Raw genomic sequence first — 72089 nt, forward strand, 5'->3', positions numbered from 1 at the left:
TGGGCATGGTGGCTCACACCTGTAATCCCAGCACTTTGGGAAGCCAAGGCATGAGGATCACTTGAAACCAGGAGTTCAAGACCAGCCTGGGCATCATAGTGAGATCCTGTCTCACAAACATTTTTTTTTAATTACTCAGGCATAGTGGTGCACACCCGTATTCTTAGCTACTTAGGAGATTGAGGTGAGAGGATCGCTTGAGCCCAAGAGTTCAAGGCTGCAGTGAGCCATGATCGCACCACTGCACTTCAGCCTGGGCGAGATAGCAAGGTCCTGTCTCTAAAAAAAACCAAAAAACAAAAATCGGCTGAGTCGCCAAAGTGGTAGATATTAAAAACCAAAGTAGTGAGTTGTGCAACAGACCATTATGCAGAAATTTCTTTTTTTCTTTTTCTTTTTTTTTTTTGATACACAGTCCACTTTGTCACCCAGGCTGGAATGCAGTGGCGTGATCTCATCTCACTGAAACCTCCGCTCCCAGATTCAAGTCATTCTCCTGCCTCAGCCTCCCCAGTAGCTAGGATTACAGGTACGTGCCACCACACCCTGGCTAATTTTCGTATTTTTAGTAGAAACAGTGTTTCACCATGTTGGCCAGGCAGGTCTCCAACTCCTGACCTCAAGTGATTGACCCGCCTTGGCCTCCCAAAGTGCTGTGATTACAGGCATGAGCCATAGTGCGTAGCCTACCCTTTCTTCTTATACCAAGAATATAAAAGAGCTGGAGAAATTGGAGACAGAGGCAGAAAGAAAATTTTGGGAGGCAGCTGTGTTGTGAATCCCACTGCCCTTCAGGGGAAGGGGTGAAGAAGCTTCACTGCAAGGCAAAGGAGAAGGCTACGAGGGGCCCACTCTGAAAGCTTAAGATGTATCGCCTGCAGTTTAGAATCTAAAGGTCAGAAGTTAGGCTGGGCAACTGCTGAGGGATGAGGCCAAGCAAAGGAGGCTGATTGAGTAAGAACAAGCCCACATGCCAGAACTGGCCATGGCAAAGCATGTGTGAGTGCTTCCCATGGATAAGAGGGAGGTCATGCCTGAGAGGGAGCTGGAATGGGGCTGTAGCGACTTAGACCTGGAGGACTAATGTGTCCTTAGCAGAATGACACTGTAGGTGACCACCAGGTGCCTAGGAGCTGTAGAAGGAACAGGTAGCCAGAGTGGAGATGCATAGACCTAGATCAAAGTTATTGCAAGTTGGGGGGCTCTCCCAAGAACCATTAAGTGCCCACAAGACTGACAGCTGTGAAGAGTTGCCAGATACAGAGAGTGTGAAGCCATCTAACCACACGACCAGTCAAGTAAGACATTTTCTGCCCTCTTCCTCTCTTGTTTCCTCCGCTCCTGGAAGGGTCAGAAACCAGTGAAACAGTGGGAGAAAGAAAAAAGGGTTCACTTTGCGTGGGTCCAGGGTTTCTGCCTAAAGCATGTCCTGTCTGGGATTACAAACAGACGACTTACTTTTGAATGGAGATTGAAGTTTTGGTTGCTACCACCATACACTGAACATTCGCATTTAACATTGAGATTGTCTTTTTTTGTGATTTAAAGTAATCATCTAGGCCCAGTCAAGATGGCTCATGCCTATACTCTCAGCACTCTGGGAGGCCGAGGCAGGCGGATCACCTGAGGCCAGGAATTTGAGACCAACCTGGCCAGCATGGCGAAACCCCATCTCTACCAAAAAATACAAAAATTAGCCAGGCGTGGTGGTGGGTGCCTGTAATCCCAGCTAATTGGGAGGTTGAGGCACAAGAATCACTTGAACCCGGGAGGTGGAGGTTGCAGTGAGCCAAGATCACACCACTGCGCTCCAGCCTGGGTAATAGAGTGAGGCTCGGTCTCAAAAAAATAAAATATGCCGGGTGCGGTGGCTCACGCCAGTAATCCCAGCACTCTGGGAGGCCAAGGCGGGTGGATCACCTGAGGTCAGGAGTTTGAAACCAGCCTGGCCAACATGGTGAAACCTATCTCTACTAAAAATACAAAAATTAGCCAGGCATAGTGGTGGATGCCCGTAGTCCCAGCTACTTGGGAGACTGAGGCAAGAGAATCGCTTGAACCCAGGAGGAGGAGATTGCAGTGAGCTTAGATCACACCATTGCACTCCAGCCTGGGTGACAGAGCAAGACCGTCTCAAATAAAAATAATAATAATAATAATAATAATAATAATAAAAGTAACCATCTAACTTTTTATTACCAATAAGTATCCAGAAAAGCCATGAGTCCATCCAAATATACATCCAAGGCAAAGAAGATAAACGAGCTCCACCAGAAAAATAAATAAATAAAGGGGCTGAGGAGATGAGAATAAAGTTGCTTTTCTGGCTACTCTGTTGTTCACACAAGTCAAGAGGAAGAGGGATGCCTATAAGCAACATGATTAAAAAAATACAGATTTTTGAAACAAAGAGAATTGAGTTTGTAATGTGGCTCTGCCACTTCCTAGCTATGTGGCCTCAGGTTGATAACATAAGTTCTCGAGTCTGTTTTCTGCATTGGAAAATGGAGCCAGTTAGGCACATCTCCCAGGGTTATTTGGGAGGACTAAACTAGATAACATTTGGAAAAAGACTTAAAAACATACTGGTTTTCTTCCTTTCTCCTCTTTGTTATAGGATGCTGTGGTTGGCTGGTCAGCCTGGGTAAGCCAGGGAAGATTTCCTGCAGGTGGTGACTCTTTACACTGTCTTCTCTAAAGGACAAAAGAGAAGCAGATTGGCAGAGGGGGATCATGGGGTGCTCCAGACAAAAGCAAGATAAGACTAGGGTTGATGGATAAAAAGCAGGATACCCAATTAAAGTTGAGTTTCGGATAAACAACAAATAATTTTTAGTAGAAAAAATGTTTGCGATCTACTGATACTAAAAAAAAGCCGTTATTTACCTGAAATTCACATTTAACTTAGTATCCTATGTTTTTACTTGCTCAATCTAGCAACCCTGAATGAGACAGAGTTGGACTGCTTAGCTACAGTGGAGAGAGTGGGCTGAGTGTCACACAATAGGACAAGTCCCATCCTTGTATCTACTTCTCTAGCTGTTTCTAGGGGTTCTAGTTGAGAGGAAGTAACTAAAGCTGCAGTATTGAGAAGTTAGCTTAGACTGAGTTGAATTGAGATGCTCTGAGTCATTTACACACAGAGCAAGCAGGCTGTGGAGGCTGGGCCCTTAGGACAACAGCTCTCCTAGCAGGTTGGCATCCTTTTATGCCTGGAAGCAGAGGAATGGATGACCTCAGAAAGGGTTCAGAAAGAAATGGAGGCAAGTTCTCCCCCAGGCCCAGCCAGGCCCTGGCTCCCCTGCCTGTTTAAAGAGGTAGAAAGGCACAGCTCAAAAAAACAAGATCCTGTAGCAGCAGCCCCTCATCGGGGAGGTGGGTGCATGCTGAACGCTGACTGGGCCCTTTGCTTTGTACCCATCCTGCTTATTCCCACACAACAAAAGTGCTGCTGAGCCGCCTGGCCAACTCCATTGTGCACTTACCACAAAGTGCTGAGTCCAAGGGCTTCCCTGGCCCCATGACCTCACTCCCTCTCCCCTGGCCTAGAAGCAAGGCCAGGGAGTCCAAGCCATTCACAAAATTCCATTGAGCATCTACAATGCTTGGCATGTAGCCCTGGTGTCGAGAAGCCCAAGGTTCAAACTGGCCAGGTTGCATTTGGGGAGCTGTCACAGTCCTCTTAATGTCAGGTATCACCCCTAAATCTAACAGTGCACCCTTCTGGACAGCCAGTTTTCTCACTCAGTTGTGCAATGAGTGTGTAGGCTAAGAACACAGTTTGCAATCTGTGTCCCCAGTAGATCTATGCCCTTTAGAAAACTAGACTGACAAAATACGCTGCTAAAATTTAATAAAGAAAAATATCGGAAAACAAGAAAAATGGAGTGAATTTTCCAAATTCAAAGGAAACATTTTTTATGTTTTTTTTTTTTTTTCTAAAATCTGTGCTGCTTGCTCCCACTTGTCTCTATGAGAATCTGGCAAAAGATGGTATCTGACTTGGCACAATCAGTAATGCAATCACCATGTGGTGATGAGTTCTGAGTACCTAGCATTGCCCTAAACCCCTTTATTTCCCTTCCTCTGATAGCAGTGGTTAAGGTAGATATTACCATCCTACTTCGTGCCAGGAAGAAAGAAGATGGGCTTTGCAGTCAGATAGACATGTACTGAAGTCCCTGCTAGGTTCCCTGGCCCAGAACTTCCCTGGCCTCTCAGAACCTCAGTTAGCTCATCTATAAAACGGGTATTATTATTATTATTATCTACTTCACGGCATTGTGGTAAGGATTACAAAGGCACTGTCTGGTTTTGCAGTCAATGCTCAGTAAGCTGTAGTTAGTATTAATAAGGATAAGCAGGAGAGACCCAAACCCAGCCTGGGAGAAGGGATTCCAAGCTGGTTGCTCCCTTCATTCCCACTCCTTGAGTGGCTCTGCTTTAACTTTCCTGGAACGAGTTGGGGCTGGGGGCTGCAGCAAGGGAAGCAGCAGTGCCAGACAATGTCAGAGGGGGAATCCTCTAGAACTCCGTTAAAAACTGTATTGAGTTGATATTTGGAAGGCTTGGTGGTCAGTACTGGACAGCTGAGAATCCTCAATCTTTTGGGACTTAAGGTGATTGAGACAAGTGGGTTGAAGCCAGACGAGGACTTAGGACTCCAGGAATGTTTGATGGATATTTGTAAATTGTTTGCACAATAACCCTGATTCCCACCTGACCCCCACTATAGTTCTGTGCATGTGCATTTGGGCTTTTCAATCAAACATAAAAGCCCCGCTTCTCCACAAAAATTAAAAATTAGCTAAGTTGGTCTCCATGTACTAGCAATTCAGTAGGATGGAAAGCCCCCATATTACAATGCTGAGAGTGTGTGAAGCACAAGCAGGCCAGTTGTGGCTGGGGTGAGAAGGCCAAACTCAGCTGGGTGCTCCTAACAATAAGGACTATGCCACCAAAATCACAAAACCCATTCATTCATTCATTCATTCATTCATTCAATATATACTTATTGAGCTAGAAGTTATGCTTAGAGCCAAAACCGTAACAATGAATCAGGCAGGGTGCAGTGTCTCACACTTGTAATCCCAGTACTTTGGGAGGCTGAGGCCAGTGAATCCCTTGAGTCCAGGAGTTCAAGACCTGCCTGGGCAACACGGCAAAACCCTGTCTCTACAAACAAATACAAAAATTAGCTGGGCATGATGGCACACACCTATCATCTCAGCTACCTGGGAGGCTGAGGTGGGAGGATTGCTTGAGCCTGGGAGGTGGAGGTTGCAGTGAGCCATGATTGTGCCACTGCACTCTAGCCTGGGCAACAGAGTGAGACCCTGTCTCAATAACAAAAAAAGAGAAACAAACAAACAAAAAAACCCAGTGAACTAGACAGATGAAGCCCCTGCCCTTTTAGAGCATGGAGCCTAGTGGAAGAATTAGATAGGTAAACAATGTTTTATTTTTTTTAATCACTTTGTTTTAATAGAAGATATGTTCTCAATGTTCAAAATTTAAAGATTACAGAAAAATATACTATGAAAAGTCTTGTCCTTTATCTGAGCCCCAAGTGCCTCAGTTCCCCCGAACCCTTGGAAACCAATACTTCTAGTTCCTAAAGCAATTTCTGCAGCATGATCAATGTGACTTTGTGTAATTGGAAAAGCACAGGATGCAATGAGGACACACCGTGAGGGCCTAAGCCAGCCTAAGAGTGGATGATTGAAAAAATGACTAAATGAGTGTTTCCCGAAGACCCTAATTCTGGAGAGGAAAGGAAGAAGAGAAGGGAGAGGAAAGGAAGAAGAGAAGGGAAAGGAAAGAAGAATCACCAACCATAGACAGCTAGTGCTTTAAGCCCTTGCACAGCCACCAGGTGGCCAGAGCATGCTATGATACCAAAAGCAACTCTGTCCCCTGCCAGACATTCGTCCAGACATCATGAGTTAATCAAGGCATCAGAAACATCCTTGGGGCAATGTGCCATGCTTAGCATCAGACTTACATGTCTAAGAGCAAGTGTGTCCAACTGGCAGCCTGTAGGTGGTATGTGGCCCAGGACAGTTTTGAAAGCATCCTAACACAAATTAATAAACTTTCTTAAAACATTATGAGATTTTTTTTTTTGCATTTTTTTTTTTTTTTTTTTTTTTTAGCTCATCAGTTATCGTTAGTATTAGTATATTTTATGTGTGGGCCAAGATAATTCTTCTTCTAATGTGCCCCAGGGAAGCCAAAACATTGGACACACCTGGTCTGGAATGTTCTGCCCAAATCTGCAAATGCTTGAATACATACCAGACCTCACCCCCTTATTTTTGGTTCTGAAAAAAAAGGGGGCACTGATGAAACTTGAGTCGGGGGCTGCAGAGGAAATGGGAGAACTTTCTTCTTCTCTCCAAGCTGCTATGAAATTTTCAATAGTATCTGTCATTAGAAAGAGAGTAGGGTAAGGAATCATAAGCCTACAATGTATCAGGCAGATATTCTATTTTTGAAGTTGAGAGAGTCTGAGTGACTTGTTCAAATCTCCCAGCCAAGAAACTGGGATTTGAACCCACATCTGCCTGGCTCAAAGACCTCCACATCCATTGCAGCCTCTTGCTTCTCACAATATCTGTGATGCTTGAAGAACACATCTGCCTCTTCAGGGCCCCTGGGGAGGCCCACGATTCCCCTACCTAACCTTCATCAAATGTCCTGAAGTTTCTGGGGAGAAGTCATTTTACCCTTTAAGGTACTATATACATAGTAACTTGGGCCTGTGAGATTTCCAAAGACCTAAAACAATACAGTAAAACTTCAAAATTGGCTGGGCATGGTGGCTCACACCTGTAATCTCAGCACTTTGGGAGGCCGAGGTGGGCAGATCACTTGAGGTCAGGAGTTCATGACCAGCCTGGCCAACATGGTGAAACCCTGTCTCTACTAAAAATACAAAAAAATTAGCTGGGCATGGTGGCAGGTGCCTGTAATCCCAGTTACTCAGGAGACTGAGGCAGGAGAATCACCTGAACCTGGGGGGCAGAGGTTGCTGTGAGCCAAGATCGCACCACTGCACTACAGCCTGGGCAACAGAGCGACACTCTGTCTCAAAAATACAAAAAAAAAAAAAAAAAAAATTGGTTTTGAAGGCGTGGATGGCAGAAATTCTCGCCCCTGGCCTGGGTGAGCTAGAGGGGAGAAGCAAGGACATCTAGGTCCCTATCACCACTTGCCTAGACAACGTCACAGGAAGGCCCCTGGGAATCTGAGATGGAGCAGGTGAACCCTTCACATCTAGATGGTGAGTCCAGGGGAGGTATTCAGAGGGTTGCCTTCTTCCCCTTCCTACTGCTGCCCAACGATGGCCCGCAGGCTGAAAAAGCCCTTTCCTCCTGGAACTGACAAGGGACCTGGCCTGTTTGGGAGCAGAATGGTGAAAGGAATTAACATTAAAGACAAAGGGACAGGCAGTCAAGGTAATTTGAGGAGGAAAAATTGCTTCATTTCTAGGCTCCTTCCCCTTTTGAAACAGATAAAGTTGCAACCCTTATATGCTCAGTGTTTATATTCAGAATTGCAGTTCTAGCCAGGGAGGTCTCTTTCCTCTCCCGGAATTTTTTGGGCCATTTATGCATTACTCCTGAGGGAGGGCCAGTGCAGGGCAGTGACTTTAGAACTGGGTTTGAGTCTGGGCTCTGCCATTATAAATATTGTGACCTTAGGCAAGTCACTTGTTGATCGTTCTCTGTCTTAGTTTCTTCATCTGGAAAAGAGGTGAAAATAGCACTGTTGTGGTGGCTGTGGGAAAGTATTTCTTTCTTTTCTTATGGAAAAGTATTTAATTCAAACCTTTCAAGTAAAGCATTTAACACATGTCTAATATATAGGAGTTATTCAATAAATGGTTTAATTCTTTTTTAAAAACCCCAAAAGTTATAGCTCCAAAATTTTAAAAGAAAATTACAAAAGTAAAAGGAATATTTAATAAAATAGCTACAGAGAGACTCATGTCTGCTAGTCAACTACAATTGAAGTCAACTCTTACATAGTTATATATAAATACAGCATAAAAAAGATTCCCAAGAATACAATGAACCATTTTTTCTCAATAGAGTTCAGAATTATAATAATTCTTTCACATTTTTAAACAACAAGAAATGCATATCCTGTATGGAAGTGAGGTGCATTTTGATGTGTTTGATATGACATGGGGTCTCCCAGGGTCTTAGGAAGATCCTAAGGTGGTGTGAGGAACCTGGAGAAGGACAAGAGACAAATACTCATGGCAGAGACCTCTGTCCTCACCCTCTAGCTGCTCTAAGATTAAGAAAGACTAGAGCAGCCAAGGCCTGCAGCAGCCAGCCATGCCCACAACAGAGGGGCCTCTCTGGATTTCTGTATCCCTGGTTTAAACAAAGGCCCAAGGGATGCCTGCCCAGCAAGCTGAGCCACCAAAGCTCTGGGGATCAGGGGGAACAAAGGCAGAGGGACAGCAGAGTGCTGACAGGGCCAGAGGCCAGAGGCCACAGGGCTATAAAGAGGGGGGCCACAGAGCAAGTGGCACCAGATGGAGACCCAGACTGTGCAGCAGGAGCTGGGTGAGTAAGGCCCTCAGGGTGCCCTTGCCCTTCCTCTCCTTGCCCTGCAGAGACATGACCAGGAGAGGGCCCAGTTCTCCTGCCTAGTGTGTAGAGCCTTCTAGGGTGGCTGGAGAAGACTGGGGAACTCTGGCGGAAGGCAGCCTTCTCTTGTCATCCCAAGAGGAGTCACTTATATAGCAATAACCACTGCCCTAGCAACCAAGCCTGGGGGGTGGGCATGAGCCCCCAAGAAATGAGCAGGGAGAAGGTATGGGGGCAGGACCTGGGAAATGTTGCTTATTCAGAGATTGAGAATGGAAAGATATATTACAGAGTTTACACGCATCATTCCTGGGCCCGATACCAGCCAGATGGAGGGCCATGAATATCTGTCCTAAGTCAAGAAACCTAATACACACCTGCCTGTCTTCCTTCTTCCCTTCCCCCCCGCTCTTTTCCTTCCTCTTTCTTGCTCTGTGATTCCTTTTTTCAAACTCATCCTACCATCTTTACTGTCTACCTAACCTCTATGAGCCTCAGTATCCTCATTTGTAAAATGGGGATAATGATGATTCTTAATTCATAGGCTTTGTGTGAAGATTAAATGCGTGAATGCAGGTAAAGCATTTAAAACAGGGCCAGACATGTAGATAGCCATTGTTGAGTGTTAACTACTGTAACTCTTTTCTTCTTCACTTTCCTTCAATAAGTCTTTTTCAATGTCTCCCAATCCCTCATCCCCACATGTGCTCAGCACGATGCTACACCAATCCCCTAGAAGACCCAGGCCTTGCCATTGAGGTGCTCACCAGGACACCCAACAACCAGAATACAGATTGGTACTGTGATGAGTGCCAGAAATCAAGAAAGAAGGCAAGTGGCTGTGGGCTGGAGAAGGCAGGAAAGCATCTGAGGAGGCAAGGTCAAGGTTGGGTAGGACCTAGGAGATAGAAAAGCAGAAAGGAATGGCCGGGCACGGTGGCTCAGGAGTTCCAGACCAGCTTGACCAATATAGTGAAACCCCTGTCTCTACTAAAAATACAAAAATACTCCGAAGAAAGAAAGAAAGAAAGAGAGAGAGAGAGAGAGAGAGAGAGAGAGAGAAAGGAGCCAGATAAGGATGAGACCGTGAAGGGTTACAAGGGAGTTTGGAGCTTGGGATCCTGGCATGGCTGGCTGTTTGGCCAGTCACATGAGGGGTCTGGCCTAGGCGGTTGCCAAAGAGTTTATATTTGCGGACAGAGGCAATGCTGTCACCTGAAAGCAAATGAGAGGACGGGGTTACAATGCTTGTCAGTGCTTTACCTGCATTATTGTTTCTGATCCTTTTGTTTTTTTTGAGATGGAGTCTCACTCTGTTGCCCAAGTTGGAGTGCAGTGGCGAGATCTCAGCTCACTGCAACCTCCGCCTCCTAGGTTCAAGTGATTCTCCTGCCTCAGCCTCCCGAGTAGCTGAGACTACAGGTGTGTGCCATCACACCCGGCTAATTTTTGTATTTTTAGTAGAGACAGGGTTTCACCACATCGGCCAGGCTGGTCTCAAACTCCTGACCTCAGGTAATCCACCCGCCTCAGCCTCCCAAAGTGCTGGGATTACAGGCGTGAACCACTGTGCCCAGCCTATTGTTTCTGATCCTTACAATAACTCTGCACGTTGAAGCTTTACCAATGGAAAAACTGAGGCTCAGTCTGGGTGCGGTGGCTCACGCCTGTAATCCCACCACTTTGGGAGGCCGAGGTGGGTGGATCACTTGAGGTCAGGAGTTCAAGACCAGCCTGGTGAACATGGTGAAACCCCCATCTCTACTAAAAATACAAAAACTAGCCGGGCATGGTGGTGCATGCCTGTAGTCCCAGCTACATGGGAGGCTGAGGCAGGAGGATCGCCTGAGCCTAGGAGGCAGAGGTTGCAGTGAAGTGAGATTGTGCCACTGCACTCTAGCCTGGATGACAGAGCAAGATCCTGTCTCAAAACAGCAACAACAACAACAACAACAACAAAATCCCGAGGCACAGCTAGTGAGCGGCAGAGCCAGAATTCCAACCAAAGTCTGTCTTGCAGACTTCAAGTCTCCTTTACCTTTCAAGGCATTCCGTCACCTCACCCTCCTCCCCAGAGGCCACCTCATTCATGTGTGCTCTGTCTTCCAGAAACCCTTCCAACCACGAAGATGGCTCAGACCAACCCTACGCAGGGGTCCCTGGGGCCATGGAAGGTAAGCCCACCCCCATCACATCCAACAGGGCAGGGGTGAGATGCTGCACAGAGCAGGCCCCAAGCCTGTGCTCATCCATGAAGCAGTGACTGACCAGAAAAACCCCAGTTTGTAGGGGAAAGGTCCACACAAGCTCCAGTGCTGTCGAAGGAAGGATCTCTCAGGATGTCCTGTTGGACAAAGGAAGGATGACTCTGGACGCCAATGATGGGTGGGAGATGATACCTAGTTTCCTAACTCCTCTCTCCTTCCCACTAAAGTCATCTTAAAATACAGCAGCCCAGCAATGATTATATCCATGGAGAAAATGAGGGCCCATAAAGAGATTTACTACTAGATCCCAAATCAATTACAGGACTCAGCCTCCCAGCCTGAGGTTGGCTTTAACCATTGGCTGAAGTGGCTGATCCTCAGGCCTCTCACTGGCCTCTCTCCAACACTCCCCATTCTCCTCATTGGGTCAACTCTGAGGCCAACTCACAGCTTTGGGAGTGGTCCTCTGGCCAGGTCCACAAGCCAGGTTTTAGTTCAAAGTGCAAAAAGGTTGACCATAACTCTCCTTTACACCCTAGGTTTCTATGGGGGTGTGGCTGGAGAAGCTAAGAATCTGTAAGGAACTCCTGGGACTCCCAGAATCCTGGCCTCTGGGCCATGCTTATGAAGGAACTGTGGTAGAATGGGAGCCCATAAGTCCTTGGCCTGTCCATTGGTCTAGCTGTTATCCCTTCAGACCATTTCTACAATAAACCAATCCTCCCTCCACGTCATCCCTACTCTGGGCAAATGAACACCAACCAGTGGCATTAATTCAGACCCCTTCCTGCCCTGTCTACACTGGAAGATACCTCATCAGACATCCCAGGCTACAGCTGGTAACAGAGAGCACCGAGTCAGACACAAATTAAGCTGTTGACCTGGGCCTCTGTTTTTCCTGATGTACCAGGTTCTAGCTCTCTTGTGCCATTCAATCTCATTTCAGATAACCATCTATGATCAGGAGAACTTTCAGGGCAAGAGGATGGAGTTCACCAGCTCCTGTCCAAATGTCTCTGAGCGCAGTTTTGATAATGTCCGGTCCCTCAAGGTGGAATGTGGCGCGTGAGTATGGATCTCTGTAGAACCACAGTCCCTTATTTCAAGTCCCTTCAGACATGGGACCATAGAGTGGGGGTAGGGGAAGAAGGATGTCCCCCTAGGCTCTAGTCATTTCTCAGAGAGAGGCCTCAAAAGAAATCACTACATGCATAATTTAGTAAGCCAAAGCTAAAAGGAACATGAGGTTCTTAGGCCTGGTACTAGATTTCAGCGGCTGGATAAAGAAATACATACAATGGGGTGGGGCAGTGGCAGTAATCAAATTTTTGCTTCTGGGGCTCACAGGCTGCTACCTAGGGTGCCCTCAGAACAGCCACAAGACCCTTGAGTTTTTCTTGCCTGCAGAAAATTGGTAAAGAAGAAAGTGTCAAGTGGCTGCCTCTATGGCTAACTCTCCTCCTGCATGTCCCAGAGCAGACACTGTTAGCTAATTTCTTTATGAAAAAAAAAAACAAAAAACCTTAACCCCATGACTCCAGAGACATATTAGCTCCTGATTCATCTTTCAGGCAGTTTCTTATTGATGGTTAATCTTGGTGAGGGAGACCTTCTCATTTTTGTCCTCTGACTCTTGGCAGAGTAGTTGAGGCCTTTATCATTAGCCTGAAAACACCTAAGGAAAAGACTCGCCCTTGACTAGGCAGAACTGGCCTTGCATGTGGATAGGCTTCCACAAGTTGCTTGCCACCAATATTAAGCTCTTCAGTCCTTTGAAAGAAGTAACACTTTAAGGTGTCATCACTGAGACCCAATTGTGAAAAACTGAACTGAGTGTTTCAAGTTTTAAGTATAAGTATGGGGCACTAGGAGAAAGAACTTGCAAGTCACAGGAAAAAAGAGACTAGTAATCCATCAGTTGCTTGTTCATCCCTGTGCTTTCTTAAGAATAAGTCAACTGGTTTGGCTTGAGCCAAAGCAATAGTCCAGGGGTGTCTAATCTTTTCCCTAGGCCACACTGAAAGAATTGTCTTGGGCCACATATAAAATACAATAACGAGAGCTGATGAGCTAACAACAACAAAAACTCAAAATGTTTTGAGAAAGTTTACAAACTTGTGTTGGGCTGTGTTCAAAGCTGTCCTGAGTTGCATGCAGCCCTTGGGCCACAGGTTGGACAAGCTTGCAATAGTCAGTCACCAGATCCTGAACCAGGTATGGAGAAAAAAAAAAATTTTTTTTTTTTTTTTTTTTTTTTTTTTTGAGACAAAGTGTTACTCTGTTGCCCAGGCTGGAGTGCAGTGGCACAATCATGGCTTACTGCAGCCTCCACCTCCAAGGCTCAACCCTCAGCCCCCTGAATAACTGGGACTGCAGTAGTGTGTCACCACGCCTGGCTAATTTTTGAGTTTTGTAGACGGGGTTTTGCCATGTTTCCCAGGCTGGTCTCCAACTCATGGGCTCAAGCGATCTGCTTGCCTTGGCCTCCTGAAGTGTTGAGACTACAGGCGTGAGCCACCACACCCAGCCCGGAAATACCATTTTAGATTGGCTTTGCTAATACACTTCAGTCAGACCAGTGAAGTAGATAGACCTTTTCAGTGATAATCCCAAAACAAATATTACATTCATAAACCTGCTTAGTATACCTGTCAACTCATTCCTCACCTCTTGTGATAAATTACTTTGTACAGCTCTACTAGGATTGGCTTGATATTTTACCCCACTATTAACTTATCTAAAACGAAAGATGCCTTCTCCCCAAGGCCATATAGGCTTTGAACACCATGAACAAACACTACATGTCTTTGGCAGCTGGATTGGTTATGAGCATACCAGCTTCTGTGGGCAACAGTTTATCCTGGAGAGAGGAGAATACCCTCGCTGGGATGCCTGGAGTGGGAGTAATGCCTACCACATTGAGCGTCTCATGTCCTTCCGCCCCATCTGTTCAGCTGTGAGTCTCTGAAATTTCCACTTCTGTGCATATGAGGGATGGGACAAGAGGGTGTGGACAGACTGACGTTCATGCTGTTTCTCATCAGTTATGCTGAATGTGGCAGGAAAAAAGACAAAAGCAAAAAAAAGAGAAAACATCACTTTCTCCTCTAAGCCTGCTATTTGATTTTTCTCCACCAGGTGGTATTTCCCTTAAGCTAAAACTAAGGGTCTTACAGGTGGCAATAAGTGGATACTCAAGAGCCCAATAAACTTGTGAAACACTAGTAAATGAGTGAAAGTCTTTACCCGGTAGTAAAAAGCAAATCCTTGGCCAGTTAAATTTCAATCTGTGCAACATTTTACCGCAGAAACAGGGAAATGCTGAAGTAACCTTTCGGTAAGTGGGAATGACTAAAAAATAGGCAAGTCTTCCATTATCTATCTACATTCATTGATAATCATCTTCTTGTTCTGAACACTTAAGTATTACTCAATAATGCATCAGGCTGGGATGTTTCTGGTCTTTTTTGGAAAGAGTTCAAGCAGAAAGCAGGATGATCTTCAGGGGTGTGCTGAAAAATGATCCCTGTATTAGGAGTTAGGTTGGGCTAGAACCTTTCCAAATATTCAGTCTATATGTGAGTTTCTCGTGATTTTGGTTAATAATCTCATCTTGGTTCAAAGTCTTGCCAAAATTCAACTGATGGAGAAGTTAACCGAAATAGCTCTAATCCAAACAAATAGTTCCCTATCTGGAAATTATTTCAATCTCACTTTTTAAAAAACATTTCATTTTTCCACCCTAAGGTATAACTGACATACAGTAAAATGCACAGATCCTAAGTGCATATTCTCATGAGTTTTGAAAATATATAGATCCATGTAACCAACACTCTAACCATATAAAGAACATTCCATCATAGTTCCCTGGTGTCCCTTTCCACTCAGTTGCTCCCCTACCACTTTCTATCATCAAACAGTTTTGTCCATTTTTGAAGTTCATACAGGTTGGTCTCTGCCTTTTTAAAGCTTGTGTAGTATTCATGTCCCCTACTGGACATACAGGTTATTTCCAACAACATACATACACACGCAAGCGCACACATACATATTTGGGCTTACTTTTTGTATTAATTTGTGAGATCTTTTTTCACATTAGTGAGTATTCATCCCTTGGTTGGCTGTATTTTGTTAGTACTTTTTCCCACTGTCAAATCCTCTTCATTGTTCCAAAATAGTATATCAGTTATTTGTACATTCCAAATGTTATGGTATTTAAATTGGAATAAACAAAATTATGGGTAACTTTTTTCTCACGTATCTGTTGCCTTAATCTTTTTAAAATAAATTATCACGTGCTTCCTTGTGTAATCCAAAAAAGTGTTTCAATATTGAAAAACGTGAATGATAGCCATAGCACTAGTACTGAACATTTTAAAACAATTTCTGAATTACAGAATCATAAGGAGTCTAAGATGACCATCTTTGAGAAGGAAAACTTTATTGGACGCCAGTGGGAGATCTCTGATGACTACCCCTCCTTGCAAGCCATGGGTTGGCCCAACAACGAAGTCGGCTCCATGAAGATACAAAGTGGGGCGTAAGTACAAAAACAGGGTTGGAATACACTTCAAAGTAATTCCTGAAGTTGCATCAATGGTTGTTTTAATCAGATTTCATATGTATTGGTATAGATGTCACATTCTAGTTATACATAATTTTGAATCACAAGTTCTTTATACCAACTACCACTTAAGGTTGCAGATTTATCTCCCCCAGACATGCCTCTATGGAAGAATTTATGTTCACTTATACCTCTTTTGATGATTAAGGCTAATCAACTAGCTGTAGCTGTATTATGCTTGCAAATAGTGCCTGACACATTTAGGATGGCTATATTTTTCTAAGACTAAAAGCATCCCATACCATTAAGTTGAGGAAAGAGGCTCAGATTTTGGGGTGTTAACCAGATTCCTAATTAGTTTTAATAATGAAATGTACTTTGAATTTCCCAGCTGGGTTTGCTACCAATATCCTGGATATCGTGGGTATCAGTATATCTTGGAATGTGACCATCACGGAGGAGACTATAAACATTGGAGAGAGTGGGGATCTCATGCCCAGACTTCCCAGATCCAATCGATTCGCCGAATCCAACAGTAGCTGATTAAAAGCTCCAAGTACGATAATTCCTCAAGCATGAGACCTTGCTAAGCACTCTAGAATAAGTTTTATGTTCTGCTCACAGACATTGCTTTCAAATGTTAGCTGCTGAAATCCACAATAAACGTCATTAAAAACAAAACAAAACAAAACTTTGTAGACTGAATTAACTACCATACTTCACATAAATCACACCTATGTGGATGAGAATTTTTTTTTTCTGAGGTGGAGTTTCACTCTTGTTGCCCAGGCTGGAGTGCAATGGCGCTATCTCGGCTCACCACAACCTCCGCCTCCCGGATTCAAGAGATTCTGTCTCAGCCTCCCGAGTAGCTGGGATTACAGGCATGCACCACCACACCCAGCTAATTACTGTATTTTTAGTGGAGATGGGGTTTCTCTATGTTGGTCAGGCTGGTCTCGAACTCCCGACCTCAGGTGATTCTCCCGCCTCGGCCTCCCAAAGTGCTGAGATTACAGGCATGAGCCACCAACGCCCGGCCTGTGGATGAGAATTTCTGTTGTTGAGACAGGGTCTGTCACCCAGGCTGGAGTGCAGTGGTGCAATCTGGCTTAACTACAGTGTTGATCTCCTGGGCTCAAGTGATCCTCCTGCCTCAACCTCCTGAGTAGTTGGGACTACAGGCGCCTGCCACTGTGCCTGGCTAATTTTTGTACTTTTTGTAGAGATGAGGTCTCACTATGTTGCCCAGGCTGGTCTTTAACTCTTGGGCTCAAGTGATCCACCTACTGTGGCCTCCCAAAGTGCTGGGATTACAGGTGTTGAGCCACTGCGCCTGCCTGGATGAGAATTTTTAGTTAAGCTTCCATAAAACTCCACATTCTCCTTGTGTCCTTGCAAGTCACTTACCAGGCCAAGGACAATTATTCCTTATCTCAAAGAACAATAAAGCATATGACCTAAATGTTATCAATCTCTATAGTGACTGACACTTTTGGTAAATGTTTTTATGTCCTTTCCTCCCGTCTCCTGCTCTTTCTAATAATGCTGAAGTTGGCATTGATTTTCCTTTCACCTTGTGACAAATCAGTACTATAGAAACAGGAAGTTTCTCCAGTGTGTACTGCCACATATTTCAACATAAAGTTATGAATAAATTCAGAATCTTGGCAGCTTAACATTCTAGTTGCTTAACTGCTTAGCTCAATTTTGATTTATTTCAACTGGAAAAGCATAAGACTTAATGTCCTGCAAAAAGGCAGGATAGCTCTGGATTTTTCAATAAGCAAGCTAATTCTAAGCACTGTAAAAACCTCTATGATTAAAAAAAAAAAAATTCACAGGACCATAGTACACTTAAGACTTAAATTCTTCACATATTTGACCCTTTGGAAAAAAATCATTATCAATATCACAAACTTAGTTTTCAGGTTTTTTTTTTTTTTTTTTTCCTTTTTATCAGCTGAATTTAAGATTCGTCAGTAAAGACTTCTTAAAAAATTAAAGCACACAAAAGATAACAAACACCTCAGAAACTTTAAAATTTTTTATTCAACAATGTACACTTATTGTCTCTCAATTTGATCTACAAATTTCTCAAGTTTTTTTTTCTGATAAAATAAGTAAATCTGGGTATGGTTGTAGAGTGTTTGTAATTTATATTTTTAAAACACTGAACATGATGAAGTAAGACAACAATAAAGGAAGATCATCACGTAACTGACACTTCCTCAGAATCCATGACATCAGAAACAGCTATAGCAAATACCTAAGCATTTAGCAAAAGGGAAAATTTCTGGTCACTGTTCTTATATCTAGAAAAGACCTATATTTTTGACTGGGCAAAACAAACATTGAAACTTTTTTTGAGAGGGGGAAGGGAAAACATCCATTAACATAACTGTACTCCATTTATCATCCATTCCCCTAGATTAAGATGTAACTCAGCTCCTAAGTGCCTCTGCACAAGACAGAGAAATTACTTTGCTTTTCCAATAGGTTCTAAGACTGAACATAAGTGAACTACTGACAGATGTGGAAGAGGAACCATAGCCATCTAAGATGATGCTTGCTACACTCCTGCATTTCTGCCTTTTAAGGCCATGCAATTAATTATGGGTCACCTTTCGAGTCTTAACTGGATGACTTCGTTTTTAACTGCCACTATCAATGAAGATACATATAGAAGGGTTTTGCTGTGTCCTCAAAGGCAACATACTTGATGAAGAAGTAACCCTCTTCTGTACATTGAAAAAGCTATAAAATGGAAATATTTATTTTATATGTAGGAACACAGGGAAAATACCATCAGTAATATCTTCTACTTAAACATATTAGCTTCTCCTACAAAAGTCCTGAAGCAATTAAAAAAAAAGCTTTAAAAAAGATGATTTGACAAAACCTGGGCAGTACATCTATACATTATAAGTACACATACACACAAAGTAAAGCTATTTAGTACATGCACATTGCAGCACTTGAACCAAATGTACCCAATTTCTAAACTTGTTCTAATTAACTTGGGCAATTTTTTAAAAGATACATGTTATCTTTAAAACCACCTGTGCTTTGATCTTACAAACAACTGAATAATTCTAATCTCAAGCCAGTCAATTCAGTAAACCAAATTTATGCAACAGCAATAAAAGTAAAAGGCTATCCTACCTTTAAACCAGCTTTAAGACATAAAATTGTCACCAAGTTCCATGTGACAAAAAAGGGTCTTTCAGTTTGAATTACTTTCCATTTCTATTTGATCAAATAAACCAAAATATTACTAAGGAAGAGCATCCAATGATTTGTAAAGCTGATAAAACTGCCCTGTTTCAAGAAAAGCCCTTTAATAGATACAAGTCAAGCTCTCATTTAAATTGAACTTTATTAAAATAGGTGCCAGTTTTCCTCTCTCCTAGTTCCACTGATGAGCTAGCCCAGACCTATATAACTTTGAGCCAAGTTTCCAAAGATGGTAAAGCTAAGAACAGCAAAGTAATAAGGACAAATCGGTCACTTTTGGTAATGACACACAAATTAAACTTTCAAAACATGTGCATAGCTTTATTCATCTACTTAGATCTAACCTTTTCACGGAGCTTCGGCAAAATTCGAGTGTGCAAAATGCATTTCTAAAACGTAATGCAAGCAAAGCTTTCACATTTACACTGGCAGAAAATACAGAGAGAAACTAACAAGTCACATTAGGGAGAATTCAGATCTTTTTTTTTTTTTAATGACAAGAATTGCACAGTTTATTATTTTGAGACAATTGTTGCAGACATAAATATTTTAAATTTTCTAAGCAAGGTGCTTTTAACAAAATTTTTAAAGTTGGAAAGAGCTGGTAACTTGGATCATAGCTCACGTAGAATTCCAAATTAAAGTGGACTCCATTATCTCCCTACATTTTGCAAACAATGCTTTGTATAACACTTCTTTAAAACACTAAAAGAGACAGCAAGCTGAAACTTTTTTCAAAGCACACAAGAAATGTTTACTTGAAGAAGGTGCTGAGGGGAGAAGAAAAGAGAGTGAAGAATCCTTTAATTATTTCCCACTACAGGACAGCCACTAATAGATTAAGAACAAAAAAGATACAACAAAAAAAGTAAATCACTTCCCCAGCTTATAAAATAGTTCCAGTTTGACAAGATCTATAACTTTAAACAGAGAGCACCAGTTGGGCAATAAAATGAGCATTTCATACTGCATAAAAATTAGTGAGGTGGTAAGAACCATCAACTATCTCAGGCATTACTACATGGCCTTTCCAATTCTTTTTTTTTAATATACACGCAAGGCACGTTGATATAAAAATAGATCTCTGGCCAACAAATATATTAAATAAGCAAATTAAAATTTTGGCTTTGCGATATTGGCAACATCAAAATATAACCAGATAGCTTTGGCCCACACATCTTTCTCATATTCCTCCACCTCATTTGGTGTTTCCCACCCATTATTTTGGGTTCTATCACCACCTTCAAGTTTGGGTATGTGCTTGAGAAATGACTTTTCTTCTTGTCAAGTAGCATTCTTACTAAAGTTTTCCTTTGCTAAGTAAAAAGACAAGAGAAACAGAATAGTTGGAGTTTTGATTGATTTGATTTAAACTAAATCTGATTGGTTCAGGGCAGCATTATTTCTTCTCTATATACAAACAAAATTAAGTCCCCAGCTTACATAGACAAATGTTTTCTAAAAGATCAGCAACAAATCAATGACACCACATCCTTTAAGCCATTCTTCCCAATTCCTCTTTCTGAGGCAGAGAGAGGGAGTAATAGAAACAAAGCTAAGATTTAAACTATTTTCAGTAGTAGAAGACATTTAAGGCCAAAAAGTGTACTACTATTAACAGAATTCTTATATTCCTAAGTTATTGTCCTTCATAGGCCAATATCAGCTGAGAATTAGTTACTTGTACTGATTCCCTCCCAAAGAGAATTTTATAATTCACTCACTCTTGTTAGTGGCTGTGCTACAGTAAAGGTATCAAAGCAACCTATGGTATATGTATGGTATATAGTAATGTAAAAAGTGCATCACATTCTTGATTTTCAGTTTCTCATAGCAGCAGCAGGATTAATCTAAGACAGAAAACAGTTGTATTTTCATTCTTAAAATGCAACAGTATCTAATGAAATGTATTCAAGATCATGAAAGGATCCTCCTCTATGAAGGATAAATGAAAACAGACTAGTAAACTAAAGGCATTCATTCATATTTACATATTAAAACCACTTTTGTTAACACCAAATCTTTACATCTAGCAAAAGAAATAAGCATTTTAAGAATAATGGAGACATTACTAAAGCAGTATCCATTTTCAGAGCCTTTGATTAGCACCTGAGGAAAAAAGGGTATATGGAAAGCTATATAATTTGCCCTCAAGTTAGTTTGTTGGTCTGAAGAGTATAACTTTGATATGCACTGAAAGTAAAACTAAATTGGAAAATAAATGTTTGTAGCTAGTTTAGTAAGGCTGTAGAAAAGGGATACTTGGCCGGGCACGGTGGCTCACACCTGTAATCCCAGCACGTTGGGAGGCCGAGGTGGGCAGATTGCCTGAGGTCAGGAGTTCAAGACCAGTCTAGCCAACATGGTGAAACCCCATCTCTACTAATAATACAAATTAGCCTGGTATGGTGGTGTGCGCCTGTAATCCCAGCTACTCGGGAGGCTGAGGCAGGGGAATTGCTTGAACCAAGGGCGTGGAGGTTGCAGTGAGCCAAGATTGCACCACTGTGCTCCAGTCTGGCCAACAGAGTCCGTCTCAAAAAAAAAAAGGAGGGGGGGGATACTGCAGTATTATAAAATGGCTTTAGAACTCTGGACATAACAAAATTGTATGGATAAATAGGGAAGTCTGAATCAGCATCCCAGGATGGCTGTTCCATAGTTTCTAGCCCATAACTGATGTACCATTCCCAGTAATGCAAAAGCAATATTCCAATCATGCTGCACTGGGTGTTTTCATCATGCAGACAACTGAAAATTCTATTCGGACTATTGCTGGCATCCTTTAACTACTTTAAGACCTTTCTTGAGCAGCAAAATGGTGTGAAATTTAAAACTCAGTAAAGCAATGCTTTTGAGTAGAGCCAATGATTCATCACTCTCCCAGGTGGTCCCGGTTCTCACACAGGTGATATATATTTTAAAAGAAACATTTTAAAATACCAAAACAGAAGCCCACCTTTTTCACCATGAAAGAATCTTGGTGCTCTGTTGATTAATTACATTAGTAAAAATAACATCGATATTAAGAACTAATGTTAAGCTATGTGCCTCTGGCAAACTTAGAGCAGCTATTTATGCTTCTAATCTTTTCCTCTGCCTCTCCCTTTTAAACAAATTATCAAAATTTTCTGGGGGTGAAGGGGAGGAGAGCAAATCCTACGTTTTCCTTTCAAATCCAACAGTTAAGTCATGGGTAGGGTTATTAAGATACTGCCCTATCAGACTCTACCTTGACTGGTGTGGCATCAACCAATCTGACCCTAAGGACCATCGTATTTGTCCTATAGCATAACTGTTCTGCACAGTTAACATATTTATACAAGAAGGATCAGCTGTTGTTATTTGAGGATATGGCCCAGTGGCATAACTATACTCATAATACCTGGAAATTGGACTTTTAACCTATTTCTCTGAAGAGACCCTCGCAGGAATGACTCCCTCCTTATTTACAGTGGAATTAAAATTGAGTAAAGTCCCTTTCCAATAGCCATTTGATACCTGACAATTTCATACTAAATGGCTTTATTTTAAAAAGTTTACAGCAATTACAAAAGATAAATCATTAGATGCCTCTGATGTGGGGAAGCAACAAGTCTAACAACCAAGTATGAAATTACCCTTATGTAATGTTTTTTGAAAATTTGTATTGTGGACAACTCCCATAGTTGAGGTTTTCCCTAAAACTGTTATTTGTAAAACAATGCAGCACTTTTCCTTTATGAAGTTTCTGCAGATTGAGTAATGACTAGGTAAGCAGATGACTAAGGAGGACAGCAAAATTCTAAAATGGAGAAACTCTCTGGCCATTTATTTCAAAGAAAAAAAAATCTGTTATTAAATTCCTAGTTATTGGAATTTAATCCCCTCCTAGAAAGTAGAGGAGAAAGGGCTGGCTACCATAGATGCTGTAAATACACTTTATGTGAAGGTTCATTACTAAGGAGGTTAGAAGAAAGGCTATGTAATTAACTTCAGTTCAGCAAAGTGAGGGTGAATAAAGAGAAAGATAATACACCCTGTGTGTTTTGCGGGAAAAAGGGATTATTGAGGACACCTACAAGAGTGGTATGTGACACAGAAGCCTACAATAATCAAAACAGATTTAAAAAGAAATCTTCACCCATAATTAGTATCTTCATAGCTATTAAAAAAATAGGTCATAATTTCATTCTTAGTGCCATTTTTCAATACTACCCTTTTAAGGATTTAAACCACCTGACTTTTTTCTGTGTAATGAAAACAAATGGCACAAAATAAATACAAGTTCATTCTCTGAATACTAATGTCTTATACACATTCATTTACTAATTTTTAATATCTCCATCTTTTCCTCACACACACTCAACACACACATACACATACATACACACACACCCCTTTTTCAGTCTTTATAATGGAGGGATGTTAAAAATCCCCTCTAGACTGTATTTGGTTTATGCTACAGTACTAATACTCTGAGTTGGAGGAAAATTCTTTACACCAAACAATAACACGTTATTTAAATGTGCTAAATTAATCACAGCTGAAGTCTGTTTAGAAGCTTACACAAAATAATCAGAAAACAGATCAACTCTTAAGATTTTTTTTTTTAATAAGTGCTCTGTAAGGAATTGTGTGAGGACCTAAGGAGAAAGATTGCAACAAATAGAGTTAAGTGTTACCAAACAGCACAAAGAGATTTGTCCCAAAGTCCTGCTTGTACCTAGGCAATTAAGTCTATTAACCTAATGCCCCCAAAATACTGACAGTTAATATGATGGGGCACTAGGGTTCTCAGAAAGTTAACAGACATTCCTAACTACATACCTCTAACCATATAATCAAGGAAATTTCAGTGGAGAAATCAAAGTGAAATGTTGCATTGTTTCATTTAAAAGTGAGACTCTCAAAAACCTTTGGACAGACAGAGAAGTGATACATTCTTTTTGGCTTCTCTAAACACTGAGGCCTGAGGGATATGGAAAGAAATTAGAAAAGCAACAGCTTTCTAAAGATGTTCAATCAAGTGTTGCTTCTAAGTTAAAAAGCCCAATTCATGTGGGGGCTGGGTTTGTCTTTTTTTTTCGTTTTCAAATATATATTCATTCAATCTCTGTATGTCACAAACCCAGAAAGTTTCTTGTGAGTTGTGAGACAGAAGAACTTTAAAATTCCAGGCAAGCAAAATGGACATTTAAAAAGGGGGAGTGGTGAGGGGAATCTGGCCCTAAGGCGACAAGTGGTTACACAAGGCAATTGAACACACAGCAGAACTTTAAAACCTGTAAAACAAACTGGAGCCTTTTTTCCCTTTAATCAACCTTATATGTTTTTTTTAAACTTTTTGAAAATTTTTATTAAAAAAACACAAAAACACAGACTTTTTTCACTTCAGTTATGTGGTATGTTGCATTTTCCAGTTTGTTCAATGCTTTAAAGCTCAAGGATGCCTCTGCTTTCAATTGTACATGGGCCTGAAGCATCCTAGCTTTTGGCAAGCAGGCAGGAGACTCAACAAAAATCAAAATAGGAACAAGGCAGACTAAATGCAGGGCACATCTGTAAACATATTATACATTTGAAAATTACAATATCAGTAAAAGTGATACAGTTTACAGGTGAAATGAAACTATCTGGAACTGGCCTACCACAAGTTTCTGAACCTGGACTGATACAATAAGTTATTTTATATATATATATATATTATGTATAAAAAAAAGTTTTGTTTACATCAAGTGGAATTGGCAATCCATGCTTATACTTTTAAAATCTAAGCAGGGCAGAAATCCAGACTAAAAAGATAGTTACTCTACTCTATGTTGAGTCCAACAGCTTCTTTCATGAACTACTTGTTTTAAAAGCCTCAAATAATCAACAAAACAAGAAAACCCATCCATACTACAGTCACTCAAAACTGGACATTTCTAGGGGTAGAGCAAAAGTAGTTACTTTCTCCCCAAATACCCCAGGGGATCCAGTCTACTTTTATCAGAAGACTACAACTCTTTATACAAATGCCCTGATATTTTAACCTGTATTTGACATACATGGATATACTAATTTCTGTGTGTGTGATGTGATGCTGTGTCAGGCCAGACAACTTGTTATTATGCTACTAACATCACCCAATCTCAATTGGACCCTTAATTTCTGCACACACACACAAAAATTTATTTTAGCATGCTATACACAAGCTGCAGTGCAACAGGATGGCAATGTAATAAGACAGGGCTAATGCTCTTCTCTGCCCCAAAGAAAATTTCCAGAATTTCACATTATTTTCCTTAAAAACCCATCTTGCTCTAGTAATAAAATATATTTATTAAGATATAATTAGAAGCTAATAAGCTCAGAAGTATAGTTTGCATGAAAACACACCTTCTACAGTCAGGGTTTATTACCTTCTCACTGGCTAAAAACATGAAAAGTTTTAGTTTTCATGGACTTTTTACTTCCCCTTTTAGATTTTTTTGAGAAATTAAAAGAGAATTTACAGAAAGGTCTAAGTTTGTCTTAAATGTTTGATGAAAAACAAGGAAAACAGCACATTTAGTGTTAGTGACAGAGAGCAAGTCTGGAGCACCTACAGTTGAAAAGCAGAATATATTTTTGCTCCCAGTTATACAATTACATTAAAATATGGGCACAGGAATATTTTTCCAGATTGTATATCTAAGCCAAATGCTTGTTCTGCAACTTTTCTTTAAATGACACGCATAGATTCTTCAGTTGTTAAAGTCCAATATGTAACCGAAGCCAAGTTAACTATGTACCATCAACTATTCCAGAATTGTAGAACTTCAATGCCCTCCCCTATCCCCCCACCCCACAAAAAATAAATGGAAAGAAATAAAGTATTCCCCCAACACCCCACAGAGGCCGCTTAACTCCTGGCAAGACATGCAAATCATATTCGCTAAAAAAATACACCCTGCTAACTTCAAGGCATTTATCCAGCATTCTCGCAGGGCTTAATTAAAGTAAAACCAAAAAGATCAAGGGAGGAGTGGGGGAAAATGTTGAATCATTCTGGGTTCCCCGTGATTAGTGTATCACTTCAGTCACAGAACAAGATACAGAGATCTTTTAAGTGGATTTGCCTTTCCAGTGGGTCATTTGTTGCCCAAGTTGATGACAGCAGGAACTTTAGAACCACACTTGTTAAGTCTGTATTCATTAATCACTTGCATTCACACTTAAAAACAAAAACTAACAGAAGAAAAAAAACCTATTCAGTACCGGAGATTAAATAACCATGTGTAGTCTCTTGAAATAAATTTGATTCCTTAAGAAGTCTAATTACTTTCAGTTGCCTTTTTTAAATAACTATATATATATATATGTATATATATATATTTGTATATATTATCCTGTGATTCTACTTATGGTTCCTCTGCTGCGTTGAAGATCTAGGAGCATAAAAGCCTTGTGTCCCCCATGAACGATGGCTCTAATGCTGCAGAAAGGTTACGAATAGGCAGTCTGGTCCTTCATTGATCTGGACTATCCATGGCTTCATTGTAAGTGATTATCCTTTTGGGATCTAGAAAGGTTAAAAAATAAAAATAAAAATAAGTTCTAGAACATCAAAATACCCATGTTCCAATAACAAATCCCAAATAACCATCATTTAAATCGCCCCATTTTTTTATGAAAACAAAACTTCAAGCCCATTTCCTCTTTGTACTAACACACATATGATCCAGTTTCTCAACCTGGAAGTAGCTGTTTGGAATTCCAATGAATTCCAAGTACAGGGTCCTCTAGACAGTGAGGGCCTCAACTCCTACAGATCAGAGATGGTTGAGTTCACTTAATAAGAGTTTTATGTACTTCTACTGATTACAAAAGCAGTGTATTTGAAAACAGCAGCCAAAGAAAAAAGCTTGTCACCAATAATCCAGTATTAAAAGAAACACTTGGATTTTTCTTTTGTTGTTCTCAGCAAATGAAGTCAAAATTTATTTATTTATTTATTTTTTTTTTTTTGAGATGGAGTCTGGCTCTGTCGCCCAGGCTGGAGTGCAGTGGCGCGATCTCGGCTCAATGCAAGCTCCGCCCCCCAGGTTCACGCCATTCTCCTGCCTCAGCCTCCAGAGTAGCTGGGACTACAAGCGCCCGCCACTTCGCCCGGCTAGTTTTTTTTTTTTTGTACTTTTTAGTAGAGACGGGGTTTCACCGTGTTCGCCAGGATGGTCTCGATCTCCTGACCTCGTGATCCGCCCGTCTCGGCCTCCCAAAGTGCTGGGATTACAGGCTTGAGCCACCGCGCCCGGCCCGTCAAAATTTATTTTAACCAGTGTGGGAACTATCTAAGTAAAACCTGGCACCAAAAACTTGACATTAAATTAATTAGCAAAACTACTAATTCAGTCCTAATCAAGGCTTACTCAATTTCCCACAGTAACACTAGCCTTTATTCTCAGCAGTAACAGAAGCCTATGGATCTTTCAGATTCAAAATATAAAACTATTAGAATGTGTCTGGACAAAGACTCCAGGGTTATTCTAAATTCTTACTATTTAGCTGCATGCTCCCCTCTTCTGGAGGGGCACTGTTTTTATTATATATATACTATTTTATATATATATACACACACACACACATGTAATTTCTACCTATCCTAAGAACTTTTTCAAGTATACATGCTTTAAAAAAAAAAAAAAAAAAAAAGGCAAGTCAATACAACTGGTTACCCAATAGAAAATTTTAAAGGCCTGAAAATAATATTGGAAAAACTCAAGTCCACTTCAGCCTAACAATCAATCTAGTTTAGTCCAGAGATAATATAATAATATCCTTTCTGGGACTCCTAGGGCCACCCACTGGAAACCCTCCATGAAGAACATGCTCATTCCAAAGAGTTAATGGCCATTTTACAGTAAAGACAGGTAGGTCTACTTTTTCGGGTATATTTTCTTTTCCTTTTTTTTTGGCGAAGTTTCGTTCTTGTTGCCCAGGCTGGAGAGCAATGGTGTGATCTCAGCTCACTGCAACCTCCATCTCTCATGTTCAAGCGATTCTCCTGGTTCCGCCTCTCTAGTAGCTGGGATTTACAGGCATGTGCCACCACGCCTGGCTAATTTTGTTTTAGTAGAAATGGGGTTTCACCATGCTGGCCAGACTGGTCTTGAACTCCTGAACCTCAGGTGATCCACCTGCCTCCGCCTCCCAAAGTGCTGGGATTACAAGTGTGAGCCACCGTGCCCAGCCTGCAGGGTGTATTTTCCAGTCTATGTTTTTTTCATTTGTTTGGTAAGATACACAGAGAGTAACTCCAGAAGAAAGAGCAAAGTTGGGAAATCAGGGGAACCTACATTCTAGTCCTGCCACTTTCTAGTTTATAGGAACCTCACTGGAACTCATTTTCCTAATACGTAAAATAAGAGAATTTCTTACACATTTCAAGTTCTGAAATTCTAGGAATTTCACATCCATCTGAAATTCACTTGTATTAATGAGCAAAGTAAATGAGGAATAGGATACAATTCAGTTCCATGGTTCAAAAACCCAAATCTATTGTCAGTGACTACTACAAAACTCTCACTTTATTTCATGTATTCCACAATAATCATATTTTAATATATTCAGGAAGAAGGTACACAATAATCAGGATAATCTATTTTAATTTTTAACCATCTTTTCAGAGAATATCCAGCCCAGATAAGGCTCCTATAACAGCTAATATTTTTCTGAACTATGAATTTCAGTTCTTAGGCTATTTGTTGTCTACCACACAAATACAGAGAAAGACCAGCCAAAGTGGAAATACTTATTCATGTTGGTTTCCCACATTAAAAACATTTATGGCTTGTCTTACTTTCATAACCAGGAGGGGAAAAAAAATCATTCGTATCTTTACCTAGTAGGTAAAGAATACCTTCCTGTTTTTTTCACTTACAGTATTGCCCCATCCTCACCAGTCGTGGTATGGTAGTATCGTTTTGTCGCTTTTTCTTTTTTCATATTCACTCTTAATACTATCACTTTTTTTTTTTCTTTGAGATGGAGTTTCACTGTTGTTGTCCAGGCTGGAGTGCAATGGTACAATCTCAGCTCACCGCAACCTCCGCCTCCTGGGTTCAAGCGATTCTCCTGCCTCAGCCTCCTGAGTAGCTGTGATTATAGGCACCTGCCACCATGCCCAGCTAATTTTTGTATTTTTAGTAAAGATGGGGTTTAACCATGTGGGCCAGGCTGGTCTTGAACTCCTGACCTCGGGTGATCCACCAGCCTCAGCCTCCCAAAGTGTTGGGATCACAGTTGTGAGCCACCGCGCCTGGCCCTACATTTTTTTTTTTTTTGAGACAGAGTCTTGCTCTGTTGCCCAGGCTGGAGTGCAGTGGCATGATCTCGGCTCACTGCAAGCTCTGCCTCCCAGGTTCATGCCATTCTCCTACTCAGGAGGTGGGACTATAGGCACCCGCCATCAAGCCTGGCGAATTTTTTTTTGTATTTTTAGTAGAGGTGGGGTTTCACCATGTTAGCCAGGATGGTCTCGATCTCCTGACCTTGTGATCCGCCCGCCTTGGCCTCCCAAAGTGCTGGGTTGCACTCCAGCCTGGGCGACAGCGCGAGACTCCGCCTCAAAAAAAAAAAAAAAAGAGAGATGGGGTCTGGCTATGCTGCCCAGGCTGGTCTTGAACCCCTGGACTTCAGCAATCCTCCCACCTTGGCCTCCCAAAGTGTTGGGATTACAGGCATGAGCCACCCAGTCCAGTTGCTAGTGTCTTTTGATTGTAGTTATTAAATAACTCAAAATACAAAGTCTATTTGGTAAATTACCACCCATCTGTTAATCCCACCCAAAAATAATGTCCAGTGATTACTTATTAGTGACATTTTAAGTAATCTAATCATTCTTACCTTGCTTCTGCAAATTCCAAATAGATTCCATTTCTGCAAAGAAAAAAAGAGAAATACATACTAAGTTTAGGTGAACAAAGTTTGAAGCTATGTTTTTCATTTTAAATCTAAAAATCCTAGGCTGATTTACTGCCAGACTGGAGGCAGGGCTGAAAATGGCAAAATTCTATGAAGCTCAGACAAAGCATTCACATTTTCCTATAATTTTTTTTTTTTTTTAAAGACATGGTCTTGCTCTGTTACTGCAGCCTCCTAGGCTCAAGCTATCCTCCCACCTCAGCCTCTTAACTACAGCTGCATGCCATCACACCCAGCTAATTTTTTTTTTTTTTTCCTGGTAGAGACAGGGTCTGTTGCCCAGGCTGGTCCTCCCACCTCGGGTGTGAACCTGGCTCCTGTAATTCTTTTTTTTCTTTTGAGACTGAGTTTTGCTCTTTGTTGCCCATGATGGAGTGAAGTGGCCTGATCTCAGCTCACTGCAACCTCTGCCTCCCGGGTTCCAGCAATTCTCCCGTCTCAACCTCCCAAGTAGCTAGGTTTACAGGTGCCCACCACTACACCCAGCTAATTTTTGTATTTTTAGTAAAGACAGGGTTTCACCATGTTGGCCAGGCTGGTCTCGAACTCCTGACCTCAGGTGATCCGCCCACCTCAGTCTCCCAAATGCTGGGATCACAGGTGTGAGCCATTGTGCCTGCCCAGCTGGCTCTTATAATTCTTAAGTGTCATGTAGATTATTATTATCTGAAATCAAACTGCAAGAATAATTTTGTCTTCACAAATTGTAAGGATACGCAAGAAGCATGCTACAGATAAAATAATACTTCTCCTAACAGGTCATCATTATTTAAAAAACACCAAGTATTTCTTGGTAATCCACTGACTCCTCAATGAGGTGCCCAAATTTTTTGAACAAAGCATTCATCAAATTTGACTAATTAAACTTCACGCTTAATTAGTTTAACCATTCAGGCAAGTGGTTCTAACCTCTAAACCACACCTTTCTTTCTTTTTTTGAGACAGTTTCACTCTTGTTGCCCAGGCTGGAACACAATGGCGCGATCTCCGCTCGCGGCAACCTCCGCCTCCCAGGTTCAAGTGATTCTCCTGTCTCAGTCTCCCAAGTAGTGAGGATTACAGGCATGCGCCACCACACCCAGTTAATTTTTTTTTTTTTTTTTAAGTAGAGACAGGGTTTCTCCTTGTTGGTCAGGCTGGTCTAGAATTCTCGACCTCAAGTGATCTGCCCACCTCAGCCTCCCAAAGCGTAAGCCACCCCGCCCAGCCCTAACCACACCTCTTATTTTAACCTATAAGGTCAAAATGCCAATCCACACCTATTATTAAAGGCACACAATCCCCATTTGTTCCAATTTCATCCAAAATGTCTACAATGTGCTTAGTTTGGCATCTTAAAATAAGAAAATTATGTACATGTCCAAATTATAATGACATACAGAGAATGCAGTTAAAAACTCTACCTGTGATACACGAAAGCTTCAGCTATATATAGTCAATAGTAGTTGAATATTACACAAGAACCAAATAATTGGACCTTGAAAGGAAATATTCTATCTGGAGATTAACACAAACTACTTAGTAATAGAAATGAACTATAACAAACGTTAAGGATAAATAGTCTTTCTGTAGTAATAAAACTATCATTTTGAAACGACAAAAAGATTATTTTAACCCTGCTTAACTGTTATGTGTAACTACATTCCAATTTAACAGCAATCAATTATAATTAAAGAAAAGTAAAACCAAAACTCATTAAGATGGGATACATCTAGACTTGGGTTACAGTTAAGGCACAACATAATCCCTCCATAGGACTATAAGATACAGATCTAAAATTATTATTTTCTGATTGTATGTGTATAAATAGGGGCAGGGAATGGTGGAATCATATTCCTATTTCTCTCCCCACTCCCCAAGTAAAAATTAAAACTGTGTCTAAAAACCAATTTTTTTTTTTTTTTTTTTTTTTGCGCAGGGGGCAGTGAGCAGGGGGACAAGGTCTTGCTCTGCAGCCCAGGCTGGAGTACAGTGGCATAATCATGGCTCACTGCAGCCTCAAACTCCTGAGCTCATCAAGTGATCCTCCTGCCTCAGCCTCCCAGGTAGCTGGGACCGCAGACACATACCATTTGTAGAGATGGGGTCTTGCTATGTTGCTCAGGCTGGTCTTTAATTCTTGGGCTCAAGCAATCCTCCCACCTCAGCCTCCCAAAGTGCTGGGATTATAGGCGTGAGCCACCAAGCCTGGCACTTTTTTTTTTTTTTTTTGAGACAGAGTCTTGCTCTGTCACCCAGGCCAGAGCGCAGTGGCGCGATCTCGGCTCACTGCGAGCTCCACCTCCCGAGTTCATGCCATTCTCCTGCCTCAGCCTCCCCAGTAGCTGGGACTACAGGCACCCGCCACCACGCCCAGCTAATTTTTTGTATTTTTAGTAGAGACAGGGTATCACCGTATTAGCCAGGGTGGTCTTGAACTCCTGACGTCGTGATTCACCCGGCTCAGCCTCCCAAAGTGCTGGGATTACAGGCGTGAGTCATGCACCCAGCCAAGCCTGACACTTTTAAAAAGTATTTTTTACAGTACTCTCAGCCTTTTGAAAATCTGTCAGATCCATATATTGGGATCAATTAATAATTCAGGATGAACAAGATAATTATCCAGATAAAATCCCATTCAATATATCATACTGATTCCCTGATTAAACCAAATCTGGGAGTATGCAGAAAAACTGCCAATTGTCCAAGCTTAGTTGTATGGTATGGTATGTCCATCAAGTCTCTGCACAGACACCTATACAAAGAAAGGCAGGAAAATTCCCTTTCTCCTGAGAGGTCTAAAAAGGGGAGAACTATCTAATCTGGAGGAAAAAAAAAAAAAAAAAAGATGACGGTCGGGAATTCTACTCATAGAAATCATACTTATCACTTTTTTTCCATTAGTTTCAAACAATGAGGAACAGTTAAATGGTCTTTATTATCTTACAAATTTCTGGATTTCAGAATAGCCTATTTTAACAAGTCCAAATATAAGCTTTCTCTTGGTTGACCTACTGCAAAAAAACTGATCCAATACAACCAATATTTTTTATTTTAGTTAAAGCACAGAATTTTCATATTTTTTAGCCAATAAACTCCTGAAGAATTTTGTATATAGTAATAACTTGATACTCATTTTGTCTACTGCAAAGATAAATCTATATTTACTTGTATGTTGAAAAAAATAGAGATAGTCCGGGTATAGTGGCTCATGCCTGTAATCCCAGTACTTTGGGAGGCCAAGGCAGGAGGATCACTTGAGGGACCAGCCTGGGCAACACAGGGAGACCCTGTCTCCTATTATTAAAAAATAAATAGGCCGGGCGCGGTGGCTCAAGCCTGTAATCCCAGCACTTTGGGAGGCCGAGGCGGGTGGATCACGAGGTCAGGAGATCGAGACCATCCTGGCTAACATGGTGAAACCCCGTCTCTACTAAAAATACAAAAAACTAGCCGGGCGTGGTGGCGGGCGCCTGTAGTCCCAGCTACTCGGAGGCTGAGGCGGGAGAATGGCGTGAACCCGGGAGGCGGAGCTTGCAGTGAGCCGAGATCGCGCCACTGCACTCCAGCCTGGGCGACACAGTGAGACTCCGTCTCAAAAATAAATAAATAAATAAATAAATAAATAAAAAAGAAAAAAAAAAAAAGAAAAAAAAAGGAAAGAAAAAAAGTTAACCCAACTTTTCATGTTACCCACCTATAAATAACATTTCCTTTTTTCTTCCCCACTGGAAACTCAACCTGTCCCTGTACTTTCCCCCTTTTTTGAGAATACACTTCAGAGTCACAGTAACAAACACACTGCTTTAAAAACAAAGCAAACATACACATTTTAGAATAAAGAAGACAAAACAACTATTTGCAAACACCCAATTTAACAAGTTGAAGACACTTCTTTACCACAGCTTAAGGTTTTACTCAAATACTATACATTTAAAAATGATTTATGATAAAATGTTACTACCCTTAAATGTGAGTTCTGGAGTAGTGAATTTCATCATGACTTCTGAGGGGGAAATAGGGATGTATGATGTACCTATAAAACTAGCCATGAAGCAAGCCAACTTCTAGCCAAGAAATAAATCAGCATGTTCCTAGTGCAGTGGCTCATACCTTTAATCTCAGCATTTTGGGAGGCCGAGGCAGGCAGATCACAAGGTAAAGAGTTTGAGACCTGCCTGGCCAACATGGTGAAACCCCATCTGCTAAAAATACAAAAATTAGTCGGGCATGGTGGCACATGCTTGTAATCCCAGCTACTGAGGAGGCTGAGGCAGGAGAATCGCTTGAACACAGGAGGCGGAGGTTGCAGTGAGCCGAATTTGCGCCACTGCCCTGCAGCCTGGGCAAAAGAGTGAGACTCCATCTCAAAAAAAAAGAAAGAAAGAAAGAAAGAAAGAAAGAAATCAGCATTATCAGAAATGCTGAACTGAGAACTGAATGCAATTTCCCTTCCTGTTACTTAATATTAATTACTTCTTTCACTACTAGTAACTTCATTTCCTTGATCAAAATTTAAAAGTTTCCCCAAAACTCAAACAAGGTTAGGATCAGAAAGAGAAAATGAATCAAATAGCATTTACATGATGCTATGCTTAACCTTAACAAAACTAACAAGAAATGACATGGCCGGGCGCGGTGGCTCACGCCTATAATCCCAGCACTTTGTGAGACCAAGGCAGGTGGATCACCTGAGGTCAAGAGTTTGAGACCAGCCTCACCCAACATGGTAAAACCTCATGTCTACTTAAAACACAAAAAAGTTAGCCGGGCATGGTGGCGGGCACCTGTAGTCCCAGCTACTTGGGAGGCTGAGACAGGAGAATCACTTGAACGCGGGAGGCGGAGATTGCAGTGAGCCCAGATCACGCCACTGCATTCCAGCTTGAGCAACAGAGCAAGGCTGTCTCAAAAAAAAAAAAAAAAAAAAGAAATGACATTATCGATAGAACACATAGGAAAGGGCTGACATTACATTCTGTCCTCTTTTAGGTTACCTAAGTCTCAACTCAGAGTTTAAATACGAAATGGGTTCGTTTGTGATTTTTTTTTTTTTTTTTGAGACAGAGTCTCGCTCTGTCACCCAAGCTGGAGTGCAGTGATGCTATCTTGGCTCACTGCAAGCTCTACCTCCAGGGTTCACGCCATTCTCCTGCCTCAGCCTCCCAAGTAGCTGGGACTACAGGTGCCTGCCACCATGCCCAGCTAATTTTTTGTATTTTTAGTAGAGACGGGGTTTCACCGTGTTAGCTAGGATGGTCTCTATCTCCTGACCTTGTGATCCGCCCACCTTGGCCTCCCAAAGTGCTGGGATTACAGGCGTAAGCCACCGCGCCTGGCCCCTCATTTGTGTAATTTAATGTTTTGACTATCCCGAGAAGCAAAGCAAGTGAATAGTATAAAGAAGGCTAAGGAAGGCAATTTGAATTATACAAAATCATCATACACGTACAAGTTCAGTATCCTTATCTGAAATGTTTGGGACCAGAAGTGTTTTAGATTTGGGAATGTTTCCATGATATTATTGGACAAGGAGCATTTTCTTTTTGAACATCATGTCAGTACTGAAAAAATTTTGGATCTCAAAGCATTCTGGATCTTAGAGTCTCAGATTTGGGATGCTCCACCTCAGTAACTGATTCTTTGGGGTTTTTTTTTCTTTTTCTTTTTCTTTTTTTGAGAGAATCTCGCTCTGTCGCCCAGGCTGGAGTGCAATAGTGAGATCTCGGCTTACTGCAATCTCTGCCTCCCGGGTTCAAGCGATTCTTCTGCCTCAGCCTCCCAAGTAGCTGGGACTACAGGCGCACGTCACCATACCCAGCTAATTTTTGTAGTTTTAGTGGAGACAGGGTTTTATCATGTTGGCCAGGCTGGTCTTGGAACTCCTGACCTTGTGATCCATCCGCCTCGGTCCCCCAAAGTGCTGGGATTACAGACGTGAGTCATCACACCCAGCCAATTTTTGTATTTTTAGTAGAGACAGGTTCCGCCATGTTGGCCAGGCTAGTCTGAAACTCCTGACCTCAGGTGATCCACCCACCTTGGCCTCCCAAAGTGCTGGGACTACAGGCATGAGCCATCACACCCAGCCTTGATCTTTTAACACTGCTCTCTTCTACACACACAGACACATCACAAAATCTAACTTGCCAGTTCTTTCTGAAGAGTGATCACAGCATCTAATTATGCAAATATTTATTGAGAAATGCCCACAGGGCCAAACCTAATAGAACCTAAGTAAAAGTTTTTGCTCTTAAGATATACCAAGTATATCTTAAGAGCAAAATCCTGTATTTTAAATCACTACCACCACCCAATCTGAAATTTCTTTATATCAAAACTTATATTTAGCTACGCCACTCAAATGAAAAGTTAATGTTCAATTTCCTAGAGCAGACTTTCTACGTAATACCACCCTATCACAATGCTTCCTATAGCGAAATGTCCACTTACCCACAAGTTCTTAATTCCAAGTTGATTGAAAAAAACTACTACTCACCAGCTCAGGGTATAGATGCAAAACCACAAAGAATCTGCCCTCTGTGAGCTTATTCTAGTAAGCAACTTCATTTGGGAGGGTGGGTTATCGGCAGGAGCATCAGCAATGAACAAAGGTTAGTGGTATGTGTGTGCTTTAACAAGGTGCGTTTGAGCAGGGGTGAACAAACGATTACTATCCACCATCTGTTTTTGCAAATTAAATTTTAATGAGGGCCTGTGGTGGTTCAGACCTGTAATTGCAGCACTTTGGGAGGCAGAGGCGGGAGGATCACTTGAGACCAGCCTTAGCATGATGGTGAGACCCTGTGTCTACAAAACATTTAAAAACTAGCTGGGTGTGCTAACAGCACATGCTTGTAGTCTCAGTTACTCAGGAGGCTGAGGCAAGAGGATTGCTTGAGTCTAAGAATTCAAGGAGACAGTGAGCTATGATCATGCCACTGCACTCCAGCCTAGGCAATATAGTGAGAAAACCGTGTCTTAAAAAACAAAAAAAAGTTTTAATGGAACACAGCCACATCCACTGTATATGTACCATCTATGACTGCTTTTGAGCTACAATGCAGAACCAAGTATTGAGTGGTTGCAACAAAGACGCTATGGTTCACAAAGTCACTAAGAATGAGAGATTTAAAGAACATTATTCAGGGGACAGAGTAAAAAGCTACATATGAAATAAAGTTTATTACTTAATCATATAGGTGAAGGGAAGCCACTGAAGAAATCTAAGGTTATTGTACTAAATAGTGATGATTCTTCCAGGTAATGAACAGAACAGATGAAGTGACAATATAGAGAGACAGCCCAATAAATGTTAAGAAGAAATGAAGACAGTATCTGAGATAGAAAAGAAAAAAATGGAGCTCTTAGAGAAATGGTCCATATAATCTAATGACAAAAAATTGGGTTAATGCTAATTCACTAAGGGCAGGAAAGAAAAAGCAGGTTTTGGAAGAGAATGAATTCAATTTATATGTATAGAATTGCAGCGATGATGTGGAATATATATGGTCTGAACTCAAGGGTTTTTTTTTGTTTGTTTTTTTGAGACAGAGTTTCACTCTTGTTACCCAGGCTGGAGTGCAATGGCTCGATCTCGGCTCACTGCAACCTCCACCTCCTGGGTTCCGGTGATTCTCCTGCTCCAGTCTCCCAAGCGGCTGGGATTATAGGCATGTGCCACCATACCTGGCTAACTTTTTGTGTTTTTTTGTACAAACAGGGTTTCACCATGCTGGCCAGGCTGGTCTTGAACTCCCGACCTCAGGTGATCCACCTGCCTTGGCCTCCCAAAGTGCTGGGATTACAGGCGTGAGCCACCACGCCTGGCCTCTGAAGAAGTCTTAAGCCTAGTATATATAGTAACAGAACTGGACAAGATTAGCCAGAGAAATTGACGTAACATGAAAAGGGAACTCAAGGAACATTTGAGAAACAGAGAATGACCCCAAGACAGTTATAGTGAAGGTGTAGGATATAAGAGTGGGTAGAGTCAAGGAAATTCAAACTAAGGAATTTACAGAGGCAATGTTCACCTCTGGTAAATCTTAACCAAAGGTAAGACACTTGCAACTTTCTGGTTATCTATCTCTTTTTCTCTAGCCCAATGTCATTGCCCTGGCTCAAGCAGTAGTATCTTTTGAATGTTTATGCAGTTGCCTTTTAACTGGCCTCCTTTGCCATTACTCAGGCCTCACTTTCTGTCTTCCACAATCTGGCTAACCATTCTTTTCCTTTAAAAATATAAATCTGTTAGCCAGGTGCAGTGGCTCATGCCTGTAATCCCAGCACTTTGGGAGGGCGAGGCAGGCAGATCACTTGCGGTCAGGAGTTCAAGGCCAGCCTGACCAACTTGGTGAAACCCTGTCTCTACTAAGAATACAAAAATGAGCCGGGCGTGGTGGTGCACACCTGTAATCCCAGCTACTCAGGAGGCTGAGGCAAGAGAATCGCTTGAACCCAGGAGGCAGAGGTTGCAGTGAGCCAAGATCGCGCCATGGTACTCCAGCCTAGGTGACACAGAGAGACTCCGTCTCAAACATATATAGAGAAATCTGAAAGTGACCACACTGCTCAAAACTTTTCAATGGATTCTCACTGCCTACAGCAAAAGCTACTAGCACTGTGAAATTGAATTTGTATCTCCTGGCACCTGACACAATAGCTAGTACATCAACATATTAATTAGATAACTAAGTTATCTAATTATAAAGGACTTTAAACTTGTACTATTCACCTTCCTTTAAACAAACTCAATGGCTGGCAATCTTCAAACACTATTATTTCTTCCACCTAAAGTAATCTTACTATCTGGGCACAATAGACAGACTAACGCCCACTTCTTTTTGGAATCCTGACTGCCCTTCCCTCACCCTGCCCCCACCTTACGGGTTCCAACTACATTTGGCACAATCCTGGCTCACTGCAACCTCCATCTCTCAGGTTCAAGCGATTCCCCTGCCTTAGTTTCCTGAGTAGCTGGGACTACAGGCACGTGCCACCATGCCCGGCTAATTTTTGTATATTTTTTTAGGAGAGATGGGGGTCTCACCATGTTGGCCAGGGTGGTCTCTAACTCCTGACCTCAAGTGATCCGCCAGCCTTGGCCTCTCAAAGTGCTGGGATTATAGGTGTGAGCCACTGTGCCCAGCCAACAAGAGTAATACATTTCTTTCCATGTGTTTCTCTATTAGACCAAGTTTCTCAATGACACAAACCCTCACCTTTCGTCTATTTATCACTACTGCTTCCCACAGGGCTTGGTGCAATAAGTAAATACTGAGTTGAACAAATACTATTCATAAATCAGCCAGGAAGTAATAATATAACTGTAAACAGTATTAGGTAGACCCATTTGGCATTGCTCACACTCCACTTCTGACCTACAGAAACAGCAATTTCATATAATCAAACCAAACAGATCCGGCATTTAATTATTAAATCCCTCATGGAAGCTAAAAGGGCTAAAGCTAACTAGAAGCTTATTTTTTGCATTTAAAAATGAATAATACCATTGTCTCAGCTAATAGAACATTTTGTTTGTTTTTTGAGATAGTCTTGCTCTGACACCCAGACTAGAGTGCAGCAGCACAGTCTCGGTTCACAGCAACCTCTGCCTCCTAGGTTCAAGAGATTCTCCTGCCTAAGCCTCCAGAGTAGCTGGGACTACTCTACAGGCTCACGCTACTATGCCTGGCTCATTTTTATATTTTTAGTAGAGACCGGGTTTCAACACACTGGCCACGCTGGTCTCAAACTCCTGACCTCAGGGGATCCGCCCACCTCAGCCTCCCAAAGTGCTGGGATTTGCATGTGCCACTGTGCCTGAACCTAGAACATCTTTTAAAAATTAACATCTAAAGTAAATGGCTCCACCAGAGATAGAGAATAAATCAAACATAATGCCAAACAAACTGACTCCCACAACTGAGAACCCCCAAATCAATTTATCACTAATCATGCTTTCCAATACCTTATTAAGACATTTTGGATCAAATCCTGTACAATTCGGCAAGGATGATATGATAAATTAAAATTCTGCTTTTCCCCTTTAATTCAGATTTGCCCATTTTTTGGATGATTACAGGTTATTATACCATGTTTTGCTGTTCTGATTTCCTTTTTCTTTTTCTTTTTTTTTTGAGACAGAGTCTCGCTCTGTCGCCCAGGCTGGAGTGCAGTGGCGCAATCTTGGCTCACTGCAAGCTCTGCCACCTCCCAGGTTCACGCCATTCTCCCGCCTCAGCCTCCGAGTAGCTGGGACTACAGGCGTCCGCCACCACGCCCGGCTAGTTTTTTGTATTTTTAGTAGAGACGGGGTTTCACCATGTTAGCCAGGATGGTCTCGATCTCCTGACCTCGTGATCCACCCGCCTCGGCCTCCCAAAGTGCTGGGATTACAGGCTTGAGCCACCGCGCCCGGCTGATTTCCTTTTTCTTAACCAGTCTGCCATACTTGCCTATTCTTTTACAAAGAAGCTTGTCAGAAATTTCTACCACCCTTTTTCAGTTTGACAATACCCAGAGAGAAATATAGCATGTTTTCAGGCCACGTGCAGTGGCTTACGGCTCTAATCCCAGCACTTTGGGAGGCCAAGGCGGGTGGATCACCAGAGGTCAGGAGTTTTTGAGACCAGCCTGACCAACATGGTGAAACCTCAGTGTCTACTAAAAATACAAAATTAGCCGAGCGTGGTGATGCACGCCTGTAATCCCAGCTACTCAGGAGGCTGAGGCAGATCACTTGAGCCCAGGAGGCAGACGTTGCAGTGAGCCGAGATCACGCCATTGGACTCCAGCCTGGGCAACAAGAGTGAAATTCTGTCGAAAAGGGAAAGGGAAAAGGAAAGGGAAAGGAAGCGAAAGAAAGCAAAAGAAAAGAGAGAAGAGAAGAGAACAGCATGTTTTCAAGTAATTCTGAATTAAGACAGTTAGAAGTCACCACCTTTTCAGTAGACCCCTTAATGAACTCTTCTCTGAAGCTACAACAAACCAGGATAAGAATTATCCAGACTACCCCTAAATAGAAACTCAGAACTCAAGTTGTTTTTGTTGTTTTTCTCTTTTCTACTGCTCTACTTATTCTAATCCCATGTACTTTATAAGGGTAAAAGTTGCTTGGAATGGAACTGCTACTACTATAATAGTAATAAACAATTTCTGGTTTTGCTACTACCGTTACAGTAATAGTGTCTGCTCTTCTTACAGCATAGATGGTTATTTCCCTCACACTCAGGACTTAAGCTAGTGAAATCTGGAAGTTAAATTTTAACTTCCATAAATTCCTTACAAGTGATCTTTCACCAGTATCAAGGTGAATTTATTATTACTGTATTCATAAAGCAGACATCATGACACATCAAGAAGCCAGTATGGGTGCTAAACAGCCAGTATGAGTTCTCTCACTGGGAGAATGGAGATCTTATACCAAATTAGGAATTATTTGTTACATTCATTCCTATATGTCCCACATTATTATATCCTCATAAACAGGGATCCTTTTCAAATCTAGGGAATCCAACCAGGGCTAAAACCAAAGCAAACCTTAAAACTGTAAAATTTGCAGGTGCACATTAATAAGATTATTAGGAAGACAGCTGTGATGCCATAGGCATTCAGGTAGCAATTTCAATAAAATGCAGCAAACGTGAAAATACTTATTTACATTGTGTTTAGAAGAGAAAATTTAATATTCAGATCCTTCTGTAAACAAATGTCAACTATACCTAGTCCCTGTCAATTTTATGGATTAATCATAATTTGTCTCTTCATATCCTATTTCCTAAATCTTGTTGATGTAATCTTATCCATTCCCTTATGCCCGTTCCCAATCTAAAAGCTTTTTTAAAAAATGATTTTTAAAACTTCAGATCATTTACATGGTTGAAAATACAAAGCAGAAAACCTTTATTATACCTCTGCCTGCACTATTCCAAGAAACTGATCTTCTAGTCAATAGAAAAATGGCTTCCAGTCTACCCAAATTGGTGCCATATTAATCTACGTGAACATAGATCTGTAAGCAATTGCTTAATACCAACTGTTTTGTTTTTGAGACAGGGTCTCACTCTGTTGCATAACCTTGAGTGCAACAGCATGATTACGGCTCACTGTATCCTTGACCTCTTGGGCTTGGTGATATCCTCTATCTCAGCCTCCACATGCCACCATGCCCAGCTAATGCTTAAAATTTTTTTGTAGCAATCAGGACTCGCTATGTTGCCCAGGCTGATCTCAAACTCCTTGGCTCAAGCAATCTTTCTGCCTCAGCCTTCAAAAATGCTAGGATTATAGGCGAGAGCCACAGCATGCAGACTATTTTTATTTTCATTTTTTGAGATGAAGTCTCGCTGTCTCCTAGGCTGGATAGAGTGCAGTGGTGAGATCTCGGCCTCACTGCAACTTCCACCTCCCAGATTCAAGCGATTCTCCCACCTCAGCCTTCCAATTAGCAGAGACTACAGGCCTGCACCACTATGCCTGGCTAATTTTTGTATTTTCAGTAGAGATGGGGTTTCGCCATGTTGGCCAGGCTGGTCTCAAACTCCTAACCTCAGGTGATCCACTCGCCTCGGCCTCCCAATGTGCTGGGATTACAGGTGTGAGCCATGTCCGGCCCCAGCCTACTTTAAAATGAATAGATCAAAATGTCAGCATTTCAAATGCTTCATATCCTTCAGTGCCATAACAGCCATGCAAGACAGATCAACCCAGTTCAAACTGGCACTGTGACCAAACACACAACTCATATCAATTATTATTTCAAAAGACTTGGCTTCAAATGACCGAGATAACAACTTTTAAGAAGGCAGTTATATGTCTCAGGTACACACGCTAACAGCCATCACAAACTAGACATGGTAGCTCATGCCTGTAATCCCAATACTTAAGGAGGCTGAAGCAGAAGGATCACTTGAGGGCAGGAATTCCAGACCAGCCCAGACAACATGGGTGATGGCATGAACCTATGGTCCCAGCTACACACACAGGAGGTGAGGAGGGAGGATCCCTTAAGCCCAGGAGTTCAAGGGTGCAGTGAGCTAGGATCGTACCACTGCATTCCAGCCTGAGTCATGGGGTGAGACGCTGTCTCTTAAAAAAGCCATCGGAGCCAGGTGTGGTGGCTTATGCCTATAATCCCAGCACTTTGGGAGGCCGAGGCAGGCAGATTACTTGAGGTCAGATGTTTGTGACAAGTCTGGCCAACATGGTGAAACCCCATTTCTACTAAAAATACAAAAATTAGGCTGGACACAGTGGCTCACGCCTGTAATCCCAGCACTTTCAGAGGTGAAGGTAGACGGATCATTTGAAGTCAAGAGTTCAAGACCAGTCTGGCCAACATGGCGAAACCCCATCTCTACTAAAAATACAAAAAATTAGCCAGGCATGGTGGTACACGCCTGTAATCCGCATTACTTGGGAGGCTGAGGCAGAATCACTTGAACCCAGGAGGCAGAGGTTGCAGCGAGCCAAAATCGCACCATTGCACTCCATCCTGGGTGACAGAGTGAGGCTCCGTCTAAAAAAAAAAAAAAAGTTAGGACAGGTATGGTGGCCCACACCTATAATTCTAGCACTTTGGGAGGCTGAGGCAGGAGGATCCCTTGTGGCCAAGAGTTCAAGACCAGCCTAGATAAAATACAGAGACACCATCACTATATACATATATACACACACAAAACAGCTGGGCGGCCGGGCACAGTGGCTCATGCCTGTAATTTCAGCTACTAGGGAGGCTGAGGCAGGAGAAATCTCTTGAACCTGTGAGGCAGAGGGTGCAGTGAGCTGAGATCACGCCACTGCACTCCAGCCAGGGCAACAGTGCGAGACTTCATCTCAAAAAATAAAAATAAAAAAATTAGCAAGGCATTGCGGTGCACACCTGCTGTCCCAGCTATTCAGGAGGCTGAGGCAGGAGGATCACCTGAGCCCAGGAGTTCAAGGCTACAGTGAGCTATGATAGTGCCACTGCACTCCAGCCTGGGTGACAATGAGATCCTGTCTCTTTAATTAAAAAAAAAAAAAAGGCTAAAAGGAAAATCCCAAGAATCAGAATCCACACAAATCCCTTTTATGCTCTATTGTATCTTTACTTCATACCCTCAACTGTACTAACACTCACATTTTAAAAAATCCGTATTACACTTACACTTAATCTAAAAAGTTCCTGTATTAAAAAAAAAAAGTCCTAGCCGGGTGCGGTGGCTCACGCTTGTAATCCCAGCACTTTGGGAGGCCGAGGCGGGCGGATCACAAGGTCAGGAGATCGAGACCACGGTGAAACCCCGTCTCTACTAAAAATACAAAAAATTAGCTGGGCGTGGTGGTGGGCGCCTGTAGTCCCAGCTACTCGGGAGGCTGAGGCAGGAGAATGGCGAGAACCCGGGAGGCGTAGCTTGCAGTGAGCCGAGAGTGGGCCACTGTACTCCAGCCTGGGTGACAGAGCAAGACTCCGTCTCAAAAAAAAAAAAAAAAAAAAAAAAGCCCTTGCCAGAAGCCGCCACCATGCACTTGGACTTCCCAGCTGCCAAAACCTTGAGTCAAATAAACACCTTTCTTTGTTGGGTGCAGTGGCTCACACCTGTAATCCCAGTACTTTGGGAGGCCAAGGCAGGTGGATCCACGAGGTCAGGAGACCAGCCTGACCAACATAGTAAAACCCCATCTCTACTAAAAATACAAAATTAGCCAGGCATGGTGGTGTGCACCTGTAATCCCAGCTACTCAGGAGGCTGAGGCTGGAGAATCACTTGAACCTAGACAGCAGAGGTTGCAGTGAGCCAAGATTGCAACACTGCACTCCAGACTGGGCAACAGACTAAGACCCCGTCTCAAAACAAACAAACAACAACAACAAAAATAAAATAAAATAAAAATACCTTCCTTTATATAAATAAATAGCACACCATTCCCAAAGAAGTGACATAATGTACTCTCTTACCCACTATTTCCAAATTAAGTTGCTGAACAGCTTATTTTTGAAGTTAGGAGAAATGCAGAAAACTTCCAATTCTAAGCCCAACTTCAACTCACTTAGATTACTACTGAATATTTGAAGACTACACTAAAGCACAAAGAAAATAATACAGATGTTCTTAAAGGATACTCCAGTAGCCCAACTGATTATGACTTCTTCTAGAGTTTAACTTAAAAAAAAAAAAAAAAAGCCTTCACTTATAAAAGATCTTCAAATCTAATTCAAGTAAAGAAAAATGAGTGGGCCAATGGACCACTCATGGACTAATCAACATTTGGCAGGAATTCAAAGAACTTGCTACTCTGGAACCTAATTGAACTGAATATTATTTATTGTTCTAGAGGGGTAAAAATTTTGATGCCAATCTGATTAATTTCCAATCATGTCCAAATACAAAACTCAAGATGACACACTTTATCTAAAGCAAATTTTTTCATTAACACCAGCAAAACTAAATATAACTGCACCCATATAGGGGTATTCAGCTTATCTAAATACCACTGATTTCATATTCAGTTAGCCCATGGATAGGGAAAATGTATAAAGAATAATGCAAGTTAACATTCCCATTTAAAAATGGCCTGCAATTCCACATAATAGAAATTGTACATAAAACTATTAACCAGCCACCTAAGGGAGCATATCCCACGTTTTGTTGTTTGAAAGACAGGGTCTCACTCTGCTGCCCAGGCTCGAGTGCAGTGGTGCAATCATAGCTCACTGCAGACCTGGATCTCCCAGGCACAAGTGATCCTTCCTCCTAAGCCTCCCAAGTAGCTGGGACTACACATTGTTGCCCAGGCTGGCCTCAAACTCCTGAGCTCAAGTGATCCTCCCACTTCAGCCTCCCAAAGTGCCGGGATTACAGGCATGATCCAGCACACTGGGCCTCCTACAATTTTTTTGGAGATAGTAAGAGAACATAACACAACCAGATATCCTCTCAGGCTCACACAATGATCACCAGTGCAAAATACTTGGGTAAACATTTTCTAGTGACAGTCTCTAGAGGGCAGACGGCACAGAAAGCAATACTAAAAAACCCAACTCCCCCGGCAGAGGCTAACTAATGTACAATACATATCTTAAAAAATGAAGCATTTCTTTTTGTCCTAATATTCCTAAAAACAACCAACTCCTATATTTACCTCCAAAGAGCAGAGCTGGAGAACAAGTGAAATCAGGTAAATGTTATCTTTGAGAATTCCTACTCTTAAAACTTCCATTAAGCAATTCTACTACTTCCATTTTTAAGGAAGTAAAATAATATTAAAAGGACATCTATTTATTATACTCAAGTCTTCCAGCTTGCAGATAAGGAAAGGTATGCAGACTAGGAAATATGCTTAAAAGTCACATAAATTGCTTTGTTATTCATCTCTCAGGCAATATTTCTTCCAGAGAGAATATGGTAATGACCTAATTCCCACAATCTGGTATGGTCCCCCTTCCCTGCAAGTCACTGCCTAAATGAACCACTATTAAAATGGGAATATAGACTATGTACTAAGTGTGTACATGCATGCATGGAGTATGCATTTCTGTTACAGAAGGGAGGAAGACATAGCAAAGTATGGGAATACTGAAACCCACTGTTCTCAAAAGCAAAAGGATATAAACATCATTCGTTAAACCTCATTATTTGCTCTAAAGATTTAGATTAGAGTTATGCCATACAGCAAAATTTTCTTTAAGACACAAACATATCACATTCTAAGAAAGTTATTAACATGAGGCCCGGCACAGTGGCTCACACCTGTAATCCCAGCACTTTGGGAGACCCAGGTGGGTGGATCACCTGAGGTCAGGAGTTTGAGACCAGCCTGGCCAACATGGGGAAACCCCGTCTGTACTAAAAATACAAAAATTAGCCAGGTGTGATGGTGGGCGCCTGTAATCCCAGCTATGTGCGAGGCTGAGGCAGGAGAATCGCTTGAACCCGGGAGGCAGAGGTTGCAGTGAGTCAAGATCACGCCACCGAACTCCAGCCTGGGCGACAAGAGACTCCATCTCAAAAAAAAAAAAAGAAAAGAAAGAGAGTTACTAGCGTGAAACTTGAAGGATACCTGGTTCCCTTTAAACTTGGGCTTTGGGGCTATAAAAAGGAGACCCCCAAGAGCCTGGTCTCGACTATGCTTATCATGCTTGACATTGTAATTTGTCTAACTTATTTTCTAGTTACAAATTGGCATCCATTACTCCTTTTAAGACTTATCAAACTCCTCTTCAAAAATAGTGCTTCTACTCATTTTAAGCAAATTAGAACTACTAAATGAGCTCACTAATAAAGAAGCATATGATACAAAAAGCAAAGGAGAAGCTGGGCGCAGTGACTCACACCTGTAATCCCAGCACTTTGGGAAGCAGAGGGGGGCAGATCACGAGGTCAGGAGTTTGAGACCAGCCTGGCCACCATGGTGAAACCAGTCTCTCCTAAAAATACAAAAATAAGCTGGGCATGGTGGCACATGGCTATAATTCCAGCTACTCGGGAAGCTGAGGCAGGAAAATCACTTGAACCCAGGAGGCAGAGGTTGCGGTGAGCCGAGATCCCACCACTGCACTCCAGCCTAGGCAAGAGAGACTCCGTCTCAAAAACAAACAAGAAGCTGGGCGCGGTGGCTCACACCTGTAATCCCAGCACTTTGGGAGGCCAAGGCAGGTGGATCACAAGGTCAAGAGATCGAGACCATCCTGCCAACACGGTGAAACCCCATCTCTACTAAAAATACAAAAACTAGCCGGGCGTGGTGGCACGTGCCTGTAATCTCAGCGACTCAGGAGGCTGAGGCAGGAGAATCGCTTGAACCTGGGAGGTGGAGGTTGCAGTGAGCTGGGATTACACCACTGCACTCCAGCCTGACAACAGAGTGAGACTCCCTCTCAAAGAAAAAACAAACAAAAAGCAAAGGAGAAACAAAAAAGCAAAGGAAGGAGAACATATGTTCAATAAAATTTTTTTTTAAAGCACTCGGTCAAAAGAAAATATAACATCAACACCTTTAAGCAAGTTCTCCTCACTTCTTTGAACCAGGTAGGTCAATTATGTCTGTATTTTTAAAAACCATTTTAAGTTGGAAAAGTGAACATTTCTTCTAAGTTTTAATCATACTAGTTCCAAAGACCCTGAATCAGTTTGATGTTAGTTGCTTATCCACATTGTCATTCTCTTAAAATACTCTTAATATGAACAACTAATTCTCTTAAAATTCTTAATATAAATATACTAAATTGGCCAATAAAAATCTTTGCATAGGAAACAAATGAGTTACCTTTAGTGTGATATACAATAGCAGCCCTCAGGTCAAATGAACCCCAGCTATCATTCCTTTCTAGGCCTCTCTGGTATCTCTGTTCTTTGGCAGAGCCTAACAAAGTGTTCGTAGGAGAGGCCAGAGGATTTTGATTTTCTATCTCGTAGTCCTTTGAGAGAAACACTAAAGCACCTTGACTACTGGTGTCTGCTTTCTGCAGGTCACCTATATGACTGGGTTCCAAGGATAAGGCTCCACTCTCACTAGTAGTCCCAGATTTTAGAATGCTACCCAGAACTTGAGGACTAGTCCGTTTCTCCAGCTCATAAGCCTTGGGAAACACAGGATGCTCAGTTCCTGAGGGAATTATTTCAGCACCCTGTGAAACCAAAGTGGCAGGATATTCTCCTTGAAATGTCACCTCCATCACTTTATGCTCTGATGACTTCCCAATAACAGTCTCAGGGCCAGCACTGGGCTCATTTATAAATGATAAACCCCACTGATTCTGGAAGATATCCCCCAGGTTTTGCTGATCTGTCTGAGAGGGCAGATCCACTTGTGCTGTGCTCAACAGCATAGTTTGCATATTTGAAGGATAGATAAAAAGGCTAGTCTTAATTTGTTCAACAGCTGCTGAAGTTAGACTCATGTCCTGGAGAACTGAATCTGTCCCAGAAGAGACGGGTGTTAGAGTATTAGCAGCAGTAGTTAGCAGTGGCTGACCCCCTGGAGGATAAACATTTGCATCAGTTCCTGCTAAAACAGGCCCATTAGAAAAGTTGGCAGAAGTAACAGATTTCAGCGCTGACATAGGGACCTGGGACAAGCGACTTGATGATTGGGTCTGAGTTTCCCCAGTAGATGATGATGATGATGAAGATGAAGTTGGTGACACAGAAGAGTTCTGTATAGTTTTGTTGAGGTTTTCCTTAACTTTGCTTGCATAACTTATTTTAGGAACTATTTTAGCACTGCTATTGTCCACTGGAAAAACTGGGGGTGGTTTAAATAGGGTCCATGAGTCCTCTTTGGAGGCAACAGCTGAAGCATGCTTTCCTTTGGGCCGATCATCAAACTTTTTGCTGCTCACACCAGGTTTACTATCTGAGCTTTTCCGAAGCGTATCACCCACAGCAGGTTTTCCTCGACTTGTTCCTCCAGGCCCAGTTTCATACTTCCAAATGGGCTTCGAACCATCTACTCGATTTCCCTTTTGTTCACTATAGTCAGGCTTGAAAGTTTCAAGTCCCTGTTTTAAGGTTGGGACAGTGGTCTCTTGTTGCATTATTTTGTCCTGTACTATATTAAGGTTTTCACAACCCTTAGCACTATTGCGCCTAGCTTTCCTTTTTTTAGGAGTTGTATATCCACTCTCAGATCCACTACCATCATTATCTGCTCCTTTACCCATATAACCATTAGTAATATAGCCAGAATTATTTGTTACCACACCATTTGGAATTGGTATAGTATCAGACTTATCTACAGACTGGTTCTCTCCAGATTTATTTTCATAAGACTTCCCATTCTTTTTGTCCATACTGTTTTTCTGAATGTAATTCTTGGTTTTAATTCCTGCTTTCCCAAAGGTGTTGGTCTTTACAGTCTGCTTCAGGCTAGTGTCTACAACTTGCTGGTTGCCATTGAGGACCCTGGAAATAGGGTTGGTGGCTTCATCAGAACTCAGGTTCTTTAAAGAGATTTCTCTTTCTCCAGCATTACCGTTTAGTTCACCATAGCCTAGGGGAGGGAAAAAAACGGTTTATTAAAAAAAAAAATCACAACATGTAAATTACACTAATACCTAACATTTAAGAAATGTTTATTTACTGTATGCTAGACACTATGCTATGAACTGTAGCTTTATATTATTTCACATCTCTATGAGAAGACACTTGTCAGCCCCATTTCACAGACTAGGAAATGCAATCTACTGCTAAGCAAAGCAAGAGGTAGAACTGAGCCAAAATTCAAAGCAAAGTCTGAGGCCAGAAAAAAAAAGACCTCTTAAGCAGTATGCCAAATACCTCTCATCTAACAAAATCAATCTACCCATCACTCTCACAAGGCTGTTATAAAATTTTCTTTTTTTTGAGACGGAGTCTCGCTCTGTCGCCCAGGCTGGAGTGCAGTGGCATGATCTCGGTTCACTGCAACCTCCGCCTTCTGGGTTCACGTCATTCTCCTGCCTCAGCCTCCAGAGTAGCTGGGACTACAGGCGCCCGCCACCACGCTCGGCTAATGTTTTTTGGATTTTTAGTAGAGACGGGGTTTCACCATGTTAGCCAGGATGGTCTTGATCTCCTGACCTCGTGATTCGCCAGCCTCGGCCTCCCAAAGTGCTAGGATTACAGGCGTGAGTCATGCACCCGGCCTAAAATTTTCTTTACAATTCAGAGCAGAGATACCCTCTGGGTAAAAATCAAGTTTTATTGAAACAGTAATTATTACAAGGAAATTAAAGACTTCATTTCTACAAAACCATAAATAGCTGGTAGTCACTATCAGCAGTTTCCAATGCATCTATCAGACAACTATCTAAAACGTGTGAACTTTTTCTAAAGTATTCTTAAATTTCATTTTGACATTTCCCAGATATTGGATCATACTGTTAACACGTGAAATTAAAATATCTATGCACCAATGTTTCTAACCTTTATAAAACATATTTTCTTCATTTTACATTTAGATAAACAGACTTTGAGAGATGAATTGTCAATCCTGACAATTGACAGAATTCCAGTTCTGTCACTGGAAATCTGACCTCCAGTCTATCTGCAATCCATGGTTTCCTACCACTATGCAATACTGCCTTGACTCAAAAGATGCGATGAGAAAATATTTAACAAAACTACAATAAAAAGGATCTAATTTTTTAGTGTTATGGTATTCAGGTTTAATTAAAAACCGTCAACTGCCAGTGGCTCATGTCTGTAATCCTAGCACTTTGGGAGGCCAAGGCAGGCAGACTGCTTGAGTTCAGGAGTTCAAGACCAGCCTGGGCAACATGGAGAAACCCTGTCTCTACTAAAAACACAAAAATTAGCTGGGCGTGGGGCATGTGCCTATACTCCCAGCTGGGGCTGCTAAGGGAGGAGGATAGCTTGAACCTCGGAGGTCGAGGCTGCAGTGAGCATGTACTGAGATGGCACCACTGCCTTCTAGCCTGGGTGACAAAGTGAGACCCTCTCTCAAGAAAAAAAAACCTTCAACCACCATAAAAAGTCAATTCTATTATAGCTAATGCAAATAGTTTTTCACTGTAACAAAATGGTGCTATTAGTTATCTACCTTTTTATGAAATGTTCACAAAAGCATCCTGAGGTCAACTCATTAGAAACAGATATACAGGGTAGGTGCAGTGGCACCCAGCACTTTGGGAGGCCAAGGTGGGTGAATCATTTGAGGTCAGGAGTTCGAGACCAGCCTGACCAACATGGTGAAACCCTGTCTCTACTAAAAATACAAAATTAGCCAGACATGGTGGTGCATGCCTGTAATCCCAGCTACTTGGGAGGCTGAGGCAGGAGAATAGCTTGAATCCAGGAGGCGGAGGTTGCAGTGAGCCCAGATTGGGCCATTGCACTCCAGCCTGGGCAACAAGAGCAAAACTCTGTTTCAAAAACAAAAAACAAAAAACAAAAAAACACAATAGGATACTCTACATATTTAAGGCAGCAGAAATGAGGACTCTAATAGGAACACTATTTTTATAAGTCTGAGAATCATTGTTCCAAAATAACTTAATGTATAAGTCTATTAGATTCACAACAAGACTTACTCATTCTACATTAGAAAAAAAGGTACAATGGCCGGGTGCAGTGGCTCAGCCTCCTTTGGGAGCCTGAGGCGGGAGGATCATGAGGTCAGGAGATCGAGACCACCCTGGCTAACAGGGTAAAACCCTGTCTCTACTAAAAATGCAAAAAAAATTAGCCGGGCGTGGTGGCAGGCGCCTGTAGTCCCAGCTACTCGGGAGGTTGAGGCAGGAGAATGGCGTGAACCTGGGAGGCGGAGCTTGCAGTGAGCGGAGATCGCACCACTGCACTCCAGCCTGGGCGACAGAGCGAGACTCCGTCTCAAAAAAAAAAAAAAAAAAGGTACAAATACTAAAACTGAACAAATAAAGGCATTTTCTTCTACTGTATTAAAGTACCCCAAGAAAATATACTCAAGGCATAATCATTCCTAAAACAGACTGGCACAAAACTTGTACCACGAGATAATACATCTTATAAGAGTTATTTTTTTTCTTTTTTTTTTTTTTTTTGAGACAGAGTCTCACTCTGTGGCCCAGGCTGGAGTGCAATGGTGTGATCCCGGCTCACCACAACCTCCACCTCCCAGGTTCAAGAGATTCTCCTGACTCAGCCTCCCAAGTAGATGGGATTACAGGCATGCACCACAATGCCCGGTTTCGCCACGTTGGCCTGGCTGGTTTCAAACTCTTGACCTCAAGTGATCCACCCGCCTTGGCCTCCCAAAGTGCTGGGATTACAGGTGAGAGCCACCACACCAACCTCTTAAGATTTCTTAGAACTCTTAAAGAGTTCTTAGATTCCACAGGGTTACATTTTTTAACATTTTTTGGCTGCTGGAAAAGCTATGATAGCCAATCAAATCAAATTTTTGGTGGCACAATTTAACTATGAAACAGGAAGAAAGAGATTATTGCTTAGGATGTTTTCTAAAAGTTTATTTTTTCCTCAGAAAAATGCCAGGAGCAGCAGTGGCTCACATCAGTAATCCCAGCACTTTGGGATCCCAGGCAGGTGAATCACTTGAGGTCAGGAATTTGAGAACAGTCTGGCCAATATGGTGAAGTCCCATCTCTACTAAAAATCAAAAAAAAAAAAAAAAATTAGCTGGGCATGGTAGCATACTCCTGTAATCTCGGCTACTCAGGGGGCTGAGGCAGGAGAGTCGCTTGAATCTGGGAGGCAGAGGTTGCAGTGAGCTGAGATCATGCCACAGCACTCCGGCCTAGGCCACAGAGTGAGACTCCGCCTCAAAAAAAAAAAAAAAAGAAAGAAAGGAAACAAAAGCAGAAAGTCCCCTAAATAAAGGCTGTCATCATTTTTAATAGATATAACTTGGAAACAGTTGGAAACCAGCTGTTACGTTTTAAATAAGCTTTTGCATTGACATTCATTAATTTCATAGCATAACTTTTTGCTTTTTAAGCTTCTTGTTCCTTTAATGTTGTCCTGTTGCAGGAATTCAAGCCACATTTAAAAAATTCAAAAATGTAACATACATTACCTAACTCTGGAAGGAATACAAGACTACCTATATCATTTAACATACTAACAGGTTAAACAAAGGTTTGTATCCTTGGGCCCATTAGTCACAACTTTTCAGATTTCAATTAAAGATGAGCAACTTGAAATAGCAAAAAATCCAATCTCCAAACTGAGCTGAACCAAAACTAACTAGAATAATTCTTCCTAAGATTCTAGTTTGTAGTGACTCAGCTATTAGAATTCACCAAACAATGAAAAAACGGCTTAGAAGCCACTGTGCTCCCACCTGTAAGTTTTAATAACAAAAAGAAAGAAAATCTCGTTTAACTACATAAAACTTTCCTCATGACAACCTTGTTGGTATGTATAAAGTATGCCAGAAAGAAATTTTTTTATATCTTAAATATTTAAGAAAAATGTAAACATTATAGAATAAATGTAAGAAATTAAAGGACTCCTAGCGCTTTTATTATTTAGGGCTGCTTATACATACTAATCCTACTTCCAAAAGACTCAGCAAAACTTGAGTCCTGATAAATCTAGCTTTTCAATTAGAAACAAATTACTCAACACGTTTGGCCTTCTCTTGCGCCCTCTTCTGGATAAACAAAAAAAACTGTTCCTCTTTAGGTTTGTGAGTAATGGGTTACAAAAGCCTACCTCAACATGTTACAGATAAATTTCAAAAATATTGTAATGTTTTCTTAATTATTAGCATAATGCATGTCAAAGCAACAGTACTGTGACCAAACCATACACTCGCCCCAAATTGTTTATACTCTGTCAAAACTCCTAATTCCAGTTTCCTCCTCTTTATCCACGTCTTCCGAGATAAGAAATATTTGGAGGAATACCACCTTGAATGGTTTAGGGGCTGCTTCTACATGTAGAGAGAAGTCTTGCAAGAGTATATTTACCTGACCGATGAAATACAATTTTTCAGTCTCAACAGTAATATTGCCTTATGCAGCCATAATACGGTAGTATTTTCTCATCTTTTGAACAAGATCTAATGCTAAAAAAATCTAGTTATGTAGTCCCTAACAGTTTTTAAACTGCTCTAAATCTTTAGGATTAAACACCTAACTCGTGTGTTACGTGTTCACTTCTGTTGCATACCATCGGGTCCCTAACGAACTCCCAAAATGGAAAATCTGACATTCTAATTTCAGTCTTCAAGTTACAATCTGCAATTAAAAAAGCACTTAGTTTTTCTCCAGCTCTCAACAATTCCCTCTATCAAATTTGATACGCTGGGTTTAACATACGCTTTATGCTTCCTTTCTCTTCGATTTATATAGAGCCCTTATTTTTCAAAATATGCGAGGGTTATAAACTTTTAAACTTACTTTTCGTGAAATACTCTTACATGACTTTTACACTCAATTTCTCGTTTGTTAATATTAGTTTGGGGATCAATATCGACTTTAAAATACGAAAAAACACCTTTCTTTTTAACATGGAGAGAAGCCTCATCCGAGGCAAGATGGTAGTAATCTAACCTCATGGATGAGCCACTTGGGTTCACCCTTAAGGACAAGAAAGGGGGTCAAAAAGCTCGCCCTCTTCCTCATCCTAACATTTTAAAAAAATCTCTCACCTCAAAGACACTACCCAAGCTCAGAAGGTAAGTGCCGGGTGGGGAGGGGAATGGAACAAGGTTTTTGTTAATTTTTTTTTTTTTTTTTTTTTTTTTTTGTAGAAAATGAGCTGCTAGAAGGAAAAGGCCCAAGTGAAAGCCTCAGAGGCGGAGTCGTGAGCGAACCTGGCAGGAGACGAGGTTCCTGTGGCAGAGAAACTCGTGACCGGGGAGCTGGGTTCCCGCTGGGTACCCCACCCGGCCTCAGGCACCGCCTCTACCCAAAATGAATCCCCCCGCCGCCCCCCCAGGCCTCCTGCCCCTAGGAGCGCCGCGGCCGCCGCCGCCGCCCGCGGCCTTCTTCCCCCTCAGCTCCGCTTCGAGGCCGGCTCCCCGCCCCGACTGCCCGCGCCTCCCGCCGCACCCGGGAGCGGGAAACGCGGCCGCTGGCGCGCGGGGCCCTGCGCAGGCCGCTCCCCTCGTGGCCGCTTCCCTCCCCCACCCCAACCGCCCCCGCCCCTCACCCCAGGGACCCGCCCGGGGCCTCGCGCCGCCACCGGGTTACACAACCCCGGCCGGTGACGGGGGAGGGGCGGCCGCGGAGCGGGGGGCGGCGGCGCCCCCGCAGTGCAGGGGGCGAGGCGGCGGCCCGTGGTGATCCCAGGTCACCCAGCTCCGACGCGCCGTGTGGCCCTCGACACCCTTCCCCCCCGCTCCTCAGTGGGCCGGAGTCGGTGACAGGAATCGGCTTCCAACATGGCGGACAGGAAGCGGCCCCGCGAGGAGGAGAGAACATTCCAGCCGCGCCGGCTCTGGGGGGAGCGGGCCCGGGGCACCAGCCTTGGGAGGAGCCGCGGGGCAAGACTGCGGGGTCCGGCGCCCAAAAAGGGCGTTTAGTGGTGGAAACGACCCGTGAGATGAGGGGTCCCAACAGCCCCCCCCAACAAGATGGGGAGCCCCAAGGCCACAGGTGGGCTTGGGGTGGCGGGTGAGGGGCACTTCCTCAACTCAGCCTACCTACCCACCCCTGGCCGCCTGCAAAAGGGTCTCGCGACACCATCCGAGGCGGGATTCGCTAGGCCTTCCTGAGTTACACCTCGAGGGATTTTTTTGGGGGTAGGTTTACCCCATCTCAGGGCCCCCATATTGAGGTAACTCCAGGGACGCAGAGAGGTGAATGGAAAAGAATAATGAGGTTGGACTTGCAAGGCCGACCCAGTGGGTCTCCCTTCAGCCGGGGCGGGGGCCGGGAAGGTCACGCTGGCCTGGCTGGGCCTCTCCCATGCTGGAGGGAAGGAGGGCGCTGCAAACCCCATTGCTCAGCCCGAGCCCTAGAATGAAAGGGGCATCCCCAGAGCCGGAGGGCACACACACACACACACATCCCGACCCCGTCCGCGCTTTTCGGATCCAGCCCCACCCCCATCTCCCCTGTCCTCCACCCCCAACCCCCTTCCCCCACCCGTCCTCCCTCCCAGACCTGTTTTCTTCTTCGGCGTTTCCTGGTGCTGCTGGAGGGTGTGTTTCTGCTCATGTTTCAGCGGCTTTGGCTGGGCCTTGGGGCTGCCCTCGGCTCCATGCTGCAGGTATTGGTGAGGCTGCTGGTGATGATGATGGTGGTGGTGGTTGTGGCTGTGGTTGTAGAAATAATAATGGTGGTGGTGGTGCGGCTGCTGCTGCTGCTGCTGAGGGTGATGGTGCGGATGGTGGTGGCTGTGATGGTGCTGAGGCTGTGGCTGGCCGGGCTTCTCCTCCATTGAAAGCGGCTGGGACTCGCTGGCTGAGGCTGCGGGCTGCTGCACCGTCAGGATCTGAGACTGCTTCTCAGGGCTCACTCAGTATATCTGAGCGCGTCTCGCCAGCGCACTGGTTAACCGAGCGATTCTGCGAGATTGGCAGCCGCGCTCCAACAATCAGGAGCCACGCTGTACCGCAAGCCCCGCCCCCAGCTCAAATCCTCTTTCCTTCCCCTTCGCCGCTGCCGCCTGGCCAACGCCACTTACCCTGTGCAACCTCACAGGGCCGGGCCTTCAACGTCAGCACTATGGCTCTCTCTTCTGTCGCTTTCTCTCCTTCACCACGCAGTCTGCGAACAGCACTTTCTACACTCCTCGCCGGCAAGCAAGCTCATGTCGAGGGTAGCAGATTCCACTGGCGATTCCACTGGCGCTGGGAGCCATCTGTTGGTTTTGCACCTATTAGAATCTGGTGGTTTTTTTGGTTTTTTTTGTTTTTTGTTTTTAATCCTTTTCCGGGTAACCAGAAAGGGAAGCTCAATTCCCTTAACCCTAAGACCACTAAAGGGGCAATACAAAAAGAGGAAATAAATACATTTTTAAGAATACAAGAGCTTCACAATCCAGTAGATCATTTTGTATTCTGGATTCATTTTGCTTTGTATTCATATGCTAATCTCTTCCTTTCCACGAAGGGATTATAGGGTTCCACAATGGGGTATCTGTGTAATTTTCTAAAAGGGCACAAAGGGTTTAAATCATTGTTTCTTTGTAGTTGGAGGCAAGGGAGAGCGGGAGGAATGAAAATCTACACTGAAGGTTGTGGGTTTTTTGTTTTGTTTTTTTTTTTTTTAATTAAACTGCAGGTGAGGTCAACTATGGCACCAAAATAGGTTTTAGAATATGAAGTTTCAAGAGCAAAGGAAGGGGAGAAAGAGCATTTAAAAGTTATTAAGTGGGATTTTTTTTGCACTTATGGAAAAAATGAAATTTAAAGAAATATTCTGTAGCGTGTTGTAGTGTAGATTTAACTTATCCTGCATTACCACATCACAGTATGATTTTCAAAAGCAAATGTTAGAGCCATGATAGTGCTTACTCAGGAAAAGAGGGTTGTGATGGGGAGGGACACAGGTTACTGATAATATTTCATTTTGGGGGCTAGGTGGTGATTATACATATATTTGGTGGTGATTATTTGTTAAACAATATACAAGTAAAATGTACTTTTCCCAATGTATGTTATAGATTGGGGGATTTTTTAAATTGTAAAATATTCATAATATAAAACTTACCATCTTAATATTAAGTGTACAGTTCAGGAGCATTAGGTACATTCATATTGTTGTAGAACCATGACCATCATCCATCTCCAGAACTTTTTCATCATTCCAAACTGAAACTTCATACCCAATAAAAATAACTGTCCTTTCCCTCCTCCTTCTATCCCTTGATAACCACTGTTCTGTTTTCTGTCTCTACTAACTTGACTATTCTAGGTACCTCATTTAAGTGGGATTGTACCGTATTTGTCTTTTTGTGACTAGCGTTTTTGCGTAATGTCTTCAGAGTAGCATATATCAGAATTTCCCTCTTTTTTAAGGCTGACTAATATTCCATTATATGTATATACCACATTTTGTTTATTCACTCAGCAGCGGACATATGGACTGTTTCCTCAATGTATGTTAAATTTTTGAATTTTTTAAATGTGACTTGAATTCCTACAACAGGACAACATTAAAGGAACAAGAAGCTTAAAAGCAAAAAGTTTATGCTATGAAATTAATGAATGTCAATGCAAAAGCTTATTTAAAATATAACAGCTGGTTTCCAACAACAAATGTCATTGAGTCCTGAAAACCACGACCAAATTTTGGCATGTTCTGTATAGTGAAGATTTGTATTGCCTTGCTAAAATTGTATTTTATTTTATTTCATTTTGAGACGGAGTTTTGCCCTTGTTGCCCAGGCTGGAGTGTAATGATGTGATCTCGGCTCATCGCAACCTCCGCCTCCCGAGTTCAAGCGATTCTCCTGCCTCAGCCTCCCGAGTACCTGGGATTACAGGCACGTGCCACCGTGCCAGGCTAATTTTGTATTTTTAGTAGAGATGGGGTTTCACCATGTTGGCCAGGCTGGTCTCAAACTCCTGACATCAGGTGATCTGCCCATCTCAGCCTCCCAAAGTGCTGGGATTACAGACATGAGCCACTGGGCCCAGCCAGCCTTGCTAAATTTTAAAGAAAAACCTCTTTGGGGGTACATTTACCCAATTTTGAGAATGAAAACCCTAATAATAATATCATATCACAATAAATAAGTCTTTGCCATTGAATAATATTCTATCACATTTCCAATTATTAAAGAAAAAACAGGTCAGGTATGGTGGCTCACACCTGTAATCCCAACGCTTTAGGAGACCAAGGCAGATCAGTTGACCCCAGCAGTTCAAGACCAGCCTGGGCAACATACAGAGACTCTCTCTCTACAAAAATTTTTAAAAATTAGCCTGGCATGGTGGTGTGTGCCTATAGTTGGGAGGCTGAGATGGGAGGATCACTTGAGCCCTCAAGGTGGAAGCTGCAGTGAGCTGTGATTGTGCCACTGTACTCCAGCCTGGGCAACAGAGCAAGACCCTGTCTCAAAAAAAAAAAAAAAAAAGGAAAAGAAAAGAAGAAAGAAAAGTATATATAAAATGTAGGATTATGTTGGAATTTTTTGTTGACTTAGACATTTAGTTGGAAGACTTGAATTTCTGAGTTCCGATTTCCCTGTCTAGGTTTTCTACATTATACTTGCAGGCAAACCAAAAGCACTCATTCTGTATCTCTGATTTATCACACTTTTGCCTGCCTTAGCTTTTCACTTACAGTTGTACTGACTGAGTTTAAGAAACTAAATCTTATTCTCAGATACTCCAGTTACTATGAATGTTGCCTTAGTAGTATGCAGTAGTATGGAGAAAGGTTTATGATATAATGTAAGAAAAAATGCAGAATATTACATTCTTGTATACATTAGAATCATAATCTTGAAGAACATGAATTTTAAAAATAAGGATGGAAATACAACAGTAAAACATAGACCTTTTTTCTTCTTGATTTTTCTGAAGTTGTTGTATACAAAATATGTTTGGGATTTGCCATGAATGTTAAATATTCCATAATAATAATGCCCTAGGCTGGATGTGGTGGCGCACTCCTGTAATCCCAGCACCTTGGGAGGCCGAGGTGGGCGGATCACGAGGTCAGGAGATCAAGACCATCCTGGCCAACATGGTGAAACCCCGTCTCTACTAAAAATACAAAAATTAGCTGGGCACGGTGGCACATGCCTGTAATCCCAGCTACTCGGGGGGCTGAGGCAGGAGAATCGCTTGAACCAGGGAGTCATCAGAGGTTGCAATGAGCCGAGATTGTGCCACTGCACTCCAGCCTGGAGCCAGAGCAAGACTCCGTCTCAAAATAATAATAATAATAATAGTAATAATGCCCTAATACTAAACTTTTGCAAAAAGAAAATAACTGGTTCTACTTATTTCAAGCATGTTTTTATAAAATGGAATCTGCATTGACGAAAAAAACACAAGAAGGGAATATAGCATAAGTCTGATGAAATTATAGGGGCTTTTTAAAAAAAAAAAATTTTCTCTGTTTTCTAAATGTTCTTTAGTAGTTGTTACTTTTCATATACTTTCTTTTTCTTTTTTGAGATGGGTCTCACTGTGTTGTCCAAGCTGGAGTACAGTGATGCCATCACAGCTCGCTGCAGCCTTGAACTTCCTAGCTCAGGTGATCCTCTCACCTCAGCCTCCCAAGCTGGGACTACAGGCACATGCCACCATGCCTGGACGATTTTGGGGTTTTTTTGTTTTGTTTTGTTTTTTGGTTTTTTATTTTGTTTTGGTTTTGAGAGACAGTCACGTTCTCTCGCTCAGCCTGGAGTCCAGTGTTGCAATCTCGGCTCGTTGCAACCTCTGTCTCTGAGGTTCCAGTGATTTTCTGCCTCAGCCTCCCAAGTAGCTGGGATTATAGTCATGAGCCACTGCACCTGGCCTTGTGAAAATTTTAAAAGTAATCTATTTTTGTATTTTTTTCTTATTTTTCCCCAAAGATCTCACAAGTCAATTTTTTTTTCTTCAATTTCTGTTGACCAGAATCCAGAAGTCATTAGAAATTTTTGCATTTTTCTTTTTTCTTTTTCTTTTTTTTTTTTTTTTGAGACGGAGTCTCACTCTATCGCCAGGCTGGAGTGCAGTGGCACGATCTCGGCTCACTACAACCTTTGCCTCCTGGGTTCAAGTGATTCTCCTGCCTCAGGCTTCCAAGTAGCTGGGACTACAGGTGCCTGCCACCACACCCAGCAAATTTTTGTATTTTTAGTAGAGACGAGATTTCACCATGTTGGCCAGGATAGTCTCCATCTCTTGACCTCGTGATCCGCCCACTCGGCCTCCCAAAGTGCTGGGATTACAGGCATGAGCCAGCGTGCCCAGCTACATTTTTTTTTCTTAATGAGAGTTCCCCAAGACCTAGATTCGCCTCTACTTATGGTCATTTTGGAATTCGACTTAGAAGTATTGTAATTGCAGTAAGTACTTTAAAGGATTATATTTCATAACAATATGGAAAAACATGGACACCAATAACTCAAGTACAAAAAGCAAAGCAAATTATATATATGTAGTATGACTGCATACAAAATACAAATTCAGGCCGGGTGCATTGGCTCAGGGCTATAATTCCAGGATTTTGGGAGACCGAGACGGGCAGATCACTTGAGGTCAGGTGCTCGAGACCAGCCTGGCCAACATGGTAAAACCCCGTCTCTACTAAAAATACAAAAATTAGCCAGGCACAGTGGCGGGTGCCTGTAATCCCAGCTACTCAGGAGGCTGAAGCAGCAGATTGCTTGAACCCAGAAGGCAGAGGTTGCAGTGAGCCGAGATCATGCAATTGCACTCCAACCTGGGTAACAAAAGCGAAACTCCATATAATAATTATATATATATATAATTTCAGTCAGGCACAGTGGGTTGTACCTGTAATCCCAGCATTTTGGGAGGCCAAGGTGGGTGGATCACTTGAGCCCGGGAGTTGGTGGATCAGCCTGGGCAACATGGCAAAAACTCATCTCTAATAAATGCAAAAAATTAACTGGGTGTGGTGGTATGTGCCTGTGGTCCCAGCTACTTGAGAGACTATGGTGGGAAGATCACCTGAGCCCAGAAGGTCAAGGCTGCAGTGACCCATGATTGCACCACTACACTGCACTCCAGCCTGGGTGTCTCAAAATACATACATATAAATTTTTTTTTTTTAAAGTAAAGAATATATATATGTGTGTGTGTGTGTGTGTGTGTGTGTGTGTATATATATATATATATATAAATTTAAGGCCCATGAGAGAATTTGAAAAATGAAAGCAATTTTTTTTTTTTTTGAGAGGGAGTCTTACTCTGTCGCCCAGGCTGGAGTGAAATGGTGCAATCTTGGCTCAACAACCACCACCTCCTGGGATCAAGCAGTTCTCCTGCCTCAGCCTTTCGAGTAGCTGGTACTACAGGGACTACAGGCATGTGCCACCATGCCTGGCTAATTTCTTTGTATTTTTAGTAGAGACAGGGTTTCACCATGTTGGCCAGGTTGGTCTCGAACTCCTGACCTCAGGTGATCCACCCCTCTTAGCCTCCCAAAGTGCTGGTATTACAGGCGTAAGCCACCGTGCCCAGCTGCAATAAATTGTTTTATTCATTTGTTCACTCACAAATATGTATTATGCAACTTTTATGTACCAGGTATTATATATTTTTTTTCATTTATTTTTACAGCTTTAGAAATTGGTTAAGTGTATTTGCAAGACTGTCTCGATAATCAAATGAAAATTTTCACAGGCCATTAATCTTATACTTTGTGTACTATGACAACCTAAAAGAGACAGAAATGTTTAACTCTCTGGGCTTCAGTGTTCTCACCTCTAAAATATGGAGGATGAGGTAGGTGGTCTCTAAATTTGTTTCTACTGTAGCATTCCATGGTCATATTCTCTGCTCTTTCTTCCCAAACCATGCATTTCTTTCATTGTAATAAAACCATACAACCACAGGAAATTTTGCTGAAAAAAATCTAGTTTTCAACTGTAACAATTGGCTGTAACTTTACAGAAATTATAATCAGAAACAGTATTATGTTGTTTTATATAAATGGAAATTGGCTCTCTGATGATAGTTCCAGTTTCAAAATGAGGCAAATCACTGGTAACATTCACTGTTTTATTTCAGCAGGAAAAGAATTTTATTAATGTATATTTCTTTTAGATCTTAAAATTTTTGCCTAGAGACACTAACTTCAAAAACTTTCAAAGGAATGGTACAAAGGTGTGGATAAATTAGGTTGGTCTTTTAATAACTGGAATATGATGATTTTTCTGACTATGAAAGTTTTTTTAAATGACATTATAAAAAGTATAATGGGAAAAAGTTTGAGGGTGAAACTACAGAGAGGTGTGAGCATAAGTTTTATAGTCAAATAGAACTGAGATGGAATCCCTTTCATGAAACTCCTTATCTTTATGATCTTGTTTGGGCAGATTACTTAACCTCTCTAAACCTTAGTTTACTCATTTGAAAACTGAGGGTAATCTTATTGCCCAACACAGAAGGTTCAGTGAGGTTTAAATAAAATAATGGGAAAAAAGTTGTCTAGTATAGCACTTATAACATCGGTAAATGGTACTTTTTTTTTTTTTGAGACAGGCTCTGTTCTGTTGCCCAGCCTGGAGTACAGTGGTGCAATCCGGGCTCACTGCAACCTCCACCTCCTGGGCTCATTCGATCCTCTGACCTCAGCCTCCCTAGTAGCTGAAACTACAGGCGCACGCCACCATGCCCTGCTAATTTTTGTATTTTATTTTATTTTATCTATTTATGTTTTTAGATGGTGTCTCACTCTGTTGCCCAGGCTGGAGTACAGTGGCGCGATCTTGGCTCACTGCAACCTCTGCCTCCTGGGTTCAAGCAATTCTCCCGCCTCAGCCTCCTGAGTGGCTGGGATTACAGGTGCCTGCCACCACACTTGGCTAATTTTTTTTTTTTTTTAGATGGATTCTAACTCTGTTGCCCAGGCTGGAGTGCAGTGGCATGGTCTCAGTTCACTATAACCTCCACCTCCCAGGTTCAAGTGATTCTCCTGCCTCAGCCTCGCAAGTAACTGGGATTACAGGTGCCCGCCATCATGCCTGGCTAATTTTTTGTATTTTTAGTAGAGACAGGGTTTCACCATGTTGGCCAGGCTGACCTCAAACTCCTGACCTCGTGATCTGCCCACCTCAACCTCCCAAAGTGCTGGGATTACAGGCGTGAGCCACTGTGCCCGGCTCACCTGGCTAATGTTTGTATTTTTTAGTAGAGACAGGGTTTCACTATGTTGGCCAGGCTGGTCTCAAACTCCTGACCTCAGGTAATCCATCCGCCTCCACCTCCCAAAGGGCTGGGATTATAGGCGTGAGCCACTGCGCCCAGCCTGAGTTTTGTATTTTTTTTTTTTTTTTTTTTTTTGAGACGGAGTCTTGCTCTGTCGCCCAGGCTGGAGTGCAGTGGCCGGATTTCGGCTCACTGCAAGCTCCGCCTCCCGGGTTCACGCCATTCTCCTGCCTCAGCCTCCGGAGTAGCTGGGACTACAGGTGCCCGCCACCACGCCCGGCTAGTTTTTTGTATCTTTTAGTAGAGACGGGGTTTCATCGTGTTAGCCAGGATGGTCTCGATCTCCTGACCTCGTGATCCGCCCGTCTCGGCCTCCCAAAGTGCTGGGATTACAGGCTTGAGCCACCGCGCCCGGCCTTGTATTTTTTTTTTTAAGAGACAGGGTTTTGCCATGTTGCCGAGGCTAATACTAAATATTAAATGTTTGTGATACTGAGTTATTAAATATTAGGTATATAAAGCTAACCTTTCAGATATTTCATTAAGGAAACTGAGTTTTAAAGAAATCAATTATCTATTTAACCAAGGATAGAGTGTTTTCCCAAATTTTGAAAGGACAGGCAGATGCTGTCAACTGAAATTCAAGAGCACATTCAGGCCGGGAACGGTGGCTCCTGCCTGTAATCCCTCCCTTTGGGAGGCCGAGGCAGGCAGATCACGTGAGGTCATGAGTTCAAGATCAGCCTGGCCAACGTGGTGAAATCCCATCTCTACTAAAAATACAAAAAATTAGCTGGGCATGGTGGTGGCGCCTATAATCCCTCCCACTTGAGAGGCTGAAGCAGGAGAATCACTTGAGCCCAAGAAGTGAAGGCTGCAGTGAGCTAAGATCATGCCACTGCACTCCAGCCTGGGTGACAGAGTGAGACTCCATCTCAAACAAAAACAAAAACAAAAACAAACAAAAAAGTAAATTCAATCTCAATAGCAGTCCTCTCTAAGTGTCAGATTCCAAAGTGACTTTTGGCCAGGCACAGTGGCTCACACCTGTAATCCCAGCACTTTGGGAGGCCAAGGTGGGTGGATCACCTGAGGTCAGGAGTTTGAGACCATCCTGGCCAACATGGTGAAACCCTGTCTCCACTAAAAATACAAAAAATTAGCCGGGTATGGTGGTGGGCCCCTGTAATTCCAGCTACTCGGGAGGCTGAAGCAGGAGAATCACTTGAACCCAGGAGGTGGGGGTTGTGGTGATCTGTGATCACACCATTGCACTCCAGCCTGGGCAGCAAGAGTGAAACCCCATCCCCCCCCCCCAAAAAAGTGACTTTCGCTTTCTTCTTTCTATTTATTTCTCTAAATGTTGAACATTAAATATGTATTTCTTTCCTGTAAAAAGAAAAAATCGTTGTTTTTAAAGAATGAATTCAGCATTCAACTGTCTTATAAACATTAATCTAAAATAAAGACCAAGGGGCTGGGCGTGGTAGCTCACACCTGTAATCCCAGCATTTGGCGAAGCTGAGGTGAGAGGATCACATGAGACGAAGAGTTCAAGACTAGCCTGGGCAACATAGTGAGACTCTTCTCTACAAAAAGCTTTTTTAAGATTAGCCATATGTGGTGGCCTGTACCTGTAGTTCTAGCTACTTGGGAGACTGAGGTGGGAGGATCACTTGAGCCCGTGAGTTCAAGGCTGCAGCAAGCTATGATTGTGCCAGCCTGGTGCACTCCAGCCTGGGTGACGAGCAAAAACCTGCAAACAAAATAAAGACCAAGGGAATTAGTATGCCATTTTAAATCTCTAGAAGACATGATGAATTTATGTATGAATGAATTAATAAATATTTAGTTGTCAGTAGGTATATGCAGTATGTTAGAATCAATAGTTAGATGCATCCAGAAGTTTGTCTAAAGGTGAACCCTGAAAGTAAAACTAGTAAGACTCAACATAAACTGGGTTAAATTAGCCACTAATAAGAATCTAGTCAGTATGATTTGATGTCTAAGAAGCTATAAAAAAATTACAACCTATTGGCCAGGCATGGCGGCTCACACTTGTAATCCCACACTTTGGGAGACGGAGGTGGGTGGATTGCTTGAGCCTAACTCTTCAAGACCAGCATGGACAACATGGTGAAAACTTATCTCTTAAAAAAAAAAAAAAAAATTAGCTGGGCATAGTGGTGTGTGCTTGTAGTCCCAGCTACTTCGGAGGCTGAGGTAGGAGGATCACTTGAGCTCAGGAGATGGAGGCTGCAGTGACCCATGATCACACCACTGTACTCTAGCCTGGGTGACAGAATGAGACCATGTCTAAAAAAAAAAAAAAAAAAAAAAACCCACAAAACTACAACCTATTGATATTATTTTCTTCCTCTATTCTATTTTAATGCTTCAAATTAGTATTTCACATCGTATGATTGGTATTGTTAGTTATTGCTACTAACAATTTACCCCAAAACTTAGTGCCTTAAAACAACAAACATTGATTGTCTCACAGTTTCTGTGAGTCAGGAATCTGGGTGCTGATTAGCTGGGTGCCTCTAGCTCAGGGTCACTCATGAAATCAGTGGGAAGATCTACTTCCAAGCTCACCCATGGTTGTTGGAAGGACTTAGTTGAGGTGTCGGACTGAATAACTCAGTTCCTCACGACTTTTCACTGAAAGTTTCTCCATAGGGCAGCTCACAACATACCAATTGCCTTTCCTCAGAGCAAAGAACAAGAGAAGCAGCTACTGTCTTTTTGTAACCTAATCTCTGAAGTGGCATACAGTAATTAATACTTCTACATCCACTTGTTAGAAGTGAATTATTGGCTGGGCGCGGTGGCTCAAGCCTGTAATCCCAGCACTTTGGGAGGCCGAGGCGGGTGGATCACGAGGTCAGGAGATCGAGACCATCCTGGCTAACATGGTGAAACCCCGTCTCTACTAAAAATACAAAAAACTAGCCGGGCGTGGTGGCGGGCGCCTGTAGTCCCAGCTACTCGGAGGCTGAGGCAGGAGAATGGCGTGAACCTGGGAGGCGGAGCTTGCAGTGAGCGGAGATCGCGCCACTGCACTCCAGCCTGGGTGACACAGCGCGAGACTCCGTCTCAAAAAAAAAAAAGAAGTGAATTATTTAGGCTGGGCACAGTGGCTCATGCCTGTAATCCCAGCACTTTGGGAGGCCAAGGCGGGTGGATTGCTTGGGGCCAGGAGTTCGAGACCAGCCTGGCCAACATGGTGAAACCCTGTCTCTACTAAAATACAAAAATCAGCTGGGCGTGGTGGCGCATGTCTGTAATCTCAGCTACTTGGGAGGCTAAGGCTGGGGAATAGCTGGAACCTGGGAGGCAGAGGTTTCAGTGAGCTGAGATCTCACCACTGTACTTCAACCTGGGCGACAGAGCAAGACTCCCTCTGGGGGAAAAAAAAAGTGAGTTACTCAGTCCAACCTATATACAAGGGGAAGGGATCACACAAGCTGTAAACAGTAGGAGGCAGGGATCATTGGGGGTCATGTCACAGGGGTCATACCCTACTACAGGTATAAAAACATTCATCAAACTTTGCTTGCTCTGATGTCATCACTATATTCTGAATGTAATTTTATTTCATATATGAGTTGTCTACAAGGAGAGAAAGTATACTAACTAGCACACAGGTATTCCTCATCATTTATTACATTAATATTTTTACATGCTTGAATTTTGCCATTTGTTGGACTTGTGATTTGGGTTACTGTGATTCCATGTCCCTAATACTAGTCAGTATCTGAACCTGAACTTATGACCAGACCCAGGAATAGTTCTGCCTTGAGATGGCCTACCTGAGCAGTTAGGAGGCTGCTCTGGGCAGCAGAAGTGACAATATAGAATGCATACTTGAAAAAAAATGCATACATGGGCCAGGCACATAACTTGGGCTACGTTACTTGTGTATAAGCAAATTTTGGTGTAAGAAACATTTCTCCCAACACAACATCAAATTCTATAGTTCTATTAAAATACATACCTGTGTACCTTAAGAACTAGATGACTTAATTTCTCAGTGCAGTATCTACAAAAAGATAATGCACACACAGACACAGACACACACAAATAAGTGCATGTGTAACAGGTAAAATCTGAATAAGCTCTATGGATTATACCAGTCTCAACTGCCTGATTTTAATATTGTGTTATAGCTGTGTAAAATGTCAACATTTGGCTGGGCACGGTGGCTCACGCCTGTAATCCCATCACTTTGGGTGGCCATGGTGGGCCGATCACTTGAGGTCAGGAGTTCAAGATCAGCCTGGCCAACATGATGAGACCCCTCATCTCTATTAAAAATAAAATAAAATAAAAAAATAAAAAAAGCCGGGCATGGTGGCATGCACCTGTAAACCCAGTTACTCGGGAGGTGGAGGTAGGAGAATTACTTGAACCCGGGAGACAGAGGTTGCAGTGAGCCAAGGTAGTGCCACTGCACTCCAGCCTGGGCAACAGAGGGAGACCACGTCTCAAAAAAAAAAAAAAAAAAAAAAAAAAAAAAAAGTCAACATTTGCAGAGGCTGGAGGAAGGGTACATAGGAATTCCCCATATGTTTCTTTGCAACCTCCTGTGAACATGTAACTTTTTTTTTTTCCCAAGATGTAGTCTCGCTCTGTCTCCCAGGCTGGAGTACAGTGGCTGGATCTTGGCTCACTGTAACCTCCATCTCCCAGGTTCAAGCAATTCTGCTTCAGCCTCCTGAGTAGCTGGGATTACAGGCACAAGCCACCACGTCTGGCTATTTTTTGTATTTTTAGTGCAGACAGGGTTTCACCATGTTGGCCAGCCTGGTCTTGATCTCCTGACCTCGTGATCCAATTGCCTCAGCCTCCCAAAATGAAAAGTTTTTTTTGACAAATAATCTGTTCCCAAAGTAAATTTAGCCCTCAACCTCTTCTGTAATTTATTTATTTATCTTTCAATGTAATTATATTGTAAAGCCTTACTTGCTGCTGGACGCAGTGGCTCACGCCTGTAATCCCAGCACTTTGGGAGGCCAAGGCGGGTGGACCATGAGGTCAGGAGTTCGAGACCAGCCTGGCCAACATGGTGAAACCCCGTCTCTACTAAAAATACAAAAGTTACCCTGGCGTGGTGGCAGGTGCCTATAATCCCATCTACTTGGAAGGCTGAGGCAGAGAATTGCTTGAACCTGGGAGGTGGAGTTTGCAGTTAGCCAAGATCGCTCCAGTGCACTCCAGCCTGGGTGACAGAGCAAGACTCCATCTCAAAAAAAAAAAAAAAAAAAAATTCTTACTTGCATAATATTGACTTAAAACTAAAAAGTATTAATAAGAAAAGAGGCCAGGCACAGTGGCTCATGCTGGAAATCCCAACATTTTGGGAGGCTGAGGTGGGCAGATCACAAGGTCAGGAGAGCGTGACCATCCTGGCCAACATGGTGAAACTCCGTCTCTACTAAAAATACAAAAATTAACTGGGCGTGGTGGCACACACCTGTAGTCCCAGCTACTCAGGAGGTTGAGGCAGGAGAATCGCTTAAACCGGGGAGGCAGAGGTTGCAGTGAGCCGAGATCACGCCACTGCACTCCAGCATGGCAACAGAGGGAGACTCTATCTCAATAAATAAATAAGAGGCCAGACACAGTGGCACATGCCTGTAATCACAACTCTTTTGGAGGCTGAGGCAGGAGGATTGCTTAAGCTCAGAAGTTCGAGACCCAGCCTGAATAACATAGTGAGACCCTGTCTCTGCAAAGAAAAATCTTTTTTAATTAGCCAGGCATGGTGTTGCGTGCCTGTGGTCCTAACTACTCAGGAGGCTGAGGTGGGAGGATTGCTTAAGTCCAGGGATTACCTGTGCCTGGGAGATCAAGGCTGCAGTGAGCTATGATCGCACCACAGTACTCCAGCCTGGGCAACAGAGCAAGACCCTGTCTCAAAAATTAATTAATTAATTAATATTTTAAAAATAATATATCTGGCCGAGCATGGTGGCTCACCCCTCTAATCCCAGCACTTCGGGAGGACGAGGGGATTAGATCACGAGGTCAAGAGATCCAGGCCGGGCGCGGTGGCTCATGCCTGTAATCCCAGCACTTTGGGAGGCTGAGGCGGGCAGATCATGAGGTCATGAGATCAAGACCATCCCGGCTAACGTTGAAACTCTGTCTACTAAAAATACAAAAAAATTAGCTGGGCGTGGTGGCTGGTGCCTGCAGTACCAGCTATTCAGGAGGCTGAGGCAGGAGAATGGCGTGAAACCGGGAGGCAGAGCTTGCAGTGAGCTGAGATCGCGCCACTGCGCTCCAGCCCGGGCGACAGCGTGAGACTTCGTCTCAAAAAAAAAAAAAAAAAGAGATCGAGACCGTCCTGGCCAACATAGTGAAACCCTGTCTCTACTAAAAATACAAAAAATTAGCTGGGCGTGGTGGCATGCGCCTGTAGTCCCAGCTCCTCGGGAGGCTGAGGCAGGAGAATCGCTTGAACCCCGGAGGCAGAGGTTGATGTGATCCGAGATCACGCCACTGCACTCCAGTGTGGCAAAAGAGTAAGACTCTGTCTCAAAAATAAAATTAGGCCGGGCGCGGTGGCTCACACCTGTAATCCCAGCACTTTGGGAGGCTGAGGCGGGCGGATCACGAGGTCAGGAGATCGAGACCATCCTGGCTAACACAGTGAAACCCCGTCTCTACTAAAAATACAAAAAATTAGCCGGCGCGGTGGCGGGCACCTGTAGTCCCAGCTACTCGGGAGGCTGAGGCAGGAGAATGGCGTGAACCCGGGAGGCGGAGCTTGCCGTGAGCCGAGATCCGGCCACTGCACTCCAGCCTGGGTGACAGAGCGAGACTCCGTCTCAAAAAATAAATAAATAAATAAAAATAAAAATAAAATAAAATATCCCGCTCCTTAAAAAGTTTATTTTAAGACAAAGTAAAGAGATATGAATACTTATGGAGCATTTTGTCAAGCATGAAAGTTAAGTCTAAAAGGTAAAATGAAACTGTTTAGATCAAAGTCACTGTTGTGTATCAAAAGGAAAATCATGGTTAACTTAGCAGTACAGCATGGAAATTTTCACAGCCGTTTGGTAAAAGCAGATTTACCATTTGTCAGTTATTTAGTAAATGTTCCTCCCTCTATATATCCATCTATCCTTCAATCCATCCATTCATCCAACCATGTCCTCTATCTTGAATTTGCAGACCATTGTCACTTCTTCTGTCCATCAAATCTCCCTCTGACTCACTCTTACAGACACTTGTCATTGAATTTAAGGACCACCCAGATAATCCAGGATAAGCTCCTATTCTAAAAGTCCCTCATCACATGTTTTCACATAAGGTGGTATTAACTCTTTTGCCATATGACGTGATATCCATAGGTTTGCGGGATTAGGACATGGACATATCTTTCTAGATACCAACATTCAGCCCACTATAAAGTCATTATCTATAGAGAATTTTAGAATAATAGCAAAACTGACTAAAAGTCCACCTATTTTATTATCACCATGTGCAGCCAATTTTATTTATATTTTATTTATTTATTTATTTATTTAGAGACAGAGTTTCACTCTTGTTGCCCAGGCTGGAGTGCAATGGCATGATCTCGGCTTACTGCAACCTCCACCTCCTGGGTTCAAGTGATTCTCCTGCCTCAGCCTCCCAGGTAGCTAATTTTTGTATTTTTAGTAGAGACGGGGTGTCTCCATGTTGGTCAGTCTGGTCTCAAACTCCCGATCTCAGATGATCTGCCTGCCTCACCTCCCAAAGTGCTGGGATTACAGGCATGAGCCACCACACCTGGACTATTTTATTTATTTTTATTTATTTATTTATTTGGAGACAAGATGTTACTCTGTCACCCAGGCTGGATTGCAGTGGTGCACTCTTGGCACACTGCAGCCTCAATCTTACAGGCTTAAGTGGTCCTCCCATCTCAGCCTCCCAAAGAGCTGGAACTACAGGCATGGGGCACCATGCCTGGCTAATTTCCGGTTTTTTTGTTTGTTTGTTTGCTTTTGGAGGGACAGTGTCTCACTATGTTGCCCTGTCTGGTCTTAAACTCCTGAGCTCAAGCAATCTTCCTGCCTCGGCCTCCCAAAGTGCTGAGATTACAGGTGTGTGCCACCTGCCCAGCTGACAATTTTATTTATTTATTTATTTATTTATATTATTATTATTTGAAACAGAGTCAGCGAGACGGAGTCTTTCTCTGTCACCTAGGCTGGAGGGCAGCGGCAGGATCTCAATCTCTGCTCACAGCAACCTCTGCCTCCCAGGTTCAAGTGATTCTCCTGCCTCAGCCTCCCTAGTAGCTGGGATTACAGGCATGCTCCACGATGTCTGGTTAATTTTTGTATTTTC

The 72089-nt window shown here is 42.6% G+C and overlaps 2 protein-coding genes across 2 annotated transcripts; one reads left to right on the top strand and one right to left on the bottom strand.

Annotated features, from left to right (window-relative positions):
* The first annotated feature begins 7345 nt into the window (after window positions 1-7345).
* On the top strand, window positions 7346-16048 carry CRYBA1 (crystallin beta A1). Its single transcript, XM_031656957.1, has 7 exons — window positions 7346-7460; window positions 9319-9492; window positions 10716-10780; window positions 11760-11878; window positions 13628-13769; window positions 15211-15353; window positions 15769-16048. Exons 1-7 carry the CDS (start codon window positions 7346-7348, stop codon window positions 15914-15916), a joined length of 906 nt encoding a protein of 301 aa, XP_031512817.1. The 3' UTR covers window positions 15917-16048.
* A 1361-nt stretch (window positions 16049-17409) lies between these two features.
* NUFIP2 (nuclear FMR1 interacting protein 2) lies at window positions 17410-56567 on the bottom strand. Its single transcript, XM_003912538.5, has 4 exons — window positions 56059-56567; window positions 47772-49496; window positions 29463-29495; window positions 17410-26139 (listed from the first exon to the last, which is right to left on the bottom strand). The coding sequence occupies exons 1-4, from the start codon at window positions 56333-56335 to the stop codon at window positions 26087-26089; spliced, it is 2088 nt and encodes a 695-aa protein (XP_003912587.1). The 5' UTR covers window positions 56336-56567; the 3' UTR covers window positions 17410-26086.
* Between the last annotated feature and the right edge of the window lie 15522 nt (window positions 56568-72089).

Source organism: Papio anubis, chromosome 17 (genome assembly GCF_008728515.1).
Source record: "Papio anubis isolate 15944 chromosome 17, Panubis1.0, whole genome shotgun sequence".
Lineage (NCBI taxonomy): Eukaryota > Metazoa > Chordata > Mammalia > Primates > Cercopithecidae > Papio > Papio anubis.

Bases quoted from the DNA above. Each gene is read 5' to 3' on its own strand.
- NUFIP2 (XM_003912538.5), bottom strand. From the start codon at position 56,335: ATGGAGGAGAAGCCCGGCCAGCCACAGCCTCAGCACCATCACAGCCAC. The intron at 29,496-47,771 runs GTAACTCATTTG...TTTTCTTTGCAG, and splicing joins TATTGTATATCACACTAAAG to AAATGGAATCTATTTGGAAT. The intron at 26,140-29,462 runs GTAAGAATGATT...TAACCTTTCTAG, and splicing joins TTGGAATTTGCAGAAGCAAG to ATCCCAAAAGGATAATCACT.
- CRYBA1 (XM_031656957.1), top strand. From the start codon at position 7,346: ATGGCCCGCAGGCTGAAAAAGCCCTTTCCTCCTGGAACTGACAAGGGA. The intron at 7,461-9,318 runs GTAATTTGAGGA...ACATGTGCTCAG, and splicing joins CAAAGGGACAGGCAGTCAAG to CACGATGCTACACCAATCCC. The intron at 15,354-15,768 runs GTAAGTACAAAA...TGAATTTCCCAG, and splicing joins ATGAAGATACAAAGTGGGGC to CTGGGTTTGCTACCAATATC.